General features: G+C 32.1%; 7 protein-coding genes, 1 non-coding gene and 1 pseudogene across 12 annotated transcripts; 3 read left to right on the top strand and 6 right to left on the bottom strand.

Annotated features, from left to right (window-relative positions):
* Positions 1–10,077: 10,077 nt before the first annotated feature.
* On the top strand, positions 10,078–11,354 carry LOC133304189 (RING-H2 finger protein ATL68). Its single transcript, XM_061504184.1, has one exon. It carries the CDS (start codon positions 10,405–10,407, stop codon positions 10,939–10,941), a length of 537 nt encoding a protein of 178 aa, XP_061360168.1. The 5' UTR covers positions 10,078–10,404; the 3' UTR covers positions 10,942–11,354.
* A 3,632-nt stretch (positions 11,355–14,986) lies between these two features.
* LOC133304180 (reticulon-like protein B5) lies at positions 14,987–17,233 on the top strand. Its single transcript, XM_061504174.1, has 5 exons — positions 14,987–15,282; positions 15,984–16,164; positions 16,251–16,392; positions 16,657–16,726; positions 16,810–17,233. Exons 1-5 carry the CDS (start codon positions 15,081–15,083, stop codon positions 16,977–16,979), a joined length of 765 nt encoding a protein of 254 aa, XP_061360158.1. The 5' UTR covers positions 14,987–15,080; the 3' UTR covers positions 16,980–17,233.
* A 1,683-nt stretch (positions 17,234–18,916) lies between these two features.
* Positions 18,917–31,129, bottom strand: LOC133304179 (golgin candidate 3-like). Of its 2 annotated transcripts, none has more exons than XM_061504172.1 (15): positions 30,745–31,129; positions 29,274–29,372; positions 28,037–28,132; positions 26,034–26,189; positions 25,554–25,686; positions 25,395–25,459; positions 24,438–24,605; positions 24,210–24,323; positions 23,943–24,089; positions 23,377–23,673; positions 23,152–23,217; positions 20,793–20,995; positions 20,443–20,497; positions 19,777–19,962; positions 18,917–19,373 (listed from the first exon to the last, which is right to left on the bottom strand). In XM_061504172.1, exons 1-15 carry the CDS (start codon positions 30,976–30,978, stop codon positions 19,050–19,052), a joined length of 2,343 nt encoding a protein of 780 aa, XP_061360156.1. In that variant the 5' UTR covers positions 30,979–31,129; the 3' UTR covers positions 18,917–19,049. The 2 variants fall into 2 exon arrangements, with proteins under 2 accessions (XP_061360156.1, XP_061360157.1); XM_061504173.1 differs by having other exon boundaries at positions 18,917–19,363.
* A 2,863-nt stretch (positions 31,130–33,992) lies between these two features.
* Positions 33,993–34,065, bottom strand: TRNAA-AGC (transfer RNA alanine (anticodon AGC)). The gene has a single exon. It is a non-coding gene; the product is annotated as a tRNA-Ala (tRNA).
* A 1,369-nt stretch (positions 34,066–35,434) lies between these two features.
* Positions 35,435–38,001, bottom strand: LOC133304175 (desiccation protectant protein Lea14 homolog). Of its 3 annotated transcripts, none has more exons than XM_061504164.1 (3): positions 37,844–38,001; positions 37,142–37,338; positions 35,435–35,720 (listed from the first exon to the last, which is right to left on the bottom strand). In XM_061504164.1, the coding sequence occupies exons 1-3, from the start codon at positions 37,847–37,849 to the stop codon at positions 35,468–35,470; spliced, it is 456 nt and encodes a 151-aa protein (XP_061360148.1). In that variant the 5' UTR covers positions 37,850–38,001; the 3' UTR covers positions 35,435–35,467. The 3 variants fall into 3 exon arrangements, with proteins under 3 accessions (XP_061360148.1, XP_061360147.1, XP_061360145.1); XM_061504163.1 differs by having other exon boundaries at positions 37,142–37,355; positions 37,844–37,991; XM_061504161.1 differs by lacking the exon at positions 37,844–38,001 and having other exon boundaries at positions 37,142–37,362.
* Positions 38,002–42,163: 4,162 nt separating this feature from the next.
* On the bottom strand, positions 42,164–44,160 carry LOC133304172 (probable WRKY transcription factor 56; annotated as a pseudogene).
* A 7,671-nt stretch (positions 44,161–51,831) lies between these two features.
* Positions 51,832–57,233, top strand: LOC133304169 (calcineurin B-like protein 4). The gene is made up of 8 exons (XM_061504155.1): positions 51,832–51,907; positions 55,338–55,420; positions 55,507–55,566; positions 55,836–55,944; positions 56,128–56,180; positions 56,818–56,898; positions 56,977–57,089; positions 57,179–57,233. Exons 1-8 carry the CDS (start codon positions 51,832–51,834, stop codon positions 57,231–57,233), a joined length of 630 nt encoding a protein of 209 aa, XP_061360139.1.
* Positions 57,234–57,819: 586 nt separating this feature from the next.
* On the bottom strand, positions 57,820–62,214 carry LOC133304183 (uncharacterized). Of its 2 annotated transcripts, none has more exons than XM_061504178.1 (10): positions 61,896–62,214; positions 60,623–60,759; positions 60,358–60,531; positions 59,871–60,107; positions 59,675–59,775; positions 59,513–59,585; positions 59,356–59,424; positions 59,172–59,279; positions 58,878–59,003; positions 57,820–58,151 (listed from the first exon to the last, which is right to left on the bottom strand). In XM_061504178.1, exons 1-10 carry the CDS (start codon positions 62,068–62,070, stop codon positions 57,957–57,959), a joined length of 1,395 nt encoding a protein of 464 aa, XP_061360162.1. In that variant the 5' UTR covers positions 62,071–62,214; the 3' UTR covers positions 57,820–57,956. The 2 variants fall into 2 exon arrangements, with proteins under 2 accessions (XP_061360162.1, XP_061360161.1); XM_061504177.1 differs by having other exon boundaries at positions 60,623–60,770; positions 61,896–62,026.
* Positions 62,215–65,161: 2,947 nt separating this feature from the next.
* On the bottom strand, positions 65,162–66,956 carry LOC133304188 (WRKY transcription factor 22). Its single transcript, XM_061504183.1, has 3 exons — positions 66,346–66,956; positions 66,112–66,222; positions 65,162–65,972 (listed from the first exon to the last, which is right to left on the bottom strand). The coding sequence occupies exons 1-3, from the start codon at positions 66,771–66,773 to the stop codon at positions 65,474–65,476; spliced, it is 1,038 nt and encodes a 345-aa protein (XP_061360167.1). The 5' UTR covers positions 66,774–66,956; the 3' UTR covers positions 65,162–65,473.
* Between the last annotated feature and the right edge of the window lie 4,137 nt (positions 66,957–71,093).

The following is a 71,093-nucleotide window of genomic DNA, read 5'->3' as shown; positions in this document are numbered from 1 at the left end:
GAGGAGAGAGTAGAAAAGAGGAATAGAAAAAATTTCATGTGGCACTCTCCTAATGAGAGAACCACCGTAGTGAGCATATTAAAAATTTTCCTCAAACTGAAAATGCTAAGGAACATTTAATTGACAGTTTCATTAACAAATCAAAATCCAAACAAACAAATAAATAAAATTAACCCCACAAAAGCTCGGAGCGTTAAATTATAATCTGAAAAGCTCTATGCAAGAAGTTTCTTATCCAAATTATCAAATTGCATCCACCAAAATATAAACAAACAAAATCGTCATCATCAAATTAATTGTACCTTAAATCAACCAAAAACTAGAAAAACAAACAAATTATTAAAAAAAAACAAAACACCAAACAAATCACAACTACAACAGAAAATGTGAGAAATGAACATTTGAAGCTTTCTAGAAACACAACGGCTAAGAAACTTCAATTAGATTAATTAATATCTAGATTCTGTTTATGTACAACTTCGATTAGCTTCAAGTTTGTTCAATGCCTTATATATCAAACACAACACTAATCTTCCTCATCAATTCCTTCACCCTGCGCCACAAAAATATAACTCCAAACCTTCCAACCTATAGTTTCAATACATCAACACCAAATTTTTTTACACCCTTCTCCTCACAATGTCCTCCCTCTCCTTCGGCACCGTCGCGGCCACCACCACCATTCCACCACCTAGCATAATGAACCCCATTTATGACCTTGACACATTCGCCAAGTTGTTACTCTTAATGATCGTTCTTAGTGTCTTCATCCGAGCATGTTACCTCTACATTACCATGAATCGCGAACAAGATCAAGACCTAAACCGTAACACATCAACACAGCATGATGACACCACCGACGGGCTCCCATTTAGAATCATAAACTCCTACCACACTTTCCTTTATAGCGAAACTAATGTCGCAACCATTCATAACGATCATGTTACATCATGTTGCATATGTATTTCGGATTATAAGGAGTCGGAGATGTTAAGGATGATGCCACAATGTTGCCACTACTTTCACCGAGATTGTGTTGATCGATGGTTGAAGGTTAATGGTTCGTGTCCTATTTGTAGGAACTCGCTATTGAAATCTAGTAATGGTCATCACTATGACGTAGAATGTGTCTAAATTCTAATTAAAAACCACACTAGGTGAATTAGGCAAAGAGGAAATTTTTATTCTTGAGGTGAAATTGGGCGTCTAAGGTGAAGATTCCTTCTATCAACTAAAAAAGAGATTCAAACTCCAAGCACTCACTTCATCATGCATTAGTATTTTTTTATTTTATTTTTTTTGTCTCAAAAGTGTATATGCTCACATTTTTACAAAAAAGGTTTGAATTTTAATTCAGTGAGCAAGATCTTCTTCTATTTTTATTCTTTAGTAGAGCTAATTCATATTTTTGAGCTGCACATTAATATTTTTTTTCTTTTGATACATTAATGCGCATTCATTTTAATTCCGTAGACTGAAGCAACCAATCTAGTCTTAAAATTTGTGGATTTGTTTTGTGGGTTCCTTTTAGAGTTTTAGTGAGATTCTTAATCGTGCAAATAAAAAACTAATAAAAGAGAAATAGATAAATAATACATTAAAATTACAAAAATAAAATAAATAAAAAATGGTACATGATAATTGTATTAGAATTTTTTTATATTATATATATAAATTCTTTGAAAATATGATCCTTCAGAAATTCAATAAAAATCCAGTTTAATACTTAAAAAATGACTAATATGAGTTTTTTTATAAGGAACGAAAGTGTATACTATATTTTTTGTTAGGGACCCAAAAAGAGTTTTATTCTAAAACTATTTGTAGTACTCTTAATTATAGTCTCCTTTAACTATTATCCAGTTTTTATTGCTTTGAAGTAAGGACTTTTTATTTGTTATGTAACATGATAAAAAATGAAAATCTACAAAAGAAACGACAAGTGAAATAATAATAAAAAAATTGAAGAGGCACTATAATCAATGACTTTATCTTGTCTACAGTGATTACATGAAACCAATTTTTTACCTATAATATAATTCTTATTATCCCTTAAAGTAAATGCGAGAAGGTAAAAAATTTTAAATGATAACATACGTTAGTGGTTTTGAGTGCATGCCATTTCAGAGGAAATTTTTAATTCTAGACTTCTAGTGCTACGAGAGTACTGAACTTAGTAATTACTTTTGCTAAAAAGGAAAAAATTTCATCTTCACCCATGCTTTCTTTTATAATTCATTTTAAGTCCAATTTTTTTTTTTCCTTTTAACATAAATATGCTGTTGCACCAAAGTTTTCTCCATTTTAGAAAGTATGAACTGTAGATGTTTAGACTATTGAATAGACAAGTTACGGCTTTTGTGTATTTTATTTTTGGTAAATTGTTTTCTCCAACTGTATGAAATAACTATCTCATGTTAGATAGACATAAAAAGATGTACCTGTAATTTTTTTTTCTTTAACTTGTGAGCTTCACATTTCTTATTAGTGTAGGAAAAAAAATTTCTCTCATATTAAATGAAAGAAATATTACCCTTTATTTTTTGGCAGACAAAGAAGAGGCTCAATAGTATATTTGCTCACATTCTTAAGAAAAAGGTTTGAATTTTAATTGAGCTTACCTTTTTTATTTCACTAATTCAATTAAGAAAGAATATTAAAGTTAGAATTCGATCGTGAATTGATCATAGAAATTAAATTACTGTTCAGCTCTTAAATTAACCAAATTAATATTAAAATATGTGTGTAGTTAATACTTAATATATGTCTAATCATAATTTATTAATTTTATTTAACATAACTTGTTTTTTAAAAGTTTTAAGTTGAAGGTGTTAATAAATAATTTATTAACATACAATATAAGCTGATAATAAATCTTTCAGCTTAAAATCATCATGATTATTTAAAAATACTACAAAAAAAAGCACCAGTATATAATATTTTATGAACTCAAAAAACATGTAATACTATCTAAGTAAATAGCAATGTTATTAAGTAAATTCTTTAGATAAATTTAAAATTATTAATTTTAAAATATTGAATAAAAAGTATAAGCATTTTAATATTTATATCTTGGGAATTTTAAAAAAATTTTGGTAATATGTAGTTAAGGGAAAATAAGCATACTTCTTTCTTATTTTCAAATTCATCTTTTAATTAATTTTTGTTTCAAATCAAATATTTATTCAATTTATTAAATTAACACAATATTTTTAAAAGGCTAACTCTATATGTCTACTCAAAAGCTATTTCTGTTAGTCATAATCTTTAAGTGGCAAAATGTCATTTGTATAACCAAAGAGCTGGATAAAATTAATCCATTAATTAGTAGTGTTAAAAGAAGTAGCTTTTAGAAAAATATTGAATTAATTCAATAATTTAAAGATCTTTTAAAACATTAAAATTAAAACGGAAATTCGATAGAAAGTTAATTAATTAGAGAATAAGATTATGCTTCTAACCAAGTATTTCCATATAATCTAATAATTTATAATTCATTGACCATTAAATACTTTTTACTCAAAATAGTTTAAATTAAAGTTTATTTGATAATCAATAGTCTATTGGTACGTTTAACTATAGTCTCCTTTAACTATTTTTCAGTTTATTATTGCATTAAATTAAGGGAAATAGACGTATAATGTTGTAAGAAAGTTGTTAGGTTATGTTATACAGATAGAAATTGTGAGACCCACACTTGTTTTGTTTTTTTTTTTGTTTTTTGAAAACAAGTATGAGTCTCATAACTTCTATCTCTATAACATAACCTAACAACTTTTTTACAACATTATTTTTTTTTTTTTTTGTATAACCTGGAGGTATCCTCATTCAACCTCCTCCGGTCACCTTGTCCTCAGGATACGACCCTATAGGCTAGCCCCTCATTAAAACAGCGAGTGCATTAAACTTCGCTACCGAAAAAAGGATGAGACTAATCCCTTTATTCGAAGAGGGAGCCATATTATTTTTCTTTTTCCCTTAAATTAAATGGGAGAAGGTAAAAAGTTTTTAAATGACGCAACATGTACAGCTGTTTGGTTACTTTGGTACGATTCCATAACTAATTTACAATTGCTTACTTTAACATTTCTCGACTTCTCGTGGGTGGAAATTTCCATCGAAATTATAGTCTCCTCAAAACGGAAATCAGTTTGATGAGTAATCATTATTGTTTACAGCTCAATAAAAGTCCAACTTCTTCTTATTCTTCTTTTGTTGGTTCTAAATAATTTAGAGAGATATATTGCCGTGTTTTCAATATCTTAATTAACATTTTAAATTTATTATTATTTTTATTAAAATGATTTCATCAATATTTTAATGTTTTTTTTACATTACGATTCTTTTATTCCTTTTTTAATATTTTGTAAAATTTAAATTTTAACTATCTTGATTCTCAAATCAAAATATGTCACCTATATATATATATATATATGGGAAAAGTGTCTATACATTTAAATTACACAACTTACATTCTTTCACTCTCACAAAGAGGTGGGACTCACAACTTTATTTTTTTTGTCAACTCTCTCTTCTCCTTTATCTATCTCTTTCTCTCTCTTAGAATGACACAACTTTACATCCTTCAAAATTATACACACTTTTCCCTATATATATATAACATTATAACTTCTCGTGTAACATAAGAAAAAAAAATTTCCTACACACTTTTTGATTTTTATATTAATATGGGTCTCACACACGACTTTTTCTAACATATAGGTCTTACATAAATTTTATTTTTATGACATAAAGAAGACTCATCTTATCTAACATGAGAAGTATAAAATTCATATATATATATATATATATATATATATATATATATATATAGTTTTGGCTTCGAATGGAATTAATGGCTTTAACTTTATTATCCAGAGGAAGAACGGCACATTCACATTTCGAATTTTGTTACTATTTAAATACTTGGACATTTGCAACATTAACAAGAAACTAAGCTAACAATTTGGAATGGGTTAACTTGGTTAAGAAGCAATGCTTTGAGTCTCTTTATAGAAACACCAAGAGACATACGTACTCCGTTTTGATAATCCCAATATCACTAACCTTTGCGCCCTTTCGGTCCAAAGCCTATTTATTGTATCTGGAAGTGACTTTTGACAAACCTTTCGAATCATTTCAAAAGGTAATAGATTCGATATAAAATTTATAACAAAAAAAAATCTTATAACATAGCAGCAATCTTTAAAAATTCGAGTGTAAGTGATAAGTAATCAAATCCTAAATCAATTAAGAATAAGCTAAATAAGGAAAATATAAGTGAAAAATGTATTGTACAGTGTACACGGCAAGCTCTAATCAATCTAATGAGGGAACCACGTGATTGAAGCAATATATTAAAGGTCACAACTGGAATCAACAAGTTTACATCTCAAGGATGAATTAATAGATTCCCTTGAACGATTCTATGATCCGTATTTTAACTTCAACAAATTAATTATGGATGTTAATGATTACTTGAACTGATTATAGTTGTTTATGTACGTCTATCCTGCATTTTTTTTTTTGGGTACAGTATCCTGCATTTTCTTTAATATCATGTCATTGCACAATGATGAAAGTGTAAGGAAACAATTATATTGACGAAAATTAACAATTAAAATTTAATAATAAAAGATAATAAAAAAATAAAATAATTCTTAATATTGCTTATATATTTTCGTTTTCTATTAATGGATGGAGATGATTTAATCTGAAGGGAAAAAATGGTGAAACGACCTGAGCGATGTACTGGATATCCACTTAGCAAGGAAAGAAAAAGGTCTTTTTCATTGAGAAGTACAAGACGTGTCATTAAAGCAAGTAGGCTCCACAATATTTAATATTATTTTTGTCAACAAAAACCTGGTGTTACTTTAACTACAAGTCAACAGGGATGAAGTCTTTCAAATTACACGGAGAATGAAAAACGGGGGAACATGTCATTTCTTTATTGGGTTTATCCAGTCTTATATTACGCGAATGAAGTTTATGTCACACACAGAGGCGGATTTAGGGAATTAGGGTGTGCTACCGTCTTCCAAAAATTTAAAGAAACTTTTTTTAATATATATAAAATAAAATTTTAGTAATATTATTAAATTATTTTATTTTAAAAATTGTATAATATAAAATTATTTTTCTTGGCAACATAAGATATCACACTACATTCAATTATGGCTTCATCTGCATCTCTATAGAAAAAAACTCTTCTCTCTCAATTTTAACAAATCTCCTCAGTTCAATCTTTCACTATCTCTTTTTTTTTTTATAAAATTAACAATGCTGCTATTATTTGATTGTTTTGTTTCGAAATCCATTCATATCATCCTCATGTTTTGAATATTTTGTTTCGACTCATTATTTTCCATTGATTAACCATTTTTTATATGCGTTAATGTTTCATTAAAGATTACTTTATGACCGAAAGAATAAATTGTGTTGGACAAATAAATTAAAAAAAAATCAAAACTCAAGGTGAAATACAATAGAGTATAACAACATATTTATCGGGGACTTGCAATATTTCAAATTTTCAAATGCTTCATTTACTGAACTGTTTGTGTATTTTTTTAGTCAGTATTTTTTTTATTTTTTGGACTCTGAGATCTAGAAGTGTTTACTTTTCAATGTTGGTTAGCTTGCTGAAGTGTTGTTCTACAATATATCTTGATGATTATATTTGAATAATTTAACTGGATTCAATAACTTATCCAAGCATCATTTAGGTACAATGCATTTCCACATACATTTTTTTTAATTTATTTATTTATCTATAATTTATTTAAACATTTTGTGGATCTGTTTTATTGTAGATAGGTTTAACAATACAAAAATACGTAGAGTAAGAGTCAAGTGAAGTGATCTTAATTTCTGTAATAGCTTTCTTTCAATTTTTTGTATATTAGATCTGGATTGTATTTGAAGTACTTTTATTTATTAAGAGATATTTTTATTTTTCGCCCCCTCTCAATAAAATTCCTGCATCCGCCACTGGTCATAGACACATAATTATAAAGTTAATTATCTAAAAGAAAAAAAAGGAAGTTTATGTCACAGACACATAATAATAATAAAGTTAATTATCTAAAAGAAAAAAAGGAAAATAATATATGATTATCAAAAGATGTATAAAATAAAAATTTATTTTCATATAATATAAGAATAATTTTTATCTTATTTATTTGTAAATTGTGATGGCATCATGATGGTAGAAAAAGAGTGCAGTAGATCAAGAGGAATGGTTTTTATTCTATAAAATCACGTGGTCATTTAACATACCCCAAACCAAGTATCATGCTTCACTCGGGAAATTTTTATAATACTATCATAGTGGCTTTTTGACCCTTATAACCCTTTATTATTAATTAATTATCGATTTGACCTTGATCATAAACTATTTCAAAAATTTAACCTCCTCAAAAAACATAACACCAATCTGACCCTGTTTGACCGTTGACCACCAAGCTTACCCGGGTACACCCCTCTCTACCCAGGTATTTTTTGAAAATTTTTATCTACCCGGGTAAGGAGGGGTGTACCCGGGTATTGTTCTTCGTACTGAGAAATTGCTTGAATTATTTACCCGGGTAAGGAAGGGTGTACCCGGGTAATTGGGAGCTCGTGAAGCTTGATGAAGCAGATACCGACAATGCCTTAAGTGTGGTGGATAAGGTTACTTCATCTGGCATAAGACCTTCATCGACCATTAAACCAAACAATTCCACCACATCTTCAATGGCACCACGATGAGACAAAGAGGTCATCAAACAAACCTAAGAGTTCTTCAAGAATCATCATCTCGATATATTTTTTGCGAGCAAATACCGTGACTGAGTGAAACAATTCTTGAGAGTTTTACGCCATTCCTAAAAAATATTCTAGAGACTTCAAGTTCTTTTGAGTAAACCCACTGGTCTACACATCGTTCTTAATAGCTTTCTTTCCTTGAACAAAATTCGTGAAAGCAATAAAAGGATGCATTGTCTGCTTAGTAGAAGATCAAAGTTCGAGAAGTTGTGGTGAGAATAGAAGAAAAACGAGGGTTTCTTCCTATTTTACCTTGATCTTGGCTAGTTACTTCCATTTTTTGGTGCCTTCTATGGTATACCCTATAACCTCTGTTTTTGTGCTTCGTTCTTCTATCATGGAACTTGGGTGAACATTCTTGAAATATAAGTGGTGTGATAACTTGATTGTACCCGGGTACACCCCTCCTTACCCGGGTAAAAACTTCAAGCAATTTCTCAGTGCGAAGAACAATACCCGGGTACACTCCTCCCTACCCGGGTATTTTTTGAAAAATTTTGTTTACCCGGGTAGGGAGGGGTGTACCCGGGTAGGCTTGGTGGTCAACGGTCAAACAGGGGCAGATTGGTGTTATGTTTTTTGAGGGGGTTAAGTTTTTGAAATAGTTTATAATCAAGGTCAAATCGATAATTAATTAATAATAAAGGGTTATAAGGGTCAAAAAGCCCTATCATAGTAGATGTATCCTACCAATGGAATGATGACACGTTGGCTTATATGTATATCAGAAATGAAAAAAAAATCTACTTTAATATTATGATTATATACTACTATTTACTAATAATGCATAATTATAATATTAACATCATAATTATAATATTAACATCGCATCCAAAGTCAATGCACCGAAAATGTTCTCCTCCACTCGAAGTACTTCTTATAGCACGTGGCAACATGTTATTTTATACATATTTTTATATGCTATTATTTATCTTTTAATCCTTACACTTCCATTTTTAGCATATCAGTCTTGTATATATGTTGTCGCACATATTTTGTATGGGAAACTTGTTTGTAAAAACCAAACCAAAAATTTAGTAACAATATTTTCAAAATCATTTTGCAAATCCAAACAACATTTTCAATGTTTCAAGGGACAAAAAAACTCATTCCGCCAAACCTTACTTGTTATCCAAATTATTGGTAACGAACCTGAGCCGTTGATAAGTTTTTGCACAAAAATCAACGGTCAGAGCGACATCGAGGATTTATACTCAAATTTCTTCTCGAGTATGAAAAACGTGCCATAAAAGTAAAATCATACAAATTACAATGGAATAAATAAAACAAAGATGGAGGAATACAATCAAAGATGTTTTGGTGAAAATAAATACTCAACGAAACAAATAAGAATAAACAATTAAGTATTGTTTTAATAGAATTATTCTAATGTAGAAGAAGTAACTTCACTTTGTCCAAATTTGTTGAATATAATCAATCTTCAGAATCAGAGCCAAAATGGAAGAATTTATGTTGAGGTTTGACTTGGTCAGTTTCATTCTTAAAGATACAATGAAGATTCTCCAATCAACTCAAACGTGAACACCAATTTGTGCAACACTCGCTTTCTCTCCATTACCCCATTGGCCAGTGCCACTACACCAAACATAAAAAAACATCAACTTTTTTTTTAATTTGTTGGACGCACGACCAAGTGTAGCAACTAGCAAACCCCAAACCCTTTCCTCACTTCAGCCTCCGATTGCAGCCGAACTCACCCCCTCTCCAAAAAAAAAAAAATCCTCGCTCACATCAATTTTTTTTTAAGAATTTAATCCCGTAATCACGCTAAATAAAATTATCTCACGTGAAGAATTTATGTGGCTTAAAAAAGAGAGTAAAGTCTTCAGTAAAAATCACGAAGATCAATTTAATTTTTTAAAAAGAAAAAAAAATATCAACTCGTGATCCCTTAAATTCTAAAAAAGATTCATATTAATTCTTTTGATGAATTAACATGAATTTTTTTTAGATTTTAAAGGAACCATAATTTTAAATAATTGAATCTATTTTAAAATTCAAAAAAATATCAATTAATTTTTTCTTTTAAGAATTAAATTGAACCCATAATTTCTAGCAAAGACCCAAAATATAGTTTACTGTTAAAAAAAAAAACACCATACACCGAAACAAAGGGAGTTTTGTAGTTGACTAGTTGAAGTTGACCAACATTCCCCTTCTTCACTGCAAAGTACCAACCTCCAAAACCCAAAGTGGGGAAAGCAAAGTTGAAATTGAAACAAAAGAAAGTGCAAATTCCAAGTCTTGCACTTTCTCTCTCACACACAAACACGCACAAAGAGAGAGAGTGAGAGAGAGAGACTATATACTATAAAATCTCTCCCAGAATTTAATGCATTCTAACTCTCTTGGTTGAGACTTGAGAGTAGAGTGTCTCCACAAAAACACAATATTAAATGCAGAAGCTGAGAGTCTCACCCACCCTTTGCCCCTCAAAAAAATCCCAACTTCCCTAACTCTCTCTCTCTCTCTCTCTCTCTCTCTCTCTCTCCACACACACACAAATGGAGAATTCCCCTTCTCCTCCTCCTTCTTCTTCTTCTCCTTCTCCCTCTACTATTTTTCTTGAACCCCATGTCCTCTTCCTCCGTTTCCAAAACCTACTTCACCAACCTTGGCCTTGGCTACTCCATAGCCATAGCCCTTGGCTTCCTCGTTCTTCTCTCCACCCTCATCCTCATCTCCTACCTCTGCTGCAAACGCAACCGCAACTCAAACCCCAACAACAACGTTTCCAACTCTGACGGCATCGTTCTGCCACGTGTCATCTTCGTGGCCGAAGACGATGAAGAACAGGGTGGCGCGGTGGGTTTGGACCAGAACGTCATCAACTCCTATCCTAGGTTCCAGTTCAACAGGGATGCAACCAGTGGTGGAGGACACAACACCACGTGTTCCATATGTCTCTGTGAGTACAAGGATTCGGAGATGCTGAGGATGATGCCAGAGTGTCGCCATTACTTTCACCTTTTTTGCTTAGATTCATGGTTGAAGCTTAAAGGGTCTTGCCCTGTTTGTCGGAACTCGCCGCTCCCAACGCCGCTTTCTACGCCGCTTCAAGAGGTGGTGCCGCTTTCTCAGTATGCAGCTGATAGGAGGCGAATTAGGTGAATTTTTTTTTTTATTTTTTTCTTTTTGGGGTTTTGTGATGTGGCATTTGCACTTTTGCTATTGGGAGATTGCAAGTTTTTATCTTTTTTTCTTTCATAGTTTTCTTCTTTTGGAGAGGGAGAGGGGAAGAAGATGGGGTTTTTATTTGGTTTGATGTAAGGGAAATGGTAAAAAAAAAAAAAAAAAAAATCTTAGTGCTTTTTTCTGAATTGATTATGTAATTCCAAAGTAGTGCTTTTTTATTTCACATAACATCAATTTAAGTAAATGTTTGCTTTTTGCTTTATGAAATTGTTTAATTATTGCTTACATATTGTTGGACAAGGGTTATCTTTTGATGCTTGTTGCCTTGTGTAATCATATAGTATAGTTTATGGGAATGAACTTATCTTTAGTGCTCCTAATGTCCCCTGTAATGGAAGGTTATTAGTTGTTTGACCCACAAATAAAATCCTTTGTTGAAGCCATTCTTATTCTTCTTCCTCCTGCTTTTGAGGATTTTCATTTATTAGCTTTGCTCTTTTTTGCCTCCATTTCTTTAGGATCAAGAAGGTATTGCTAATTTTTTGCTTGCCTTTTTTCCACTCAAGAACCCATTTATTTGTCGTCTTTTGTGCACACCTTGTATTTGATGGCCATTTATGCTGCCTCCTCCTTGTTGTATTATGCTTGGTTACGGGAATCAGATGAAATATCCTTTTCAGTGTGTGGAATGTCAAAGGATCCTTGGTAATATTGTGCTTATGAAATGTTCTCTAGTTTATTATGCGGACCAAATGAAGTGGTCAAAGATATTCTTGTCTGGGACATGAGTGGTCAATGGTATTTTGCACTAGCTTCAGTTCAGAGGAAAAACTTATTCTAAAGGAAGCTTCTATTTTAGGTGAGAATTTAATTTAAATTTAAGGATGATATTAACTCATTAAATAATTTAAAAATAAATGCACTTTTTTATTTACCTACATCACTTTAGAAGAAATTTATCTCAGTGAGGCTGCTGCACTTCATGATTTTTCCACTCTGAAGATAACTTTCAACAAATTGTGAGTACCCGAAATATAAGATATATTTGTTGAGTTCACATCATTTTTTAATTTTTATTTAGTTTCCTAAATGGTTCATTATTCGGACTACATCCACTTCGAGCACATGTGGAATTCTATTAAAGAGATAGCTCTCATATTTGTTGAGTTGACATCACTTTTTTTTTTTTTAGTTTCCCAACCAGTTCATCATTCGGACTACATCTATTTCGAGCATTTGTCGGATCCTATTAAAGAGATAGCTCTTATATTTGTTGAGTTGACATCACTTTTTTTTTTTTAGTTTCCCAACCGGTTCATCATTCAGATTACATCCACTTCGAGTACTTGTGAAATCCTATTAAAGGGATAACTCTTCCAAATCTTTTTCTTATTCTCAGATTTCGAACTCGAGACATCTGATTAATGAGCCCAGACTTCTTACCATGTGTGCCAAGGTGTTTGGTACTTGACATCACTTTTACTCATTGAAATTATGTATTTGTTAAGCAGTCACTATAATGCTTGGATAATCCACTAGGCAAGTGCCAAACTCCATTATCAGCATGCGTAGGATATGGAATCCAATCTCAATATCCTTTATGTCAAGTTATTCATTTTGATTCACCGTTATGATTTTATAGCTTCTCAGACACTCCAGAGTTTCATATCCTTATCCATTTTGTTGGTACTGAATGTCTGAATCTTGATTCACACATATATCTGAATCCTGAGGGCCCAAATTGAGCTTGAAATGAAGTGAGGATAAATATGCAATTTGCAATTCAGAAAATGCCAACTGAGAGATACAGAATCTGATTCAACATCATCTCACCTTTTGTACTCAAATAAAGTGCCTTTCTTGTTGACATATTGTGACTTCTCGAGTCAGTGGAGGAAGCACATAATTAATTGAATAATAAGCAAAACAGTTTTAGTATCACAATTCATTTTCTATTGAAACTTTAAGGCAAAGAAAAAACATCGTGAATCTGCTGACCGATTACTTTCTGCTATAAGAGATTCACAAATATGAGGGTCAAGCCTAACAGATTTGGAAATATACAAATTTTAGGGGAGCCAATGCAACCTTCCCCAGTGTTATGCTAGAAGAATACATAGATTATGATTCGTAATGCAACTATTGATAGAAACTAGCTCGAAAGCTCATTTTTCATGGGTTCAAGAACCCTTAAGCTATTCAATTGATGAGTAAGTGAGAATACTAAAGAGGATAAATTCATAAACACATAAAAAATTGTACGCATCATGTAACGCTCCTTATCTCTACTTGTTCTGCTTGAAGCAAGATTTGGGCAATTGCTTGGAGGCTTTCAAATCGCTGAGACATAACCATACAGAAGCGAAAATGGATTCTTAACTATCAAGCATGTGGATCAACTCATAAAAGATTGTTCTAGTTTAATTAGTGGTTTTGAGTTCGAATAAATGAGTAATAAATGGATAATATTAAAAAAAAAATGGTTTTTTAAAACTTAAAATTGTTTAGTATTCAATGCAGGTTGAATATGGATAGTGAAAAACTCTTTTAACTATATTTTTTTTTTTTGAGATATTTTAATCGGTTCATCCCTTCGCGACTAGTTTGATTCGGGGCGAGTTCCGGGATTATCCCCTTCAAAAAGGATATTGAAGAGAATTGAACACATATTCTAAGTCTCTAACCTCATCTACTTAGTTTGCTGACGCTAACCGAACTACCATCGTTTGGTAATTACATTTTATATTAGTATAAGTTGGAATGCTTGTTCACTTGATCGATTCATTTTATTGCATCTACGAAATACAATTAATTATTGATCACAAAAAGGAATATATATATATATATACAGAGGCAGGATATTCTTACACCGGTGTAAGAGTTAGAAGTCTTACACTCAATCTTGACCATTGATCCACTTGTATCCAATGGCTCACATTACTAAAAATTTGAGCTCTTAGATATAAGTGAGATTAACGAACAAGATTAAGAGTGTAATTTACACTGGTGTAAAATGATCTTGACCCATATATATATATATATATATTTATATATATATATATATAGGGCTTAACATTTCTGCAGCAGCCGTAAATAGTGTTATCTACAGTTGGCACAGAAAAGTGGGCCCCACGACTTTTTAAAAAAAAAAAAAAAAAAACTCAGGATCCGTTGCCGTATCCTAGGATTCGGACGTGTATCCTTGCTTGCTGTAGGTACAGCAGCTGCAGAAATCATTTTGCTATATATATATATATATATATATATATATATATATATATAGGCAGGATCTTCTTACACCGGTGCAAGAGTAATAACTCTTACAATCAATCTTAACCGTTGATTTTCACATATCTAACGGTTATAATTAATAATTAATTAATGAGAATAATCTAATTAATTACATTCGTTTGATGAACGGAAATCAACGGTTAAGATTGAGTGTAAAAATTATTACTCTTACACTGATGTAAGTTGATCATGTCTCATATATATATATATATATATATATATATATATATATATTACCTATTAGGGCAGGATATATTTACCACAAAAAAAGTTTACAACCTTTACAACTAACTTAATTACTGTTGATTTCCGTCAATCTAACGGTTATAATTTATTAAAAATAATAATTAATTAATAAATATGATCCAATAAATTAATAAAAAATGTTTTATAAAATTTATATAAAAAGATAAATAATCTTTTTAAAATATTCTCCATTAATTTTTTTCAATCCAAAACAATGTAATTAATTTTGTTAGAATGAAACGTGCACTTTTAATACATCATCGGTTCTTCACCTCTAAATTCTAATTACTCAAAAAATATAGATTCTTTAATGTTCCCGTAACCTTCTGAACAAGCGCCGTCAATGCAACGGCAAAGCCTCGAGATTCAAAAACGACGTCATTCCCAAATTTCAGAATCTCCTCCGAGCCTCAGCTTCGGATACCCGAACCTGGTTAAACGCGACACATATAAAAACGTGCACTGAGATTCACAGTCTTTGCACACTGAAAGATAGAGCTTCCATTTTTGTATCTGCACACACCGATATCGAAGCATTAGGGTTAGGGTTTTTTCGGATCTGAGAATTTTGGTGGTCAATGGCGGAGGAATCGGAGAGCACTGTGACGACCGGCGGCGAATCATTGATGGAAAAAATAAGCGATAAGCTTCACGGTCATGATTCATCCTCTTCTTCCGATTCCGATTCCGAAAAAACTGTCACTTCATCCGTCAAGGATAAAGTGTTTCGCCTTTTCGGAAGGGAAAAGCCCCTTCATTCCGTGTTGGGCGCTGGAAAGCGTATCTTTCTCTCTCTCTCTCTGTTTTGTTTCCTTTTTTTTTGTTGATTTGGCGAGTTTTTGATGTTGTGAACGGATTCAATGGGGGAATGTCATTGATAAGACTATTGGAATGGGAAAAAATAATGGGCTAGGAAAAAAAAAAGTGACTTGGCTTTGCCCCGTGTGGTTTATCACTGATCAAGAGTTACTGAGAAAGTGAACATTTGAATTTCTCATTTTGTTAAAAATAATCAATTTGTAGCTTGTTTTTCGCTTTATGGTTCCTGAAAATCATGGGATTTACTCAAAATTGAATTTTTTTTTTTTTTTTTATGTTTTTATTTTGCCATTGTTTGTCTTTGCCATCTTACTCTGTTTCTAGTTTATTATTTATTATATGTTTCATTTTCAGGTATTCTTTAATTCTGGAGGAGACAAATTCAGTTAGTAAAGTGTAAAGGCATGGTTTTGAATGATAAAAAATAACATATATTGAGTTTGAGATTTTTTTTATTTTCTTTATATTATGAATTTGACAAGTGTCCCATACTATAATATATCAATGAAAATGGGGATTCTAAATAAATAGTTGAGGAGCTATTTGATGAGAACGTCATCAAATGGAGAATTGTATGCACTTTATGTAGTTATACAAAACAAAACAAGTTGCACTTTCTGTGCTGTCATCTTATGGCTCTTTTTGGTAATCATCTTTTGCAGCTGCTGACGTATTATTGTGGAGGAACAAGAAAATATCTGCTTTTGTACTTGGCGGAGTAACTGCTGTTTGGGTCCTTTTTGAGTTGCTTGAATATCACTTTCTTACTCTAGTCTGTCACATTTTAATACTATTGCTCGTGGTTTTGTTCTTGTGGTCCAATGCCCATACTTTAATCCACAAGTAAGCCTGTGGAAATTCTTAGTCTATTGAATAGATAGGCTTTGCCTTATCTAACCATTTGCATGGAATATCAAATGATATTGTAGAACTCCACCTCGTATACCCGAAGTTCATCTTCCTGAGGAGCCATTCCTGCAAGTTGCGTCTGCTTTGAGAATTGAAATCAACCATGGGTTTGCAGTTTTGCGTGATATTGGTTCTGGAAGAGATTTAAAGAAATTCCTAATCGTATGTAACTTTGTAGCTTCTTCTCTTTACGTTCATATTAAATTATTTTTTTTCTCATAAGTAATCATCTTTATAAAGTCTTTGGACTAATTATTACTTATAACATCCAAAGACGATGCCTTTTCTTAGGGTCTAATAAGCTGCTGCACTTAAATGGATAAATGGATGCCTAATTTAGTGTTTGTGTTCAACATCCATTAAGAACTACTCTGTTCTTATAATATTATGAATTTTGTTGAGGATTCTGTTTGTGTGTTATGTTAGGTTACTGCTGGCTTATGGATTCTATCAATTGTGGGGAACTGGAGCAATTTCTTGACCTTGTTATACATAAGTAAGAATAACTAATACTCCTTTTAATTACATTCTTTTTAAATTTTTTTTTATTGATTTGCATAATCTTGATTTCATGAGCAGCTTTTATTTTGTTGCACACTGTACCGGTGGTATATGAGAAGTACGAGGATAAGATAGACCCATTTGCAGAGAAGGCAGTCATTGAGATTAAAAAGCAGTATGCTGTGTTTAATGCTAAGGTCTTGAGTAAGATCCCAAGGGGTCCATTGAAAGACAAGAAGTTAGCGTAGTGAGCAAGTCTTTGTAACTTCAGAAAGAAAAAGAGCTCCACTTTTTTTATTTATGGAAGTTGCCAGCGCCCTGTTTCTTTTATCAAATACCAATCTTTATTGTTTGAGTTGGTTTTATGCTGTAATGGTGTCAATGGCAAATTGGCAATGGTTCAAACAGTAGTTTCTAACCATATGCAAGCATATGGATTTTACTGGCTTGTGTATGTTTATTAGAGTTGTTCAATCAATAATAGTTACTGCAAGATAAAAGTACTCGCATACTTTTTTTAACTTTTTTCTTTTTTTCCTTTGGCTAAAAGTGTTATAGGTGTGATGTGAACTTGTCTTGGGGGCAAATGTTCGTTGATGATTTGTAGTAATCTTCCGATTGGTGATTTATTATACAAGACACTTGTTACCATGCATGTGTTTAGGTGCTGAGTTCATATACTTCTTGTATATAGAGACTCGATGAAATTTTAAAAAGAAACTCTAGAACTCGATCAATCCGATGGAAATAACTCAATAAAAGAAGCAGCACATCAAACTATTGATGAATAGATCACGTACTTCTCATCGGATTAGTTTATTTTGGAGTTAATGAGCATTTTATCAAACATGCATTATATCACGTGATAGTGTATGCCGGTAAATATTAATATCAAATGTCAGTGAAATTTATCTGTTTTACAAATTCTCGTGGTAGTACTACTTCTTTCATTGTCTATTGTGACTTCAATTTTCTCCGCTCTAATCACTAACTCCGTTCAATAACTGCAATTGACTTTAAGTTTGCAAAAACAATCAAAATTATTAGAGATAAGAATAAGAACTCCTCAATTTCTCCATACAATGAATTTGACCATCACTGGCAATTTCTCTGGGTCTTTTCCACCCAAGACAATAGCTGTTGGGCCGAACCTCAATATAGGCAGAGAAAAAGGACCATTGAAATACTACCTGTGGTCGACATTGATTTTAATCAGCGGCCCATAAGACAATAACTGGGGTCTTCCCTGTTTGAAGCTTAGTTGAATGGATAACAACTTTGCTGTCGTCGTGGAAACCAATGGGATAAACTATGATGCACCGACACGGGATATGACATGACATGATACTCTGACAAGTTAATTCTAAAAAATGTTAAATTTTGACATGTTAGGACAACTTTTGATATTATATAATGTTTTTAATTTATGTAGTATATATTATATTTAATATTCAATAATTTAACAAAAAAATAAAGCTAAACTTATAATTTCCATCAATTTTGCAAAGAAAAATAAGATATGCCAAATGTTTATATTAAACTCAATAAAATAATAATCGTAATCCAACGAATCTAATAATTGAAACTCATAAATGCAACGCAATATAATCTTTGAACCTTTTTTGAATCTGTGCAACAAGTATTGGAGTGTCGGGAAGTGTCGGTGAGTGTCGGACACGACATGTTAGAGATTTTGAAATGTCGATGCTTCATAGGTGATAAGTTTGTCATTGTCGGCTAACACAGAGAGTATTTCTAATTGGGCTTATGGATATTCTTTCTATTTATTATTCATCCTAAGTTTTCACCATTTTTATTGTTATCGGGTTTCGTTGTGTTAAAAAAAAAAAAAAAAGGTTCAGCTTTACATTTTTATATTTTGCTTAAGAGCTGGGTCGACTGACTTGATTCTTCCCCAAAACTTAATGGATGCTTTTAGCTTAATCTATTTCTCGTGCTGAAAAATAGTTGAATTGTTCTTTTTCATTCAAGGGTTGTTATTCACTATTCTCATCTTTCACAATTACACATCTTTCTCACCTGAAATGTCTCCATAACAGCAAACCGTTTAATCTGTATTTTATACACACATTAAAGAGATGAGTGGATATTATATGACATAAACACCACGATAATGTTCTAAAGTTTCAAAATATGTAATGATATCCACACGAGATGACGAAGGCAATGAAACAAAAATTGTTACACTTGTGTGAATAAAATACACTCATTAATGTGAAAGAATTAATTGATGACTATAATCTATTATCTAACAATGATTTATACCTTTGATTAATTTACATAAAAAAAAATGTATATTAGTATCTGGGAAGAAGTTTTGAACTAGTAGTTTTGTTATCTGATGGTGATGGTGAAAGAGGAACCGTTAAGAACTCAGAACCAACTTGTTCAGAATGTTGAAAATATCCACGAGGAAGAGGACTATTCTGATTAGTGGGTGGATTAATTGTTGCTGTAAGAGGGCTAAACCTCTGATTTGAAAATGGTGGAGAAGCAGAACTACTATTTGGACTTTTATCGTGTGAATCATCCATGGATTTACTTGTACTTCCATCTGACTCCCTCTTCTCTCTCTCTTCTGTTTCCTTGAGAAGAAAATCAACCCACATATCTGCAAAGGACTGAAAGGAGAAAAGAACTTATTGAAATCTAAATTCGTGATATGGAAAACTCATCATAGTTGATTGACTTAAATGTGACAAGATCAATATACAGTGCAGCATTTGTAAAAGATTCTTTCTGTAGATGTCAGACTTAAGGAACGACATATATATGGTATCTGCTAGCATGAACATGGAATGTGTTCCGTGTAAAGAAACAAAAACTAGTTTTCAGCATTAAGTTTTGACACTTCTTTCAAAATAAAACAATTTTTATCCCCCTTCTCACCAGTGGCCATAAAATAAAAAAGGGAAAGTAAAACCACACCCTCAATATTTTTCTTTAGTACTTTGTAAACCCAGAAGAAAAACAAACGCATGCACCAAAGGGGTAAGTGGAATACCAGATGAGGAGAAATCTCACCTGGTTATCAGATCCCACATTTGCAGCTGATTCTGCTGAACTTCCTCCCAAGATACCTCCAACGAGGCGGCCGGGCAACCGAAGAACACCACGGACAACACCTTTTCCTGGACCTTGTTGAGCAACACCTATCCTTTGCTTGTCCTCATTAGAGAATCCCAGCATACGAACCATTAGATCCAAAACCTGTCCCCAATATCACAAAACATTATGAGCAAGACCAATTTGAACAAAACATCAGACAAACCAGATAAAAGAACACAACATTGACAGAACAAGTTAAGAAGGAAAGGAATCGTAACATACTGAGAGGAGTAAACAAATGCAAGTGGAGAACATAATTTTATAACCTTCTGCGGTTAATACTTAACAGGGTCTTAAAACATCAATACACACTGAAAATTCTTCCAACCATATCCTAGCATGATTATCCTATTGACCTCCTCATGAATCTAACTATATACTAATTTACTTGGACAAAATAGCAATAATAAACTAACTCAGCAAATAGTATAAAAAATAAGTCCATGAATCCTTCCCCACTCTTTCTCCTATGCCCACCCGCAGACACACAAAAAGTAATGATTATTACATGCAAAATAAAGGCAAGGGTTTCCAGTCCCGCATGATGCATCTAAAGCAACCACAATTAGAAGACCTCCATACCTCTTTGCTGTGATTTCTCTGGAAATAAGTTATAAGTAATTTTATCACAATGCGCCTGTCAAAGATACAATCAAATTAGTTAACTAATTTATTCTCTCAAATGGCGGCAACAAAATGATAAAAAAGACTTCCAAGTCTAAAATCTAAATTTAACCCACATTCATACTTCTATGACTCCAATTATAAACTTTTCATGAAATTAATGATAGGTGCAAAAAAATGTAGACAATAGTCCCTTCATGGATAACATCTCTGTTCGAATCCAATCGGCTAGAAATACAGGTAGCTCCCAGATCACATGGCCAAGCTAATATTGCATGAAAACATACTTTGATGAAAAATATGCCAACCTGTCAACAAGAAAATCAGAATCCACTGACATTCTATTTAGCCGTGTCATACTCTGTTCAAGAGCTCGCCTCAATCTGGCATTGTCTTCCTCAAGCTTGCCTACTCTACTTCTCCATTCTGATTGCACCTTTTCAGATTGAGAAAGCTTGGCTAAAATTTCTTCTTTTTCACCCCTCAATACATCTGCTCTGCAATCTGCATCCTGGCAATAGCATAACAATTTAATCAAACCACGAAACTTCTTATACTTTTCAGTGAGAAAAACAAAATACTATATCAATATACTTGAGCAAAATTTAATACAAGATTCAATAAGAAATAAGAAAAAGTAAGTTTAAAGAGTAGAATACAACATCAGCAACATCAACATCACCTTTATCCCAAATTAATTGGGGTCGGTGGTAGATAAACCCACATGAAAGATACAAAACAGTTGAAAAAATAAAATAAAATAAAATAAAATAAAATAAAATAAAATATATATGTATATAGATATGTATATATAAATAAAATAAAAGTAAAAAAGAAAGGGACAAGAAGAAGTGGGGGAGATGAAGGGGAAAAAGACTAAAAAAGGACCATCTGGAACATAGGAATAACAACGGGTCTAACCCTCTACCATATTTATAGCTTTTCTCCATTCTGTTCTAAGACAAACCGTCCGCCAATCTATATCCCACTCCATTAAATCTTGTTTTACCACCTTCTCCCAAGTAAGTTTCGGCCTACCTCTGCCTTTTTTTGTGTTGAGCTTTTGGTAACAAACTTCTATTCTTACAGGAGCATCCAGAGGCCTTCTCATCACGTGTCCAAACCACCTCAATCTATGTTCTCTCATCTTCTCGTCTACTGGTACTACTCCGACCTTTCGTCGAATATTTTCATTTCTTATCTTATCCATCCTTGTGTAACCACACATCCACCTTAACATCCTCATCTCTGCGACTCCCATCTTATGCTCATGTTGCCTATGTGCTGGCCAGCATTCTGCGCCATATAGCATTGCCGGTCTTACTGCCGTTTTATAGAATTTTCCTTTTAACTTAAGAGGGATTTTGTGGTCACACAAAAATCCAGATGCACTGCGCCATTTCATCCACCCTGCTCTGATTCTGTGATTTACATCCTCATCAATCTCTCCACCTTTTTGTAATATGGAGCCCAAGTATTTAAAAGCATCTTTTTTGGGTACCTCTTGACCACTTAAATGCACGGGCTCTTGGTCCCCATCTCGTACCAGAGAAAACTCACACTTCAGATACTCAGTCTTGCTTCGACTTAATGTGAATCCTTTGGATTCCAATGTGCTTCTCCACAATTCAAGTTTTCTATTAACACCCTCCTCGCTCTCATCAATAAGCACAATATCGTCTGCAAAAAGCATACACCATGACACTTCCTCTTGAATATCTTTTGTTAGTTCATTCATAACTAAGGCAAAAAAATAAGGACTTAGAACCGACCCTTGGTGTACACCTACCGCGATAGGAAAATAACTTAATGTTCCGTTACAAGCTAACAAAATCCAATACAGATTCAATATAAAATGATAGGAACACTTTGAAACTAAGCTCCCTCGCCAATTGAATTATCCCAAACCATAGTCCAATTAAGTTGTATCTAATTAAATTAACTGTTTCACAAACCCACCCCAAAAGCTCATGGCCATGATCATCAACTAAACATAAATCCTCAGCCTTATGTGACAAGGTAGAATGGCACTACCCTAGTTCAATTGATCCATATATAGATTGAATTTGGTAGTTTACAACAAAGTAAAGCATTCATGAACACAGTCAATAATCTAGAGAGAGGTCCCCTTTATCAACAAAAACATTCCTTTTATGGATATAGAAGTGTTCTCCACGCCCACAGGCAGTATGTTTGAATTAGAGCTTTCCCTTAGGTGCATCCTCCCTCTCTTTTGATAACCATTAGCAGCAGGTGCTCTCCATGCTCACCTATTGTTTTCTATCATCGTTTTGAAATTAGCCTCAACCAAGCCAAAATGATGCCAAATTATCTTACCACTTCTCAGGTATAATTCTCCATTCCCCACAAGGATGAAACTGTGCAACGAAAAATACACTTCTTTCTGAATCAATTCCCACCTAGCTCTGATCCATAGTCTTGTAGGGAAGCCCATAAGGTACCACAATGTCCTACTCTACCAGGTTTCTACCAAAGTCATGCTCAAGATCAAATGAACACAGACCAGGACTCGTGATCAGCTAAGATCATCATATTTTTTTGTGTTACAATCAGCATAAAGGATCCAATGCTGTCCAGTTAAAATTGAAAATAAAGTAGAAGTTGTCTACATATTGTATTTAGAAACAGTGAGAGAGGGATTCATACTTTCAACTGTTGAGAAAGCTTAGCTGTTTCTTCCCTTGCACGAGCCAACTCTCCATCTATATGTTCCTTGAGAAAACAAATTTATGGTGGATATAAGCTTACTCCATGCAACAGTAGACAAACAAACTCATATAAAGATATTGACAGAATAAGTAAAGTGATAGGGAAAGTTAACAACTCCATTAATGTCAGTTAATTTGAGAGTAAAAAAAATTACAAAACAACCTTAGCTTCGATTTCAGCATAATACTGTCCAAGAGCTGTCTGTAGATTTAAAAGTTCAATATTCTTAGCATCTATTGTGCTCATACAGTTTGTAAGCTTCTTGTTCAGGTCATCAATGATTTCCCTGGACTTTAGAATTTCGTTATTGTTTTCCATCTTCAGTTTCTCCTGACTTGCAGTTGCCTGCTTCAGAGTTCTCTCAAGATGTGATATTTGAGCACGTAAATAATTATTGCTATCGCGTAGTTCTTCAATGATTTTGCTATCCTCATCCATTTTTTCTGATTCTTCAGATTCCTAGACAAAAAGCAGCAAGAACATCTTTGAGTCAACTGCAGAAAGGTTGACATACCAAATTCATCTGGGATGTATGCAATTGTAGTTCATTGACACTTGATAGACAATTAAGGGGACAAAACACCAAATAACTGTATATGTGGGAAAAAATAATTTATGAGATAAACACAATAAAAAAATTAGGATAATAGATATATTGTTTGTCTTTTGAATATCATGCTCAGTCATCATTGATTCTGCTTCAAAAACTAAAGTAAATAGAACGAAACCTTTTCTAACAAATGCTGTTTAAGGCGGGTCAATTGTTGTACTGCTCTGTCCTTCTCCTGCTGTGTGTCCTTCAAATCTTTACTCAGCTTTTGTAAGGATCTTTCCATTTCTTCTTTCCCTGGAAAACTTTTGAAAGGATCTGACAACTGTTACCAAAAGCCAATTCCCCAATCCCCAGAAAAGAGAAGAAAAGAAGACAACAATTATTAACATGATTCTTAATGCACAACCTGTAAAGTAAATATTGCTATAAAGTTTTGGCTCACATCACTGATACTGCCTGACTCCTTGTTCTGAATCTGAGAAGCATCAGGCGACATTTTACCAGTGAAAGACATCCTACTTGCTTTGAGCGTAGCCTCAAGTTCTTTCTTTTCAATCTAATAACAATGGATGACAATATTAGAAAAACAATCATTATCAAGTTTTGAGTGACGAGGTGGTAGAAAAATTTTGTATTACAATGGAATAAAGTAATGCATAACTTCACCAACCTTAAGAGTCATATTTTCCTTCTCTACAGTTTCGATTAGCCTTTTCAAGCTATCCACAGTATCACCCACTTCTTCATCCTCCTGTCTAGTTAACTCCAATTGCAGACGTTTTATTTCTGATACTTTCTCATTCAATTCATTGTGTAATTTGCTCATCTCATTTGTTGTCTTCCAAGCAATAATACAATATACGTATGAGTTAGATAACCAAAAACTATAATAACCAAGATCATCACATTGTGAAACAGCACAACAAAATCAGCATCCAGATTCCTTCGAAAAGATGTGATCTATTACTGAATGATACAATAGAAGTTGTTAATGTAAACCAGAAATTGGTCAGGTTATTCCTTCTCAGGTTTAAAAGATATTATCTGAAGAAATAGTGATATGGAGATTTTGAAGCATTGGAAAAAGCTATCCCATGTTCTCTTTTAGTTTCTAGTACTATAGTACTAACGAATCCAGGCAATATGTTTCTTCCCAACTATATACCTTCATTTGCTTCCATTTAGCAAACCATTCTTTGATTTTCGGCATGCTTTTCTCAATTTCTCTTGATATAATATCAACTTATTTAATACTCCATATACAATCAAAAGACAATATCTAGTGAGCAATATCTTATAATGAATCCTATAACAGTAAAACAAACAAAAAGCAATAATTTGAAAGAGTATTCCTACACGAGACACAATTTCCTGAATATAAATGCTTTTGATTGTTTGTTTTATACTATCATGGCATGTTATGTATTTAATGGACCAACTTAATGGAAATAAGACAATGATACAAGTATAAAATACCACAAGTCAAAAAGACATCTCAGAGAAATATAACACTCATTTTATAATGCACAGCTGTTGCTTTATGTCAATAGCTCTCTTAAATTGTAAAAAATAAACCCGAGGGTAATAAAGGAAAGGTGTTGCAGCCATGATGCTTATAGAAACTCACTTTGTCTCTTTCCAACTGTAATAATTTAAGCTCCTCCTGGAAAGACTTGTTCAATTTCTGTTCCTCTGACATTGAAGAAAGAACCAAATTATTAGCAGTTTCTGTTTGAACATAGAAAATGAAGATACAATCTACATATTCCAAATGCAGAAGACAGACCCTGAAATTTTAGCTGAGTTTTTGCCAATTTATCACGTTCTTGCTCGAGTTGCAACTTCAATTTTTGTATCTCATGAGCATGTTGTACTGCTGCTGTGGGGCTATTTTTTCCCTCTACCAAATCTGCTTGCTCCTAGAAGGCATTCATACATCTGTTGTCAAGATCACTCATCACTAAAAATAAAAATGTAAGTCCTATCAGAATGTCTAAATCAAAATTGCCAGACAAAGAAAAGTTTTCACATTATAAAGAAATAGAAAAACCAAATTAAAAGCTACTTCCATTTTTTTTTAAGGAAAAAAATAAAGGTACACAGCATGCTGAACACTCCATGAAAAATGAACACAGACATAGGATAAAAAAAAAATACTTGATCAAATTCCAACAGAGGCAAGGAATATAAATGAATACCACCTAATGGGAAATCTTCCTATGTTGGTTCATTATTTAAGAATAACCAAAAATCTAAGCTGTGTTACCTTGTCCTTTACTTGTAAGTTTGAATGTTTAGATACCATCTTACTTTGAATAGCACCTGATTCCAAAGCAGAGATGGTTCCATTGTTTATAGCATAATGATTTTTCATTTGAGTTGTGAACCTATGCTGCCGATTCAATGATTGGTCACTATTTCCCTGCACGAATATTCAGAAGTAATCAATAAGATTTCTTAGTACTCTGTCAGGAACAAAAGACATTCAGCAATGTACTTCCAACTATATTATAACAGAATATAGCATTCATATACTTTCACAAGCCTAATATAAATAATGAGTAATCCAATGCGAGAGAGAACATAAATTATAGAAATCAGTTTTTTTTCTCACATGAATGAAGCATCTAGCACACAAAATGAGAACAGGTCATTTCCACCATGTTCCCTTTAACTATTATTACTACAAGACCGCTCCTTCCCCCACACTGCCCAAACCTTCACATAGATCTCCTTACCGTTATTATTTTTTTTGATAAACAACAGCTCATTAAGACAGAGAGAGAGAAAAAAAAGGATCCACCATAACAAAAAAATAAAAACAAAAACAAAACAAAAGCCTTGTCTTACTAGGTGGGGTCGGCTACACAGATCAAACAACATCATTTGTGTGCTGTCAAAAACCAAGTTTTTGAAAAGGATATTCAGATCAAGGCATTTTTTTAATAGAAAAATAAAACAGAGAAAAATACAGTTACAATACAAATAGGTATTATGCCTTTTCATCCAATCCTGATTTATAAATAGAGTCCAATTGGTCAGAAGAATTCAAATTACTTATTAATTACATTGATCTAATTATGTGGGCTGAATAAGTAAAATATATATCTTAAGCACCACTAGGGTTAGCCTAGTGGTGTGGGGTGTGTGTGTTAGGAGTGTGTGTAGTGTAGGGTGTTGTGTTCAATTCCTTGTAACCTCAAAAAAAAAAAAAAAAAAAAAATATATATATATATATATCTTAAGAAACAGCAGAGGAGCTATCTAGTCCCTGATTTCCTGTGATTTTCTACAAAAAGACACCTGTAAGATAAGTAGATAACTGTTGTTGGCTTCACCATGCATAGAAGCCACAATGATAATCCTATACGAAAAGGTCATAAGAGTAAATTTCTAGATGAAGACTTTAAGATTTACACTCAAATGCATCACAGAACAGCGTAAATAACACACTCTAAAAAAGTCTTTCTACCCTTTTCTTCCCCTGAATCATCCAAAATGATTGTAATGAAAGTGATCCAAGGCAACTGGACAAACCTGCTTCCCAATAAAAATGCCAAAAGTTTTATTTCAAATCATCCAATCAATCTAGAAAAAAAATTACTGATAAAATATTAAACTTTTTTTTTTTTTGGTTTCCCATAGTATCCCCTCACTCAGTAAGTGAGAGACTGATCTCCTTAGGTACAGTCAAACACCAAAGTCAAAGACTCTTCCCAACGGTATTTTTTCCATACACATCTTGGGATCGAATTAAAAATCACATGCATAAGGACCCAAACCCATATTAACTTTGTAAACAAATAACAAAATAAAAGCAAATAATTTATTGACAAAAGACCATTTTAACGTGCTTTATAGTTATATTACATGCCCTCCTATAGTTCAAGGAACACCTTATCCATATAATGAGAAGTATCGGTATTAGACACTCAAATTAATTTCCTGTACAACTATAAGAGCAGTAAAGTATGGCCTACCTATGCATCAAGAGTCAAAATTGATAACCAACTGATTAACAGAGATTAAAAGGTAATTGAATTTTTTCCAACCAGAAAATGTGAAACATAAGTTTTGAAAAGCCATATAGGTATAACAAAGACACGACAATGCCTATGGCACCACTCATCCTCATCATTATTTAAATTTCATACGAGAATCATGAAATACAAGACATTAAATGTATTGGAGGACTTACCGTACAGGTTAAAAATTTATAACATACATTAAATTCTTCACAATGAAGTTTGAATTAGAATATAAGATTACCTTGATTGTATACGTGCCATTTGTAGATGCTGTACTTGTAGCCTCCATATTCTGTTTTAATGAGCCATTTTCTTTATTCAATCTACCAATCTGATCCTGTGAAGTTAAAATGGTTGGATAGTTAAACTTAACAAAGCACAGTAATGAAAAACTTGAATCAATACGTTGGACAAATTATTAATTGACTGTTTATGAAATATTCACCTGAGATAGATCACATAAGGAAATATATTCTTATAATATATTCAAGAAAATGAAAAAACATTTTGTTTGGACAGAAGGGAGAACAGATCAGACCATTAGAAAGAGGCATCAAATTCCGAATATATAGATATATTTATTCTTCAAATTACACATTACAGCTGAGTTCACCTTATTTTTAACAAACACACTATAAGGTCCAAATCGGGGATTACCACTAGTTGTGTAGTTTACAAGTGTACCTTGGATCTATCTCACAATGTGATGGGAAAAAGATTGATGGGGATGTCACACATAGGATTCAAGTTGGGTAGACAGAATTCACAAATGTTCAATCGTAATTTGTGGACAAAAAGTTCCTATAAAAACTCAAAGAAAATTTAGTGATAGAAATAACACCACCAATGCTCTGTGGCAGTGATGTTGATCAGTGAACTGTTAATAGGAGCAAAAAAATAGTGTAGTGGAGATGAGAATGAGGTGGACAAGTGGACACACAAGATTTAGGAAATAGGAATGACATTATCCGAGAGAAAGTTGGAGTAGCACCTTCTGAGGAGAAGATGATGGGAATTTTCCTGAGGTGTGTGTGATCACGTGATAGGAACACCAATAGTGTATCAAGTGAGAAAAGTGGATCAAATGAAAGATAATCTGATGAAATGTAGAGGAACACCAAAGAAAACATTTGGAGAGACCGTTAAAAAAGATCTATAATGGTCTTCCTAAAACTTTGGTTGGTAATAGAGCCAAGTGACATCAATTGATGCATTTAGCAAACCCAACTAGTGGAATAAGGATTGATTTTTGTTGTTTAGAAAAAAATGTAAGGTCCATAAAGATTTCAAAAGCAAAAGCTACATAGAACCAACTGTAGTTCTTTAAGGAAGTAAGAGAAAAATCCCAGCTAATGTAATAAGATCATTCATTACAAGTTAATGTATTGAACATGAAGTCGCTCCAACATAAGAAACGATAGAAGAAATTTTGATATATTTCTGGTACATATATGCAGAAAAGTAATAACCAGCCATACCTCTTTTTCTTTTAATAAAGCTGCATAATTGACTGATAGTGCTTTAATTTCTGCCTCGGATGCTTGAAGTCTCTTGATTTCTGCTTTGTATTGTTCTATCTACAAGAAATACAACAAAATTAAAATTGACATCTTTAAACAACCTACATAGTATATTCAACTAGTGGATTCAAGGGGAAAATATAAGGCATAACCCCTGAATACATTACAATTTCATGCATTTGGTAAAAAAATAATTTCTCTAAATACACACAAGCAAGTGCTAATTTTTATGTGGAAGAATGAGAATGTTAAGGAGAAATTAAAAAGTAAAATTTTACTTCCAGGATGTTGGTACAAGGAAAACTATTTTTCTGGGTAAAGATATAAATTTAAGGCAAAACAGGGGAGAACATGTACTCCTTTGAAAGTACAAGCAACCCAGAGGCTATATGTATTATATAATATACCAGTCGGATTCATAGGATCCTAGATACTATGTATCCAGAGCCACTCACCACACTACATTGACATTGGAAGCAAAACCATACCATCCTTATAATGAACAAAACCAGCTTAATAAAACTTAGGATAACAGACAACAAAAAGTGTCGCCAATATATACATAAATAAAGGGATTAACTTTTCTCCAGCAACCCCAAAATGACGTTGTTTTGGAATTTGAAAAAAAATGCAGATATTTTAGTAAAATACATGATATAAAAATAAAGTGAAATTACTAAAATACCATTATTTTTATTACTAAACCCCAAAACGACGTTGTTTTGGGGTTGCTGAAAATAACTTTGTCTCCTAGTGCCACGAGAAACACTTTTCCCATAAATAAAAACTAAGCAAAAGTTAACTATCATTACCAGAAGACATGAAATCATATAAATAGGAACAGAGACAGAACCACGTGGTGTATAAATTAATGGTTGTTACTACAGATTCAAATTCAAGTTGAGCCCTATACATGGCAACATATAGAAATGTTAGTTGCACATACAGAATTTCTCACATACTTCCATGCATGCTGAGATGGAGAAATTTTGTTGGTGAGACTAGTGAAACACGAAGCCAACAAAATTTCTCTACCCCTCAGCATATGTGAGAAATGTGAGGAATTTAGCATGTGAAACTAACATTAAGAAACTAACATTAATGGAGCGAATTGTTTTAACATGGAGTTGTTTCTAATTTTAAATTAACTACAAGATATCACACATAGGGTTCACTAACACCAATCATAAATTAAACCCAATGATTTGTTACTCTGCTTTCAATCTCTATTCAAATCTGAAACCTCTTCCACCCAATACTTACAGAACTTTCCTGAACTCACTAACCATTCATAGTTACACATAATCATTTATTAAGCATTCATAATCATAATCCACGCCACTTTCCATTATCGTATCGGAAAATTTAATTTAAAAAAAAAAAAAACGAACATCACCACAACCTTGTCCCGAATTTCAGGATAACATACCTCAGAAGCACAGGGAGGATCTGTTATTCCGTTCGCCGCCGGCGAACTATGAACCGATTGGGAATGCGCAAAGCTGTGAGAATTCCGGCGATCGGAGACGGCGGAGTTGTCGCCGTCGGCACGGCTTCGGTAAAAGGGTAGAACGACGTCGTTGTCGTCTTCGTCGTCGGCGTAGTGAACATCGAGGGCGATCTTGTTCAAGTTCTCCTTCAAATTGGCAATGGTGCCCCACATGATTCAAATCAATCACCAAATATGAGTATAATGAAGATATTTGAATTGTTATAGTTGTTGTTGTTGAATCTATGATTCGGTGAAGCTGCACCCACTGCAATTTCTCCTAGATCTCACCTTCGAATCTATCTCTGCGTTTTCCTTGCACTGCTATTTTTCAAAAATAATAATAATAAAGGGAAAATTATTTGTCATTTATTAAATGACAAATGATATACGGGGAATGATATTGTGACAACCAAGTTGTGTTACTACCAAGTGACTATCAATCAATTTCACCGTTAGATCGATTGTGTTGATCCGACGGTTATATTTATTTCCATCATAACCATACAAAGGTGAAAATAAATATAAAGTATTAAATTTGGATAATCATGACCATACAAAAATAAAAATAAATATAACCGTTGGATCAACATAATCGATCTAACAGTGAGATTGATTGGTAGTTACTTGATAGTAACACAACTTGGTTGTTACAATATCCTTCCCATGATATAATATTGTGATATTTAATACCGTTTTGTTGTATAATTAGTTCTTTTATTTTTATTTTCTAATTTATAGAAAAAATAAAAAATTATTAAATATATTAAAATAATATTATTTCATCTAAAATAACATATTATATCATTTAAAATCAAATAATTTTATCTATTATTAATGAAGAATTTATATTTAAGCCACATTGTGTTATACGTGCAGTATTGTTAATTGTGGCGAAAAATAATTATGACACGCAACTTTTTTTCAGGTGGCAGTGTCCGTGTTTGGCCTACACACCGACATGAACACGGTGCTAAAAAAAAAATTAAAAAAATTGACGAGTCTTATGTTTTAAGATCATGAAAATTACTTAGAATTAAAATATTACGAAGTTAAAATAAGTAACAGTTTATCAAGTTAAAGGTTACTTTTTTTCATATGCTCCAAAGTGTTTAACACCACTTTTTATTTTTTTAGAAAAATATAAAAATTATTAATTATTTTTAATTATAACTTTTAAATTGAATTAATTCTTTACAGATAAATATAATACAAAATTATTGAACGCTCATCATTTACAAATTTAAACTTGTAGGTGAACTGGTTGTTTAATATTTTTGGTTACCACAATATTACGAATACGATTCTTAGTGTCCTTTTATTTACAAACTTCAAATTTTTGGGTTAAATTGATTCTTTTTAACTTTTTATCTTAGATTTGCATTATTTTATTTTATTTTTTTCCCTTATGTGATTGGCAATACCTCGGCAAAGCTAAGATAAATATAGTTTATCAAATAAAAGTTTTTTTTTTTTTTTTTTCATAGGAACATATGTATGTTCATGTAAGGATAAAAGGTTGATGATGTAATTCTTTGTATATTTTTGGTCGTGCTTATCCATCCATAGTGGGCAATGATTTTATTGGACAAGAGATGGTGCGCTTGAAGAAAATTTCGATGCTCAAGTGAATATACTCTGATCAAGGATGGAGTGTATTGTGAAGATACGTACATTAGACATCGTGGAAAAATTTTATTTTTCGGAGATACTACTGTTCCTATTATTATGGAACATATATTATTGAGAAAAATATTTCCGCAGTTAATACAGATAACTTATCTGTATTTATTTTTAAAACGATGTTGTTTTGATATTGAAATCTTAAAAAATTATAAATATAAAGACTATTATAATCCTGAAATAAATTAAAATTATAAAAATACTATGATTTTCGTCCCAAAACGATATCATATTAGACTTATTACAAATAATTTATCTGCAGTAACCCTATATTATTAGATACCAATTTTAAAAGATCTCTTAATTTAAAGAAATTTTCTCAAATAATTACCCATGGGATAAATAAAGCACTATCCAAGAGACTGGATCAAATGTATGCCCAATATGGGAGTCCATAACAACTCCAAATGTATGTAGATTTGCATAATTTTATTTCATGATCTGTGTTGATTTCTCCCGTAAAATAACAAGGTCGTGTACTAGCCAATAAAATAAAATTTTAATTTTCTTACTAGCTAATTTTAAAATATATGTCAAACAAAATAAAGAAAGACACCCTATAGAGTAGAGAGCTTATTAAAAGCAGTAACAATTTTATTTTATTTTTATAACAAAAGCAGTAACAATTTACCATCACCCTTTTTGTGTTTTTTCTGTCTCTCAGCCTTATCTATTGAGCACCAGAAACCATGTAAAATAAAGGCAAGGTCTGCAACTGCAAGCATAAAGAAATTTGAAGGATGCTTATAACAATAATAATAATAATAAATAATTATTATTATTGAGAAACTGCATACTTTCTTAACTCGCCTATACGGAGGTGAGAGCCTGAGAGGTCAATTTATTCATGGTAGTTAAAATCTGAATTTAAATCTTAAAATTCTGATCTTAACGATTTGTTTTTGCTAAAACGATTTAGATTTTACTTAAAATCATTTCCAATATAAAATTTCGATTTAGACATTTACTTAAGTCATGATTTTAATAACTATTGGAATGATGTTAAGCAAGTTAGAAAAATTGTTGAATATAACATTGCTGATATTTCATCCAAAGATAAATGAATTGTGGAAAATGAAGAAACTTTATCTCATGATAAAAGTTTAGATGAAGACAATTTTGAATGGAAAATGAAAAAACTTTATCTCATGATAAAAGTTTAGATGAAGACAATTTTGAATAATGTAGTTGAAGATCACGTGGAACAGAATGTCTTCGATGATAATAACTTGAATAATTTATTAGCTTAGACCCTTAGAGTGTGACAATAGTATGCAAAGGTATAAGGATGGTTGCAGGTAGTCTATTTTTTTTAATTTTTTTATACATAAGCATATGTATATAAAAATTTAATTTTAGAGTGTAGGTAAAATTTACGATTTGTATTACGATTTTACAATTTTTTATTCCCTTTCTGATTTTAGGTAAAATCTCAATTTTAACTATACTCACATAAATTTTTTTATCAGTGTCATTAACTTGCTCTCAAAATGGAAAAATTTATTTGGAGATGCGGGGTATCGATCCCCGTACCTCTCGCATGCTAAGCGAGCGCTCTACCATCTGAGCTACATCCCCTTTATTCTCAATTGCAAATTTAACTAATTTATATTTTATAAAATTTTCACCAAATTAAACCGAAGAGCGTGAGCCGCTATCTTGCACGAACACCAATATGAAAAATGAGGTACCAAACTCCCATATATTAATTTTATAAAATATTAAATTTTAATATGTTATGATACGTTTTGATATTAAATAATATTTGTAATTTATATAATGTATATTATATTTAATATTCAATAATTTAACAAAAAAAATAAGCTAAATTTATAATCTTCATTAAATTTGCATAGAAACATAAGAAATCTCAAATATTTATATTAAATTCAATAAAATAATAATCGTAATTCAACGAATTTAATAATTAAAAATAAAATTTAATAATTGAAAATAAAAATGTAATGCAATGCAACCTTTGAACCTTTTTTAAGTCTCTGCAATATGTATTGTTAGAATATCGAGAAGTGTCGGACACAATATATCAAACTTTTTGAAGTATCGATGCTTCATGGGTAAACAAATCATGTAGGCACGTTCTTAGTTTGTGTTCTGGTCCTTTAACAATATGATTGTATGGCTAATTTGATGCTAGAAATTGTTATTAAAACATTATTTTTAAAAAAATATTATATTTATAAACTTTTTGCTTACAAATTCTTACAATCAAATTTTAATAGTTTATTTTCGTCAATTAAATAGTTATAATTTATTAAAATTAATAATTAATTAATAAATATAACTCAATAAATTATATTAATAGAAATCAAAAATTAAAATTAAAATATAAAGATTTCAAGCGAAAATTTTTATAAATATAACCTTTGATCAAATTAATAACACTTTATCTTTTAGTTCGGGAAAAAAGTTTTTACCACAATAAATCATATTGCTATTGAATACTTTTTATATCAGTGTCATTAGCATATATAAAAAAGCTTTTAAGTCACTAGATATGATTTAGCGGTCAAGGATTTGTCTAGGTTGAATATTCAATTCTCACTTTAAAAGAAAAGCATCTGTTACAAAAGCTACTAGTAATGGATTAGTAACCACAAATTCGAATAATTTGAATTTAAATCTGCTTGTCACCCTTAAAAAAAAGTAGGCATGTTTAATTTTCCAAATAAAAAAAAGGTGTTGGGTGTAATAAGGTCATTCTAATTAGCCCTTTCGTTAGCGTGTTGGCACATAAGTATATACAGTTATATGAACCCAAACTTCCTAAATCCTAACAAACACTTACTTTCAAAACTGTGATCTGAAATATTATAGTCATATATAGACTATAGTTTATAGCATCCATATAGAACAAATAGTACAACCAAAGGCGAAAATAAAAACTGAATTGGAATTGATATAAAAGGAAAATATGATGGAAGGTGTATTTTATTTTCTTGTTCTAAGCCTTTGTGTTGAGCTAGGCAAACATGTCAGAGAGGGTTGGGAGCTTGATCTCCCCCTTTTGAGAAAGAGGAATGGTGAAGTTGCCAATGACAGGAAGGTCAATGACTAGGCCAAGATCCAATTGATAGTCTATGTCCCAATCTGCACCAATGTCCTTTGCCAAGCTCAACAATATGCTATGAGGCACCTTCACCGGCACATCAAGCATTGTTGTGTCGCTTGCCTTCAACGACCCTGGGTCTGGTATTGTCCCTGATGCTATCTCCCTTTCACCACCCAACACAAAAACCAAATACAAATAAACAAGATAAGTAATACAACATATAAATTGTTATCTAAAGTAAAAGTGTAGACATTTGTTTATAACCAAAAATCAGAGACATGTATATAAGGGGCACACCAAAATGCACTTTGTTTACTAACTACACAGTTCTAGAGTTTTGATGTTAAAATATTTATGAAGGAGCAAGTTTTTGTGCCGCGTCTTTTTATATAAATTTATCTTCCTATTCTTGTCCTAAATTTAAGGAAACAAAATGAAATTTATGTGAAATAATTGGACTAATTCCTGTGATCTGTTGAGATGGTTATTTTTAATCAAATTTTTTTTTTTTTTTCCATATAGTTATTACTCTTGCTAGAATTTTACACAGAAGAAGAAAAATTTATGTGCCGGTAGGAAACCAGTTTAGTTACAAGATTTCAATTTTCAATGAAGTAATTTACACAAAACAAAATGAATGCAAATGTGAGATTCTTCGAAAAAAGTGCTCTTCCATACAACATTGCAAGATCATGAATTCTCTAATGCAATCAAGAGAGCAATCAGAGTTACTCTCGTGTATTAATTGCGGCACTTACTCACTTAATTCTTATTTAAAAATATAAGAACAGTTTGACAAATTTTTTATCCAAATACTTCATGAACAGTCCTTTTACTCAGACTGACACATGACATAATTCGCTACGACGGATAGCGAATTACTCTCGCCTATGATTTTATGACACATAATCACATAGTGTACCAAATTTGCTACTACTAGTAACGAATTTTGTCCAGTCAGTTTTTTTTGAAAAAATGTGCCATTTGTCACAAAATTATTGGCGAATGTAATTCGCCATCAGTCGTAGCGAATTTGTGTTTGCATAATATTTGGATAAAAAATTTGCCACAATACTTTGGTCGGTCACAAAAATACAAGCCGGTTATATTTTTCACCAATTTAGGTTTATAACTTATTATCCATTTAACTACAAATCAAATCTATTTGATTACTATTAGATCAACTCTAAATCAACTACTACCACTCTTTTTTCTCTTTCTTTATTTTGCCCGGTTAATTTAGAATTATTTAAACTAATTAAAAGAGTTTAAAAGAATTATATAAAAATTAATTAAATAAGAATGAGCAGGCTCAGACATTATATATAAACAGAATCTGAGATTTAAACCGAAATACTTGATTAAAAGTGTTTCCATTAAATTATTTACGACGTTCAACATAACAAAATTAAAAATCCATTACAAATCAACCCAATCTATCATTGATCAATGTCCAATGATTGATGATTCCCTCAAACAAGACAAAAAACTGAAAACAAAATCAACAATCCAATACATCAATTAAATTAAAATTAAAAAAAAAAAAGAGCAAAGAAGAGAAACGGAAGAAAATTAAGTACCAACCTGCCAGCACTTTTGAGAGAGTACTTGATCTCACAGATGGGAATTGAGGTGGAATAAGGGTTGGAAACAGAGACCTTGGCCAAGTACTCGACGGACTCGCGGCTCACGCGCTTGAAATCCACATCGGTGATACTCGCCTCAGGTTTGGGCATGTTGGCAACTTTGTCCGCAACATAGTTTTTGGCTTTGTCCAATAACTGCGACATTTTCAACACTGCAAATATCAGACTCACACTGATCACACCCAACGACACCTTCACACCCAAACCCACTCCCATATTTATACACACGCACGCACACACTAACGAAAACTCGATTCTGACACGTGACGGATACGTGTCGACACGTGATCCCTCCGCGTTCGCGGATCTGGAGTTTCGTCGGTGGTTTTGTTTGGAGGAACAAAAGAATAGGATTAGATCCGATGATGATAATAACGACACTCATGGTCACTGTCGGTGTCGTTTAATTCCTTTTGATGTCGTGTAGGTGAAGCGTGTTGAGTTCGATTCATGACTCTATCTCTCTTTTTTTTTTAATTTCATTTTTAAGCACTCTTATTTAATATTTTCCTTATCACGTTTCATTTTTATTAGATCTAGAGGACAAGTAAAAAGGAAAAAGGATATTAAAAGGAGAGTGATGAATGGAAGAAGATAAGTAAAAAGAAAAAGGAGAAAATAATTTGCTGGGAAAACTAACCTCCATTGATGATGATGGTGGTGGTGGGTGTCTGGGTGAGATCTGCACGTTACTTTATGGAGAGAAGAAAGTTAGTATTGAAAGAGAAGATAAAATGTGAATGAATTATGAAGCTTAACGTGTCAGTCCTTGTTATAAGGTGTAACCTCAAATTAAGGGTGGGAAAAAGAGAACCACAAAAGGATTTGTTAGTGACGATTCATTGAATCGTTTTCAAGTTGCAAGTGTTGCGTTAACATTGGTTCAGCTGGCAAAATGTATGTGATTGTAATGCTTTTTGGCTGATATTAATTTGTCACTATTAATTTAAAAGGGTTCAATCAAGGAATAAATCATACCCGCTCAAAAAAAAAAAAAAAAAAAAAAAAATCATAAAAGGGGAAAAAGAAAGGGAAAAGTCCACAACAAAAAAAAGAAAAAAAACAAAGAAAGAGAAAAATAGTTTATGCAAGAATATATTTGACAACCAGTATGAAATTTAAGGAATGTATATTAATTTTAAAAAATCAACGTATGCTAGCTGATCTGAATAAAAAGATCTTAAATTCTTTAAGCATATGGTCATTGATCTGATTTCGTGAAGCCCGTTTTGGATGGCTTTCAAAAAAAAAAAAAATTACTTTTTATCTTATTTATTTTAGAAATAATTTTTATAAAATTTAAATTTTTTATATTTTTTAAATTTATATTTTTAAAAATTATTGTTTTTTAAAAAATAATTTAACTTTTTACTTCTATTTTTTTTAAATTTAAAATTTTTAACTTAAAAAAATTAACTAATTATGACTTCTGCTTGAAAAAAAAAAAACACGCGTCCAAACAGATATTTTTTGATAAGTACTTTTTTTATTTCTGAAAAAAAACTTTTGAAAAGAAATAAAAGCTCATTCAAATGAGCCCGAAATTCTATATATATAGAAAAATTATTTTTGAAAGAAATTATTGTCTTTAGCAATCATATCTTGAAAAATTAATTTCTCGCTTAGAGAAAAATTAAAATTCTTAAAAAAACATAATGTAGGAAAAAAAACAAAACGTAAAATTTGGCTTTGTTTTTGGATAATTAAGTGCATGTTTGGATGAATTTTTTTTCCTTCAAAAGTCCATTTTTTTAAAAGAAAAAAATATTTTTGTAATTTTTTTATGTTTGAATACTAACTTAAAAAAGAAGAAGGAGAAGTTAAGGAAAAAGTTAAAATCCTATTTTTTTTAAAAGCCAAAATTTCTTAGTTTTGAAAAAAGAAGAAGTTAAAAGCAACTTATCGTCCCGTACTTTCCTTCGTTGCTTTCCATCTTCTTTCATGGTTTTTGTCAACGTGAGGTTAAGGGTCACATTAGTGATGACATGGTAGCTGCCATATTGATCCTGAAGCTGCTGCTATTCCAGTATCTTGCTCTCCAGAACTCACACACAAAAGTCTCTGTCTCTCACACACATATATAGAGAGAGAAGATGAGGTGGTTGGTGATGGTTGATGTGATGAAACAGTGACGGGAGAATGAAGGGAACACCAAACCCAATGTTTGGCCTGAAAGATACAAACAGAATGACAACAGGGGGGAGTGTTGAGCTTTTGAATCACAGGTGCTTGAATCAAAGATGGAGGAGAGCTTGGATGCCGAGGAGAAGAAGGAACAAAGTCATGCCTTAAGTGAGTGGCTGAGGCAGATTCAACTGTGTTTCATGGGTGTTTGATGAAACTGACACAAAGAAATAAGTGCTTTTTTATTTTAACATCCAAATATTTTTTTTTTCTTCTTAAAAGCATTAAAAGAATTTAATTTATAATTTTAGAGAAAAAAATCACATATTTTTTTGTTTGAAACAAAATCACATATTTTATTTTTTAAGGAAGAATGTTCTAAACTCTTAAAAAAATTTGACTCTAATTTAATATATAGGGATAGCTTAAATGTGTTTTAAGGAAGTAATTAAAATTGACTCGGATTACAGTAGATTTGAAAATGTGTTTCAATATTTATGATATTGCTAAAACAATTAATTATAAATATGTATATATATTGGAATTAGTGTTTCTCATAATTATGTGAGAAATAACTTTATTTCCTATATACATATAAAAATGTAGAGGCCTATGTTTTTTTTTTCTCTTCTCTTTACATGACCTCATATAGATTTCACATATTTTTATATGTGTAGGAGATAATTTATCCCGTAAAAAATATTAATCTCATGTATGATATATAAGAACGACAAAGAGCATGTTTTATCTCACAAGAGATCATGGAACCAAAACAGTGCAGCAGACACCTTTCGAATTACTTCCGCTTGACAGCTTGAGGTTGGTCTTAGATGTTGGTATTTTCAAAAGCAGTTTCAAAACCTATAACTATCCATACCGAACGTGCTGGTCGTAGCTCTGGAATAAAGAATCAATGCAATGATTTTAAATTATGATATGGCAATCATCATTGCATTTGTGTTATCATTACAAAAATTGCAAATAATTACTGAAAAATATTCAACTAATGCAACTGCAATTATAATCATAATGCAACGTAATATAAAAATAATGTACTAACAAAAAATCCTGAATAGGAAAGCATTTATAGTAGACATTGAGCGGCAAAAGTAAACAACTCATGTTGACTTAAAATAAGGATAATGGTATGTTAAAAAAAAAAAAAAAAAAACTAGAATGTTTAGTTATTACGAGGAATAAAGTTTTTATCGGTCCAAGAGAAATTTGGCCAGATCATACACGGTTAAGCCTCGTCCAAAGGCTGCTACGCGCGCAAGATGGTTGATTTGGTGATGGAGAGATCTGCTTGCCTGGGATAGAGATAGAAGACACTCAAATTAATGTTTTAGTGATGAGCTTAAGTAATTAGTCAAGATTATCATTTATGGGCTTTGGGCCTCCCTTATATAGTAATGATATGACATGTTTATGGTCCCTTAGTGTGGCAACATTCACTCTTATTGGTGGATTGAGAAAACTTTGTCAGCTTATCACGTCTGGAAGATGCCTATTAGTGAGTTATGATGTGTGTAGGCTTAGCTGGAACCTTGTATCTATCCTTCAGCCATTGGCTCTTGAGGAGCTTATGAGTCTTCTGCTGCTGTCAGTATAGTTGTGTGTTTGCAAGATTGCATATATACACGTGATATACATGTTTGCTTACATATTAAGTCTTTGTCATTGGACCTCTTTGATTGTTATTTGGATTGGACTTTTCATCTGGCTTCATTTTTTAAAAGTTCTCTTTAAGTGGTTAATTAAAAAACATTATATTTATACCAAAAAAAGATAAAATTATTATTGTCATGTTACCAATAATTAAAGAACTGATTTTCGTTATCCTAACTAACATAGTATTTGTGTATTAATTAAATTGAAAGGCACTAATGTGGCAAAAACTTGAGACATCAAACCCCGTAACCAAAGAAATAACATTTTGAAAATAATATAGGATTTAATGTTAATTTCCTCTGTAAAAAAATAAAATAAATTATCTCAAAAATTCATATTGCATGATAGAAGCAAAATTCAGAAAATGCTCTGTATTTTCTTCCCAAATCCTAAAATGATATCATTTTGTGATTACAGGAGATGAAATAACATGATAAACATTTTTTCCATCTATAAAAATAAGGACGAAGCCTTTTTTTTATGTGTCATCTACATTATTTATTTTTACATTTAGTAACTAAAAGTATTTCAACCGAAAAAAAATAAATAAATTGAGTTTTAACTTTACAAGATCAAACTTAAACGATGTTTCAAAATGAAGTTGAACTTGTAAGATAAATTTCAAACTTATACACGATGTTTCAAAATGAAGTTGGACTTCTAATTTATTTATCTCTTTCAAATTAAACAATTCGACACATCTTTCATGTAAAAGATTTGTTATATTTGACAGTACAACACTACTCTTTAGGTTAATTACCACCCACACCAAGTACAAACTAAGCAATTTTTCACTTAACATGATGTGCATGTCCGAAGCAAAGCTTGCACAATCATGTCAAGAAATTCAAACTAAAACTAAAGTTGGATAGTAAATAGTGATACCTGTAAAATGTACCGACGCCATATTACATAAGCTGACAAGCACATGATCATATATATATATATAGACACTGATATTGATCAATATACAAAATTAAGTTCATAATCAAACCAGTAATTAAGAGTACGTATACGTAGTGTACATAGAGATCGAGTACAATGACATTATTTAGAAAGCCAAAGAGCATATATATAAATAAGCGAACTTCAGTGCATGCATGACATGTATGTGCATGCATGCATGTAGTTGTAGGCTGTAGCTAGCAGAGAAAGCAGTTTCACTTTACAAGCTAGCGAGAAACTGTATTTGCTTCAGAAGAGGGGTTAGGGTTTCCATCAGCTTCTCGCATGGGTGGTTGTGAATTCCCTCGTAAGTCGTCACCACAATGCTTGTGTCTTTGGATAGCCTTTGCACTTGTTTCTTCACATTGCATGTGTGATGCGTGCAGCGGTAGTAGCTTCTTCATTCCCCATTTTAGCAATGCAAAATAATAATTAAGCACCAAACCATTAAGTGATCTCATTAAAATTAACCAAGATACAAATTAATATAGTGATCTCATTTTAAATTTTCTGTTTGTTTTCAAGAAGTTGGTTGTATTATTTATTTATGCATACACTTTAATTTTCATTTAAACCATTAAGGAATATTCTTTTAATTTGATAACATATTTCAGTTATCCTGGGGGGAAATTCAGAAATGAATAGGTTAATTAATTAAAGCATCATGTAATCCATTAGTTGATCAATGAATAGACAACTCTGAGTCCCCTATATATCCTGAAGCATAGGGATTGTCAAAGTACAATTCACAGAGTCAAGGTATATACATGCCTTAACAACGTGAATCCCTGGCAAGGAAATAGATCATTTCATGTTTTATTTCACATAATTATAATCATGTTATGTAAAACGATTTCAGTCGTCCATAGACAAAGTAACAGTCATTTTCTTACTTTCTACCCTAATGTATTCTCTTTCACTTTTCATTATTGTTTATTGTCTATGAATAACCGATTATCATCTCAAATGACTTAAGTCATGTTAATTGAGACATGAAAAAATTCATTCATTTGTCTGTGTCTTAAAGTTTGGGAGTAATCCAACGACCTAAATTTAAAATATAATATTTTTTAGATACAGTTTAATTCTTTTCGCCTTAAGTTAATTAGTATGTGTCTACAGTGATTGTTTTCAAGATAGATATGTACATATGTGGTTCATATATGTAATATAAATGTTAAAGTTTTAATAAAAATACTCAAAATAATATACTTGCCATTATCCATCTCACTATGTTATTTTCACATATATAATAACGTTAGTCAATAACACGAAAAAATAATTGTGTAAAAAATTGATCGTGCAATATGTAGGTTCCTAGAAAAAATTGACGACAATGGTATAAATAATTAACATCACTCTTCATGGGAAGGGGAAATGTATAGAGGATAAATAACAATCGTTTTGTGTGTTCCATATCTATATGTTCCATGGAAAACTAAAGAACCATGCACGCATATATGTATGCAACGTAAAAGAAAACCAATTTCAGTGTTCACATATATATACCTGGGATATGTGCTGTTCTTCACAGCTTTCTGTCCATATTTCCTCCAGCGATAACCATCGTCCAAAATATCATCCACACTTCTCGTCTGAAACGCAAACCTTGGCACTTTTGTTCTCTTCTTCATTATCCCACCTTTCCTTTTCTCCTTGTTTCCCTTTTCCCCCTCACCAGCTTCAATATTTTGATCAGTACTACTCATGAAAGAACACGACGAAATATTAGAGCATTGAATTGTTTCTTTGGCATCTCCAAGCAAGTTTTTTTGGCCAGAGAAAAGGTTACCCCAGTAGTCAATGTCACCACCAAGGGCTTGATCTTGAGGGTCCAAATGGGTGAAAAGAAAGGTAGGAGTGTTGTTGTTTTGGGGTGGCAGCATTAATGGGGGTGGTGGTGGTGGGTTTGGTAGGTCTAGGTTATCCATTATTTAGTCTCTTCTAAGGGTGTGTACCCTTGTGACTGTGAGAATGTGAATGAAGATTGAAGAGAAAATGAGAATGTTTTTGGGTTGAAATTTATAAAGGGGAAAAGATGGTGTAGGGTAGAAGAGGTTTGGTAACCATAACTTTATATGCATTGAGAGCATGCATTGATGATAACGAAAGATGCAAATGGGGCACGTCTTCTTTGTATTATGGTATGAGTACTTAAAAGGGCAGTTGAGCAGAAGTAGTTGAATTTAGTTGAGTTTACCTTTGGGTGCAAGACATGATCAGATTAGAGAACTATGCCTATTTAAGTAATTCCTCTATTTAATTTCTATATCATCTTTGAGGATACATTCTCTCCTCCACTTTTGTCACACACGTGTTGAAGTAATGTACTGTTTACCAACCAATAAAACTTGCACAAAGTGATAGTTTTTTTTTTTTTTTTTTTTTTCACCTTTATCTATTAGTCAGCTAATCTAGTCGAGTCGAGTAATTAAAATTATAAAAGCAGTAAAACTTTTCTTATTAAATTTTTTAATACAATTGTGCGCCCAGAATTGAAGTTCAAGACCACTAATTTGTTTGGGATATTGTGAATATCACTGAGTGGAAATTTGCACTATTTGCTGAGATAGTCAACTATTATGGACAGGACACGTGTCACTTCTTAAGTGACTGGACATGCAACCCAAAGTCGCTGAGATAGTTAGCTACTTTGGTTTCCAGCCGCTGGAGAAGTGACACGTGTCCCGTCTATAATAGCTGACTACCTCAGCGACTATGGTGCCGTAGCAGTTTGGAAAAAAATTTCAACTCCGTGAAATTCAGATATATTATATTAAAAATGAGACAGTACGATCAATGGCCTAATTTGTTTACTTCAAATGTGTTACATTTGTAATTTTTATGCCATTTCATTAAATTTTAACCAAATGAAATAGAAAACCAATGAAAAGGTCTAAAATTGAGGAATAATGAAAAAGTTAAATTTAACTGAAATAGTCATTGAAAGAACGAAACTAATAATTAATGGCACATATTAAAAGGTGGAAGAAAAACAGCAATATATGTAGATCAGGTAATGTCCTTAACCTTTTCTTTTTTGGAAGAAAAAATGAGGATAAAACCAGTGAAGCCAAATGCTGAGAAAACTTGCTGGAATAAATAAAAAAGGATAGCTTGTACAAACAAGAAAAGACAATCAGACATCTGAAATTCCTAGGTGCTCTTACGTAACAGCAGATATTTGCAAAGGCATTTACTTGACAATATTAAGTGTAGCCACTTTGAATCTTGGAATTCAAATAACCTTTTTTTTTTTGTGATCAGCCAAATAACCATTTTAATTATTGTGATAGATACTCATTGGGTTTTAAACAAATTTTTAGAATGAATCAAACTTTTTTCTGTATTTCTATAAAATTGTTGAACTAAATCAAAAAAGAATCATCTGATACATAATAGAGGCCCGCTTTGCAAAACTAATTAAAACATATTTACTTTAAGCAAGTGAAATTCTCTATCTTAATTTTTTTTTCAAATCGCATCTTATTTTTCATCAAATTCTCTAATGTTTTTTAATAACAGGATATTGTCATCAGAGAAGAGAAAATATTTTTATAGTATAAGAACTGACCGTCAGACTCAGGAAATTTTTTTTATGTATGCACATTTAGGGTGGGGTCAGGGACGCTGCCCCCGATTTTTTTTAAAGATCGTGATCATGATTCAATTTTTGCTTCCACTTCAAAAGCAAAGCTTTGGTGAATCAACCAAAGTTTTAAGGAAATAAACACCACAACAAGACATTTGTAAAATATAGTATAATCGTAGGAGTTAATCGATCAAAAATCCACATTTATCGATGTCTATTTGATCCAAAACAATTGGCCACTTTTGTTTCACAAAAAAATGTGAAAAATCATGTGTGATTCTCCTCCACTTGATGAAGATTGAATTTCAAGAATATTGATGTTTATTAAGATTTGGAGCTAATAAAGTTTATAAAAAAAAAAGAGACAAAGCAATGGGATGTGTTTAAGTTTTAAGCTTTTAATTGTATGGGTTGATATTGGGTTGGACATATTTTTACCTTTTTCCTTTAATCTTCTTATTTATTTATTTATTTATTTATTTATTTTTACTTTACTTAAATCACTCATCCTATGTGATTTTTTTTTTTTTTTTTCAATTTTGTATCTGCAAGTACAGAGAATTGCACCCACCTGCCTTTGACCATCAGAATTGTTAATTATAGAGCCTTATAATTATATTTCTCGAAAAGATTATATTTTTTTTCCAAATTATAAGTCAAACAGGAGAGTATCTAAATCCTTTTTCAGCCCTACTTTGTATAACTATTTTTCGACCCTACTCTCTATAACTACGAACAAATCTTAAGTGTTACCGTAGTAATGAATGCCACAGTGATGTTACAATTATGTATTTTGAGAAGTAATAGCTATAATATTAAAGTGATTTTTTTTCTCTCTTTATATTAGTTGATAAATTTTTGAAGAGAAAAAAAAAACAACTGTAATAATATAGTTATGTATTACATAAAATATATAATTATAATACGTACCAATATCGTATTAAGTATTTAGTGTGATGGTAGTATTAAACTACAACTACACCTTCCAAAAGAGAAAACTTTTAATGCTTTTGTCGCATGTGCTCTCTACCAACAGGAGGTAGGACACATCAACTTAATTATATATTTTCTGAAGAAAAGAGAAAAAACTTAATATTATAATTACATATAATGTACTATTCTAAGAATATAGTTTACAATTTTATTTTGAACTACCGTTTCACTGAATAGTCACTGCGACGGGAGCGTTAAATTTTTTTTCCCATCAGACAAAACTTTGGCGAATTAAATGTACCCAGTTATATATATATATATGTATATTTTTTTATATTTGAAATAAATTTCACCACTTTTTAAAAAAAAAATTCCACCAACATTGAAAAAGAAAGAAAGATGTATCCAGTTGGTGATATTTGATGCACCAAAAATTTGTTCATTTTGATGGAAGAAAAATTCAAAATTCACCGCTTCGTTTCCCCTTCCACGTGGTTCATTATAAATATACACGTGGCACCGCAAATTGCAAACCACAAGACGCAAGCGTTGCAAACAGCAAAGTTGCAGTACTTGAGTAGTATTCTGCAATAAAAACTCCCTCCCTCCTGCTTATTATTAACATTGTTATTTATCTCTTTCTCACTTTCATCAGTCTCTACTCTCTACCGTGTATAGCATAACGTATATTATCAAGACCTACTTGTTGATAAAGTAACAGGTCAGTTCTCTCTCTCTCTCTGTCTCTCTCTGCAAGTACAGTCATTCAGCTGGGTCATAAATGATGCTGTGTTTGGTTTTTGTCCATCCTTTCTCCTTTCCATGCAACAAATGTTATGTTAGAAAAGGATGAAGAGGAGAAGTAGAAAGTAAAAAGTTATGTGTTTTCATCTCAAATCCTTCCTTTCAAACTCTTCACTGCATCTTCATCTTCCTTGCTCCATATTCGTTATATCTTCCTTGGGGATTTATTTACTCAAATGAACTGATCAGTGGCTGTGTCATATATCTTATTTTAGCTTCTCCTCTTAATAAAATTAGAAATTTAACCAAATAAAACTTTACAAAAGCTCTTATTATAAAAATGGTTTTTTTATAATAAAAAATTAAAAGCTCCTAAGTGGAGCTTTTCTTTAAGATTTATGTCGTCATTTGAAGTCTTAATATTTATTTTATAATTTATTCTTATTTTAAAATTTTTATCTTTTAATTTCTTGTAATAACAAATTATTTTATTTTTCCTCCGACAAAATCAGTAGAACAACTCAACAAATAATTTTCAACTTTATTTTTTAAAAAAAAATTAACCTTAGTTTAAAAGTAACTTTTAACATTTCTTGTCAAACAAATTCTAAACATCGATATATATATATATATATATATATATATATATATATATATATATATATATATATATAAGTGAAAAAGACTTATTAGCCTAATGTTTAAGAGTTTGAGTTGAATTGTTGTGGATTATCACTTCATTCATTAATGCACAAATGATAGTCTCTTTTATTTGGAACTCCTATGGTCACATAATAATGATATAAGAGCCTTGATTGATTAGTCTGAATTAGCCAAATATAATTGGCTGGCTTTGTATTTGGATATGGTGATTTGTGTTTGGATTTGGCCCTTGGATATTCAAAGAAGATTTCGTTTAGGGGTGAGTTAGTTAGACACTTGTACGACTCACACTTGATGGTTAGGCTATTAGAAATTCAAGTGTGATAAAGTTTGAAATAGGAAAAAATGGGCTAAACCTAAACTTTAAGGTTTTGATTTTAGATGCGGTTTCAATTAATTTATTATAAGTTATCATTTAGCCCTTTAATACATGAATGGAATATTCTCTATTTTGAGCTTTCATCATAAATTTAATACTTTATAATTTATTATACCTTTTGTTGTCTGAGGTTTTTTTATAACCGATCCTAATTATTTTTTTGAGAAGAATTGAGTTTGCCTGTATCCTCACGGTTTAACTCTTTGAGCCACGAAATTAATCCAGAGTTTGAAACGAGTTGAGGATTGAGGTTTTATGCCCCTTCTCAAGATTATATTTGGTGGAGATCAAATCAAGATTCTTCCTAACAGTACTACTCAGTTTCATTATACCAACTTAGCTATTATGTGAGTGTTTAGTATCTATGCATATCATAATTAAGTGCCAATGTTTTCCAAAAATAACTCTTTATAGTTACCCTTTCGTAGACAAAATAATAGCCATTAATTTCATTATAAACAACTTAAATTGTCTCACATACATAATGTTTTCTGAATAGTGAAAAAGATAAAATTGGAAGCGTCATCATAGAGTATTGTGGTTTTATGGTCACTAAAGAGTGCAGATACACACATTCAAATCAAAGATAAAATAACGAGGGAGAAACTCGGGATCTAGTCTAGTCTATATTGTTTGAGAAACTTTTTTATTTATCGTTACTACTTATGGAGCTGGCTGGGTTGGGCAATATATATATATATATATGTATCTTCTTTTCTTATTGGTCAGATCATATATTTACTGTTATCATTATTGGGTGCGTTACGCCTTTAACTCCTTTACATAATATGATGAACCTTTCTTTCCTGTAAAGAATATCAAAACCCAAGAGTTGAAAATTTGACACATCAGATAAAGAGACTTCAATTCAAAATTAGATTAATCAGTATTATTAGGGCTTAGGATACCCGATGGTATAAAAAAAGGGACAGGATCCGTTTACAAACTTTTTTTGCATTTACATTAATGTAGGATCGGTCTTACACTATGTGATTAATGTAGGACCGGTCCTACATAGTATAGTTTGTAAGAGTTTGTAAACAAAAAAGTTTGTAAATATAACCTGCCCTATAAAAAAATATCAAATGTTTAAAACCTTCTATAAATGGAACAGAGCCAACTAATAGCACGTAAGAATCTCTCTTATGATATTTGGTAGGGGCCATGTTAGTACATGGTCGGTTGGGTGGTGGTGATAAACGTGATCACACTCATGATTCGTGAACGCAGTCTGATTGGCTACATTATTAGGTCATGATTTGTTTGTCTTGATTAGAGTAGGATTTCTATTTTATTTTTATATGTATATTTATTTTCATACTTTATGTGAAAGTTGTAAAGATAGTGCTTTTCAGCGTGCAAAATACTATTTCCCCCCTCCTATGTTGCTTGCTACTATTAGTATTACCGTGTCAAGCATATTAGGCGACATGGAATTTTTTTAAAATAAGAGGGAAAAATTCTGTCCATATATTATTAAAACAAGTAGTCCCCAGGACTATTTTGCTTGTGGAAATTTCAGGAGTATACAGTGAGAAACTAATTTTTTGTGGCTGTCATTTGACTTATTTTTAAAGGGAAGGTCTACATGGAGCATTAATATTTGATTGTTTGAGACTTTTGTCAAGGACATTTGGCGTTACATACTTTTGTTTTGTAAAAAAATTAAATTGCAGGGTCACGTTTAATTTGTGGGTGCAGGTAGAATAAACATATCTTTATAAGGCAACAACCCTATCATCCTGCAATGTTCACCATGTATATGTTTTTGTGCGTTATAACTGTCTCAGCTTGAACATGGGAAAATGTGTATGATAAGGCTATATATGTTGCATTGACATATTTTGGATATATCAAGGGGATCCTTACACATAGGGCGGTGGCCAATTGATGCATGGTAATTATTCTTGCTTGCCATATGTATTCCTTTATCTTGAGCAGTTATTTCATGTGCTAACCATTTTGTAAGCAATTTTTTTTTTTATTTATCCTATCTTAAATGTTACGAAGTGATTACATGAAGTGAGTTTGTTCAAATGGAAAAAATTATAAATGCTACTAAAGTTTCTACAAGAAAATGAATTCTTAGGCATGAAGCCCATGATGTATAACATAACACTGTTCATTCCGACATGATGCACTGTTATGCTGATCGGTTGTTGCACAATTCAAGGAGAGGTGACTAGTTCTATGGTTGGTTGAGGCGTTGGAATTTCAAGTGTGAGCGATAAATTTTTGCCTTGAAATCCGAATGTAACAAAGAAACTTAAAATAAAATTATCAATTATAGTGGTTGTTTAATGTGGGACTTTTTATATAACCCACACACTCTTTTAACTTCTCTCTTCTTTTTTTCTTCCTCAACCCATTTTTTTTTCATAACCCATAGGATGTAAATACATATTTCAACAATTTTTGCTTTGATTTAGAATGTACTAAGGTGAGGGGTTAAAATGATTCTTTATTATTTATTCTAAGATTTTAGATTAAAATATTCTGATGTTGAAATAATTCTTTTTATGGTATTAGAGATTCAAGCTATAGTGAGCAAGTAATTATGAGTTCGATCCTCACAATTTCATTTTATCAATAAATAATTAAATATTAGAATTTTTTAGTACAGATTTTTGGACGAGCATTAGCCTAACCGTCTAAGTATTTGGGTTGAAATTATGTTTTATTATTTGTATATTGATTCATAAAATTCCGTAGAATGATATTGTATTAATTTGAAATTGAGATCGTTGATATTTTTTCTGAAATTCTGGTGTGCTTTATGCCAATTATCCGTGACTGTAAATCGTTTATTATGGTTCAAATTTGAGATGATCATTCTAGTATGCTTTATGCAAGTTTCTGAAATCGTGAGTGAGATGACATTTGTTTTATGGTAATTTGACTTGAATATAATTCTTTAGAACCAGAGGCTGAGATTTAAACGTCTTATCCTATTCATAGTAATTTGAAACTGATCTACGAGTCTAACTGAAGCCAGAAATAGTATAAAAAGAAATCTTTATTTTTATTTTGAAAATTCAAAAGAAAGTGAACATATCCCATAGGAAATATGTTTATCAAAATTTGATATAGTCAAACATTCCCCAGCTGAGGCCATTAAATTATTTACACGTCAATGCATCAGCTATAATCTCTCTGGCTATGCATTAGAAATATGTGAACGACTTCTAATGCATCAACCATTTAAGATTTTGAGGAATTAAACAGCTAGTTCCGTATTTATAGCTGTAGATCCTTTTTCCCACCTTGTTATGTTGGAACATCTACATTGAGCATTGGTTTAAAACGCTGTTTGCAATCAAAATCTCGTTTTTGGCTTATAGTTTACATTCATTTGGTCGCATGGGGCTTTAATTGTGTAGAGCTTGCAGCATAGTAGTAACAACTATGGCTCTAGAATTTTTAACTTGGATAACTAAGATGGTTTGTGATTGTAATTAATTAACTTGGATTTTCTTGCAGATATTCAAAACCCGAGTTTGTCAGTGTGGTTTCACTTGAATTAATTAATTAATTCGGTTGTCAAGTGAATTGAAAGTGAATATTGTGGTTCTTTTCAATGGGATGCTACTGTTCTAAGAATGCTACCTCACCAGGTTATGAGGAACCTGCTGTTCTTGCTGCTGGGACACCTTGTGAGTATTCATCCTTAATTTGGTATATTCTAGGCTTCACAACCATATATGATCCTTCTTGAAGCAAATAGTGGCATTCATGATATAATATATCTTATGATAGGCCAGCACTAATTGATAATTTATTGAGTTTTTATTAAAAATGAGTGAATGATTGATCCATGAGAGAAGGATTTGAGCCTATTAAACATCATCGGTATATAGAATGATTGTTAGTTTGGTGTGTGATGGAAGGATGAGCTGAAAGTTACATCAAATATTTGTATAAAGACTAAGTATCTTTTTCTTTTTTTTTTCTTTTTTTGGTGAAACTAAGTACCTTTTTCACTCCTAAGAATTAGTGTCTAACCCGTTGATAATATGACTACTTACGGTAGCAGAGTCAGGATTTAATTTTAGTCGGGGTCAAAAAATTCGACATATCAAATTATTAAAAAAAATTCATAATTACACAAATCTATTAGGAAAAAGATTTACTTAAAATTTTCAAAGTAATAGGATCGATGTTATTTTAAAAAATAATAGTTATTTATTTAAAATTTAGAATATAATATAAAATAAAATTAGTAAAGAAAGTGCAAATTATATACATATATGAAATTTTCATGTGATTTTTATGCACATTTTCAGGTGATCTTTGATAACTTTATTTAATGTGATGTTAATGAAAGCTTATTTCATGTGATATTAATGAAAATTGATTTCATGTAGTCTTTGTGAATAAATTTTTTTATTTTTTTCATTTTAATTTGATTTGCGCCTACAAACTTTAGTTTGCAACTTGATAGGCCTTACAAGTCGTATTCGATTTTTTTAATTTTTTATAATATTGCGGGCCATAAATCAAGTATTTAATAGGCTAATAGGTCAGTATAGGTTCCAAATATTTTACATAGGCTTAAGCTATCAAAGCCAAAATTTAGTTTAACTTGGCCCATTTATACTTCTAGTCGTGTCCTCTGAAGAATATTAACATAGAAGGACAACGAACTTTACAATTAAAAAGAAACATGGAATTATTAGTGACAAATGTCTAAAATCATTTAAATGACATTGGATCCACATAAATCATTTAATTAGTGTTTAGATATTTTAAGAATACAAAAAAAGAAGAAGTTGTTAATAGATATGTATAAGAAATTTTCATACTCCATATATATACATATATCCTCGTTGATTTTTCTCTTTAACAGTTTCCACTAATTAATAACCAAAATTCACATTCTTGTTGTAAAATAAAATACAAATAACACCAATAAACAATTCAATTCCATTACCAATAGCAACTGTTGCTCTACATTAAAATATTTAAAAAAAAAAGGTAAACGTAAAACAACACTCCATTTTTTCAAAAGAAGTAAAATCAATAACTACAACCACACAAAAAAAAAGTTGTTAATAAAATAAAGGGGGCGAGAATTTCACTCATGTTAGAAACACCCAATAAACAATTATGGTCAGCAAATACAAAGAATTTCACTCTTATAAGGTTCAAAAATATAAATCAATTTTTTTCGCCAACGGACAATATAATTACCAATGCATATTCCAAAAATAGGTATCCGTAAAATCTTGAAGAAAGGAACGAAACATCGTGCCTTGTCGCAGAATGGCTGGATTCCGGGTGGTGAGTGTGAATAAGAAAAAAAGGTTAGAAGAAAACCTCAATTGGAAAAAGATGAAAGAAGAAGAAGAAGAAATTAAGAAGAAAGAAATATGTTATCTAGTCATACACGGAAAGCAGCTCCATATCTTCATCTGTTACCACTGTTACAATTTTAGCTAGGGTCAACTTATAATTTTAGCTATGGCCCAATTATAATTACTTGTATAATTATATACACGAAGGAAAGTTCTCACATTTGGAAATTAGGTTTTTGACTATTCTTTGTGTGCAATAACCCAAAACACAATAGTTCAATGGACCTTCATATTCCATAATTATAGTCTCGTTATTCATTTGGTTTCATGATTGTTACTTTCAAGGGTTAAGTGTTTGTTTTTTTAAAGGACATAAATTGTGTCATTTTAGTTTTTAACACTATGTCTTACCGGTAAGACATAGTTATAACATGAAAAATAGTTTTTTTTTCTCTCTCCACGTCAGCTGAAGTGACTAAGGAAATAGAAATTTTTTTTTCATATTATAACTATGTTTTACAGGTAAGATATAGTGTCAAAAACTAAAAGAATACAACCTTGTGTCTTTTAAAAGGACAAACCCTTTTTCCTACTTTTAAATGTGTTTATTTGGTTTAATTGAGCCCATATTTTGAAATAGGTCAACTAATCATTTTTGTGATTAAGTTTATAAGTTTTTTTTTTTAAATAATAGGAGTAAGAATAAATAACATAACTGATTAGAATAAAACAGGAAAAAATATACAGGATAAAAAATAAAAATAAAAAGGTAAAACACAAAAATAGCCATACTATACATGTTCCTTATTATTTGTTTGCATTTAGATGATTTGTTGTTACTTTGTATTGAGTATTTGATTTTCTATTTAGGTGGTGCCAAATTATAATTTTTACCTTAGTTAATTATAATTAATTATATAATAAGTTAAAAAAAAAACAAGCAGTTGCCTTGGCCCCTGCTGGCTTGCCACTGACTACTTAATTGCTTACAAACTATCTTACACGATTTTAGAACCCAAATTCATTAAGTATGCAGTATGGATTAAAGGTTTTTCCTTTTGGTCAAGAAAATTCAGGTTTTTTTTTTAATGTTGTTAAAATTGGAACCAGTTAGCATAGGGCGTTTGTAGATCAAGTATTAAGCTTTAGATTGACACCAAACTTGCATTGAATTGTGGCCTATACAGAGAGAATTTCATGTTTGAATTTTTTGATTTGAACCTTGGGTTTTCAAATAGGCAATTGACTCAATTTACATGTTAGTGTTATATAATATTATATGGCCTTTTAGTTGCTTAAAATTCCATCCCTGGATTCAATTTAGTGAACTACTTAATATACTTCTAAGGTTGGATAAATTGAATACTTTGTGTCACACATAAAACATTAACAGATGACTTTGACAAGAGGTAAGTTATTGGACTCTGTAATCAAAAGTCAAAAACTATAGTTTTGCAGAACAATGTTACAGAACTCACAATTGGGATAATTGTAGATTCCAACTCTGATTTATTGTTTCTGACAAAACCAGACAAATTAAAATGCAATAGAATGTGAATACATGGCTAAATATGCCTTCCGGTTATGCTTTCTCATGTGCTATTACACAATGTTTGAGTGTACATAAATGCATGTGTCCAGTTAGTTCCTATTGATAAACTAACTCACTAATAATACATTGATTTTCCATTTTCTTTTAATAATTTCACTCAACACACTCTTAAGGTAATAATAATGATTTATGACACATGATTGAAAGAAAATTGTATTTTCCTTTCCTTCTTTACAGTTACAGTGAGTGAAGTAGAGGCCTTATATGAGCTCTATAACAAGTTAAGCAATTCAGTTATTAAAGATGGTCTTATTCACAAGGTGAGGTGACGTTTCAGATTACTATAAGTTTGATACTTAATCTCTATTAGATAATTAACCTTTTAGATCATCATATATACATGCAGGAAGAATTTCAGCTGGCACTCTTCAGGAACAAAAACATGAGTAATCTGTTCGCAGACAGGGTGTGTTAATCTGACCCTTTTTTGTAATTTAGAATTGCTTAATCTCGTTCATATTCTTGGAGACTGAGTTATAATTAACTTACCTGAAGTTAATTATAACTTTATTTAGCTAATATGTCATCTTTTAGACACTAACAATCATAAAGTTACTTACTAGGAAATGGTAACATAAAATGAAACTAGCTTCTTTCACTTTGTTTTTGGCATGTCAAAATACCTGTAGTACTATCTCATACTAATGCATATTCAGATTTGTGCCTCATTTACAGATTTTTGATTTATTTGATGTCAAGCGCAATGGGGTCATTGAGTTTGGAGAATTTGTTCGATCATTGGGTACTTTTCACCCAAATGCACCTGTAGAAGACAAGATTGATTGTAAGATTAATTCTCCTAGATAAGGATTTCATGTTAATTTTTTATTTTCAGTTTCCTTTATTATGTAGTCTATCTGAGAGAATTATATGTATTAGTTATTTATATTTGATTGCACAAATGATTATTAGTCACCTCCTACGAGATACTTTGGCTTCTATTAAGTTGGGGATAATGATTTTGCAGTTACTTTTAGGTTGTATGATCTGAGGCAAACTGGATATATTGAACGAGAGGAGGTATGATTTTCTTCAATTTCCTTTTCCAATGACAACTGCAATAGTTTAAGGGAAAACTATTTATCATTGATATAAGCTTATGTCCTTTCATTTTCTTATAACTATGTATTCCGAAAAATATATAGTTATAATATTAAAGTTATTTTTTTTCTCTCTTCAAAAACTTGTCAGCATGTGGAGAGAAAAAAAATAACTTTTATATTATAACTGTACTTCCCCGAGTACATAGTTATAAAGAGTGAAATGACATAAACTTATATTCATCAAAATAACATAAGTTTGTATATCCTTTAAAAGAACACACACTAAACTCATAGTTTAATATTGATCTAGTGTCATTGTAAACTTCTGTTATTGTCACATCAACTTGATCTAATCATATTAATTGTTGGAACTTCTGATTGGATAAAAGAGTATAAATATTAGTCAGGATAATGCATCAAAATTAAATTAATCCTAACAAATTAACTTCTGCTGATTTTTCTTGTTTCTACATTTGAAATATGCTCACATGAATATTTTTATCTATTAATATGGTGTTTTGGTTCTTCCTTTCTTATGCGTGTACGTGCTCGCTCATTATATTCTTATATCTAGGTTTTACTTCCCTTGCTTTACACTAATAGTTTATCTGCAGTTGAAGGAGATGGTACTTGCACTTTTGCACGAGTCAGAGCTTGTACTTTCAGATGATGTTGTTGAAACCATTGTGGATAAGGTTCACAAAATTTTACCCTGTTGCTTTTAGAGCTTCATTGAAATTAGTGTTCCTAAAGTTTCATAGCTTCTTCCGCAGAGTTTTGGTGATGCTGATAAAAAAGGTGATGGTAGGATCGATCAAGATGAGTGGAAAGCATTTGTGATTGAACATCCATCTTTGATAAGGAACATGACTCTACCATATCTAAAGTGGGTATATGCTCAACTGGTGAAACAAACACAAGAATAGTTTTGATGAGTGAGCTTCTTTTCATGCATGTATCCTCTCAATTTTGCAGGGATACAACCTTGGCATTTCCCAGTTTTGTTGCAAGAACAGAAACTGAGGTATGAGGTTTTGGTTTCATTCATGAGGATGCTGTCTTTGATTTCATCTCCTGAGATGGATACTGGTTACTATTAAGGAATTACCTTTCTCATGTTGGTGACAAGAATATCCATTCATTTTCGTCTGTGGCTTCAAAGCAAATCTTCTACACTTGGTTTTGCAGACGCTCAGCCTATCAAGCTACTAACTTGGTATGTGCTGCTATCTAGGATTACATGTGTTCTTCTAATGCAAGGCTTGTACAGTTATATTGTATGTACAAGAGGTATAAGTAGATTTGGAACTATAAAAATTTATAGATTGTCTTTTCTTTTCTTTTTTCTGTCTTTTTCTTTAATTGTGTTTTTTTTCTTCAAATTTTTGTTAAAATAAGTTCATGTTGTCACTCACTTTAATATTAAAATTAAGCTGAAATCTGATTTTTTGTTTTTTTATTTAATATTTTCTAATGTTGCTCGATTATGAATGTGGATGCAAAACCTGTTTTGCTAGCATTCTAAGTTGCATGATAATGTGCAAGAGAAGTTAATGACGTGATAGTTAACATGGATCATAATTTGCAAATAACAAAAAACTTACAGCCAAGGCCAAACCTGACAGATATTTCAAGAAATATAAGTACTATCTTACAGTTTAATCTTAAGAATTGAAGATTACATAAATTCAGAAGAAAATAAAATGTTCAAAATTCAAAGACCTGTCAGCATTGACAAGAGTTGCAATGGTGATCAAAATAGAGGTTTCCTTCCATTTAACATTCCCAACAAATGATCAAGAACTTTGCTCCCATCATCACGCAAGCCAGAATGCATGAACTCATTAGTTATCCATGGCCTAAACCCTGCTATTTGAGAAGCTGTTTCCATGGACAGCTTAAAATTCACGTACAAGTCATCGTAGTAAACGGCAGCAGCAACGGGTACCTATAAGCATTGAATGACATGAGTTAACAGCAGAAAGACTTAAAAGAGACTCGCCTTCATCTTGATTAACATGTTCAATTATTAAGGATGTCCCATAATTCATAAGCAATGCTAGAAATTATATTAGTCACAGAAACCAAGATTCAGGTTTAACTATAACTAATGCCTTTGGTCGCTTTCTCTTTTTTCACACAGTCACACTATACCCTGGAAATAAAGGACATGAAGTAACAAATTCCAATACAGAAGAATTCTTCAAACCAAAAATAATAAATATTCAGTTTTATACTTTTAAAACATGATTTGTTCCTGCTCGAATCAAACATTTGAGTAGTAAATTTTGAAAGTATTCTTAACAAGTTGAGAAGAAAAGTTTTCTTTGATTAGCTTCCACTATAAATCATATCTCGTCATTGGAAAATTCAGATATGGAAAACCTTTCCTTTTGATGGAGGCAGGAGTTAAGACAAAAGTATGACAAGTTAATGATGTTTCTGTACTCAAAATCCATAATGGGTATGTACACATCAAGTGTATATATATGAGGAGTGAAGACATTCGTATATACACACATACACACTCAAACATGCAACCAAGTTAGCAAGAAGGAAATGCTTGAAATGGGCATTTTAAATAAAATATACTTCCTGTTGGTTACTGGATTAAGAGATTCGGTTGCTTGTATTGATATAAACTCCTCCACGGAATGAATGCAGAGTAAACTACCTTGTTGTTTTTCAGAACCTGCACGTCATATAGTGGGGACCAATCCTTCTTCTCTGCCAATATATGAGCTACATCTTTAAATTGTTTCAAGGCGTGAATCTCATCAAACATCCATGGGAAAATCATCTATAAAAGAAAATGAAACATGATAAGCATCCGCTAGAATAAGCAGAAGAATTAATACAAGACATCAAGTACTATCCACAGAAATGTTACTCTGAATAGCATTAACATCATATTAATTAAAGATGCCTTTGTAAAAGGTAAAGAAAAATTAAATTTTTTACACGCTACCTCTCCTGTAAAAAGTACAGGAAGTCCTTCTCTGGCAGCTTTAATAGCATCAAACTTGTCTTCAACTTCAGTCCTTATTCTACTAGCAGACCATCTACTAGGAGAACCCTACAGAGAGAAAGAGAACCAGAGTTGAAGGAAAACCATAGATCAAGCATAAAGAAGGAACCAAAAAGAAGTATACCTGACAATAGATGGACTCGTGAAGAATAGCATAGAGTGGATTAGTATCAAAACTTAACCACTTCTCAAACTGCATACAACGAAAACTGGAGGTTGATCTTGAAAAGGAAACTTGAAATTCAGGATTCAAAATCACAAAAAAGCAAACATTTTCTTACAGAACTTAGGAAGAAGTAATTTAATCTCTTTGGTGCCCCCAGAACTAATGTAGGATCCCACACTCTCTCAAACCTAAAAAGGGTAGTAAAAAACAAAAAAAAACTGAGAGAATAATTTCAGATCAAGATAGTTTTAAAAAACACAAGGTAATAATGCATTACATATAGTGCATGCGTTCAAAACCAGCTCCAGATCCTAAGCCAGAGAGACCAAGAGTCTGCAGCCCTCTTGGGGTTAAGATGCCCCCAGATGGAAGGGACACCTGTGCAAAAAGAGAATAAATAAGGATTTGAGAGACCTTAGCTCATATTTTCGTCTTTTACAACAATAAGAAAAATGTCTCAGACAGACACTCACCCCTCCTCCTTCTTTTTCGGCTAAATAATTAACAAGTTCTTGAACAATTTTAATATCCTGAGGGTATCTCTTGTAGTACTTCTCATTTTGACGTATAACTTGCTCAAAGCCTGCTATGTACACTGAATCTGCAGTACATCCATCTCCAATTGGAGGAATTCCTCCTGTTAAAAGGACTTGCTTCAGTCCTTGTGGTGCAAAACTCAAATACGTTACTGCACAAAATCCACCATAGCTCTGCCACAATTTAAAAAAAAAAAAAAAAAATAGAAGAAGAAGAAGAGTAATCAAGCATGGAATTCCAAGGTTATATTGGGTGCAAAGGCACAAAAGCATTTTAAACCAAATGCAACAAGGCATGAGACGATACTCATAGCAGGACTCAGGAAAATATCCATTTGCAAGTTACAGATTATAAAGCCTGAGTGGTTAGGCATCAAAATCAGTGGCTCATATGAAGACCATGAGAAAACAATAACGTGAATACCTGTCCCAAAATTGTCCAAGGTCCAGCATCTGGAACAATGCGTACTCGAATAAACTCTGCATCGTTTACTATATTATCAGCTCGAAAATGTTTTAAGAAGTCAGCTAATTCATCATCAGACTTGAATTGTGACATTGATGACACAGTCAAGGGACTTGATAACCCTGTTCCTCGCTGCAAAAAGTACATAAGCAATAGAACAGATAAATAATAAATTTGTCACAAGATTAAAAAGATGATGACACTATCGTCTAGCAACTCTTGCCTGATCCATTAAGATGACACGGAACTCTTCACAAGCTTTTTGAATCCATCCACTGGATTCAGTTGGCCGCTGGCACTCAAACCCAGGTCCACCTTGCAAATATAATAAATATGGCAATGTTTGCTCTTCCTTCCCAACTGCAACAAAACTATAGATTTTTGAACAAAAATATGCCAAGGTGATGAAGGGGGGTGATTTACAAGACTAAGCAAGAGTGCTGATCCATCAGGCAATCTATCAAATGATAATTTAGCACACACACACAAAAAATTCTGGATGGCTGATCAAAGACTGATTTTGTTGAATAATGACGAGTTAAAAAACAAAATAACACGAACACAATATTTGAGAAATCTTTAAGCTTTTGGGCATGATGAATGAAATGTTGCTCTAGTTGCCAACATACTGAAGTGTTCAAGTCAACACTAGAACATCGATACGGTTTGCCTTCACCAAAACACAGGACATTCCATCATGAAAAGTATGGTTTGCATCTTACATGGCAACCATGTTCTTCACAGAAACATAACAGTTGTGCCCGTAGGAACCAAATAATTACCCAACGCCAGTATGTAACATATTTTACCAGCAATGTAAAGCTGTCTTCTTTATCCAAAAAACTCATGTCAACTTCCTGCCCTGTCCTCTTCCCAGACACATCATCCCAATCACAAAAGGTTTTACCTCACTTCAATGAAAAGAACTCAAACAATCTCTTTTACTCCAATGATATTTCCCCCCATTCCTTTTGAGGAAAATTGCTAGAAGAAGAGGAATAGTAAGTAAACAAAATGAAAAACACTTAATGGTACCTTAGGGCCTTGTTTTTAATTTCAAAGCTCATGTAATAAAATGACCCAAAAAGTTAAAATGATTTGGGTTCCACACCTTCACCTTTAAAAGATGAAGCAGTACCATGAGACAAAGTAAAACTTATAATATACTCTAAAAAGCCATCCAACACTGCCCGAGAATCCAATACTTTGGACTCTGCCCGGATACCCCTTTGACAAAATATTCAATTCGATTATTCAAAAACTTGAACCTAAATACACCATTGTCAAAAACCCCATCTGGGTTTCATTAGTTACAATCAAAATTTCTTTTTTCTTTTTTCTTTCCCACACAGTCAACAGCACAAGAAAACACACTCTCTCAAACCCAATAATCAACGAGAAAAAAAAAACTGCGTTAACATAATCACGAAACTTCAATACAACGAATGCAATCAAACCAAGAGAAAACGATTGGGATTGACTATGATAACTGTTACCAGCAACAACTTCACGAGCAAAAACGGAGATCTTGGGAGAAGAATGATGGCCCACAGAGTAGTCAAGAGGAACGGTGAACCGGTGATCTCGCAGCCGGAGTTCCGGCACGGAGTGCCACTCGCCGGAGACGTGCTCCGGCGAGGAATGACCGGCGGCGAGGGTTTCTCCGTCCATTGGGAGGAGTGAACTCCGGCGAGAACACGAGATGAAAGGTTTGGCAATAGAAAGAGTTGTTGCGAACTGAGATAAAGCGCGAAAACGATGATGAAGATGATAATGATGAAACAATCTGCTAAAAAACCGTGGTGGTGGAGCGTGAGATAACAACATTGTGTGAGGCGAGTGTAGCTACACGAGGGTAAACGAAAATAAATATTTGAATATTTTGTATTGGAGTAGGGTTATATTGAGAAACTTTATTTTTACATACTTACAAAATACACTATGTCTAATCGGTAATACTAATACTCTACTCAATAGTATATTACCAGTCAGACATAGCGTAATTTATAAGAGTTTATAAACAAAAAGTTTATAAATATAACTTTCTCCTTTGTATAGATAGATAGATTATTTTGATTAAGAAAAAAATAAATTATCTGAGCCGTTTATCATTTTTAGCTTTTACATACGACATTTTTTTTTGTAAAAAAAAGTTTTTAATATGATTTTTATATGTATAAAACAGTAAATGGCGAGAAGAAATTAAAAAAAATTATTATTATTTTTAAGGTGATAATTAAGTGAAACAATCGTATTTTGATGTATATTTATGAATTTTTTACTTCCTCTTTCCTCTTAATTTTGTGGACGAGAAAAAATCTAAAAGACCAATAAATATATATATCATAATGTAGTTGTTTCAATTAAAATGATTTCAAAGTTATGTATTTTAAAATGACAAAAAAAAGTTCTAAAAATAATTATATGCACTGAAACTAAATTAAAAAATTCATATAAAGATTAAATTAAAAATAATTGTAAAGTATAAGAATAAAAATATAAGCAAATTAATATTTAGGACTTTTATTTTTTATTGCAGCTATACACTGTAGAGGCACTCTGCAAAATGCAAAAATTTGTAATGCAATTTAACCAAGAGTGAAAGAACTTCCAAGATTTAGATAAGATTTTAGCCATCAATATAGTCCTCTTTATTTAGTCATAGATAGATATGTATGTCATTAATAAGTATTTACCATGCAATTAAATAATCTTAACACTTTAATTTTTATTCATCATTGAAAAAATTATAAAAAAACGATAATAATTACAAATGAGGGACAATGGATGAATCTAAGAAGCTGAAACTACTTTTCCATATGAAGCCTAGGCACTATTGAAACCCGGTTTGTACCACCTATTCAGGGGAAGTAAGATTGCTATTCAAATTAAAGATGAAGACAAATCCTACACTCTGGGTTTTCATCTGGTTTATTCTCTCACGCATGAAGTAGAACAGTAATGGCGTATCATATCTTATTATATCTAATTTACACGTATTGGTTTATTCTTTATCTTAAGCAGGATGTCATAGAATCCTTTATAGAAGTGTCAACTAGAAAGTAAGCTGAAAACAACATTTCGGCCAGAGTGGAAAAGGAAGATGTAATATTACGTACCTTCATCAAGTTGCAATTATGGGCTTTGTATTTCATGATGAATTTTTTACTCTTATATGATGTTCAGGATTAAGACTTTAAATCCTTCTAAAGGTGGTACTGGGAAGTATCGAACACATATTATATATGATGTTTTAACTTCCATAGGTATGTATGTAGATTTAGATTGAGTTGAAGATGTTAAGATGGTCTTAAATATTACCTGTAGACTGTAGCCATATATATATATATGGAATTTCAAATTGTAGCCATATATTATGGCATATACTAGTTAATCATGATTTGCCTTCTTTTTATGAAATAATTCTTACGGAAAGTATAATTGATTTCTAATTTATAGTTCATGCAGGTGTTAGTTTACCATGATCTGCTTGGTATGCTGCAATACCCCCATCGTGCGAAGGTATTTCCAGAAATTGTTACCTATTTTTTGTATCCTTTATTATAGGATTCTTTGCTAAAGTCAAATATGATCTATATTAGAGCATTGTCTTAAAGCATCTCGCCTCAATGCTTGAAAGTAGATCATACTTGACCTTTGCAAAGAATCCTATAGTAATGATGAAGCACTCTTTGTTGAAATATGTATTAATACTCAATCCAACAAATGGACTTTAGCAAATAGTCTCGGAGCTTCTCGATGTTTAATAATGATGAAGTACTCTTTGTTGAAAAGTAATTCCCACCAAGCTTCTTTTCAAATGGAGTGTTGGATTGAGTAGAACTTCCACATTTATTTCTAAAAGGGAACTAATTGATTCTGATTTATATGCCTAAAATATAAACGAATTTATGCTGTCTAAATATTGTTTCAAATACATCAATGCTTGAAGGATAAGTATCGTTGTTCATGACTTATTGAACAAGTTCAACTACTTGTAAATGTATGGGCGCACAATGGTCCAACGCTGTCACTTGGTTTACAATTTGTAAAATGCTTTGTGAGCAATCAACTTGTTAACATTTCCCCCCTTATAGGCTCCTCAAAAAGTTCTTGCTTTAATTACATCATCAAATTCGACTCAGTCATTTCCCTTTCCTTCCAATTGTATGGAATAAATCATCTTCTATGGTTAATAATAGCAGATTCAAAAATCTCTTTTAAGATAAATCATGTTATTTATCCTTATTGTGAAAGATAATATATACTTCTTTTACTTACCTTTTTTATTTTCATTTTCCAGCTAAGACAAGTTTAACAAATTGACCCATTCATTCCACAAGGCATGAGATGCATTGTTCTTTACTTGTTTATTTGGAGCCAAGCAAATGGCACAAAACCAATTGGTGAGCCTAACGTGTCAACCTCAAGCTAACGTGGCCCTTCTTTGTAAGGCATGGGGCAGACGTAAAATGCTTTGATAGCATTTGATAAATCAAAATGCATACGCTTGATGGAATCTAATTCGCTGATTACCTTAACCCCTCGTGTCCCCAAAAAGGGTTCACTACTATTGGTGGTCATGAATAGTACTATGAGAATAAATACCCAACAAGCAACAACTACGAACCCATAAGGTTATGGTCACACAAAATTAATCATTGCCAAGAAAAGAAAAGAAAAAAAGTCAACTCAAAAGTGCTTTGGTAATTTATATATCACAACCAATGCTGTATACAATGAACTAAAACACTAACACACTAATATCTTAATAGCTGCTGAAATAAATTGATTTTACATTAACAGAACTATGAAACCATGAATGCCTAATAATCATTGATTTTTAAACAAGAGATAAAAATGCTCAATCTACCTAACTAGTTGCTACTGTCCTTGGGAAGAACTTTTCTTCCCCTTCACAAGAGCATTGTCAGTAAAGATTCCTCCAAAATGTTCCATTTGCATATACAAACAAAAAGAAGAAAGAAAAAAAAGGGGGGCTTCCTATTCTCAGCAATGAAAAAGCATGAAACAAATTGTTCACTTTGTTGTGTGATGTTTTCCCCCAAATGAGTCAGCTACCGCTAGCAGCAGTGGCAGCACTATTAGCCACCCAAGAAGGTATTGCAATAGCTGAAAAGGGATCAGTGAAGCAGTCTCCAGTGACTGCAGAAGAGGCATTGAGTTGACTCAGTTCATCTAAACTTTCAAAGAAATCATCTGTTAGAACCATATCAGATAAACCAAATTCATCTTCTTCCTCATCATCCATCACATCTTCCTTCTCTTCCCTGCTCTCTGACTTTTCTCCCTGAGTTGGAACCTCATCCTCCGCCCCTGAGGTCGCCGGAGAAGAGGGTTTTGTCAAGGCCTTGTCAGAGTCTCCGTTGGTGGCAGTTTGAGGTGTCAATGGCTTCTGGCGTGTGGATCCAGCAAGAGAGTTTCGGTGAGTAGGAGCAGGGTGGTTATGTTCAGCTGTATAGGTAACTATGAACATTGTTGGGTCTGATCTGTTTCTCTCAACTTGTTTCCTTGCTAAGCATCCTTTTGAACTGCTACATCTATAGTATCCTCTACAAATCACAAAACAAGAAAAGCTCAATTAGGCCATAAAAAGTACATAACTTTAACTTCTTCTTTTTTGCTTTGTTCTTTGGAAAATTGCAAATGAAAAAAAAAAAAAAAAAAAAAAACTTGGAGGCTCTCTCTCACCTTGGATATGGTGACCCTTTAATTGGTTTTTGTCCATATTTCCTCCATGCCCATATATCTGATGAGAGATTCTCAACTGGCACTTGACAAACTTTCTTAAGCTGGTTCTTCCTGTAAAAGAACAAAATATACATTTCAGACAAACTATGAACCAAAGACTTGATTTTTATGAGTTGGGTCAATTCAAGTTCTTTTTTTTTTTTTTTGGGATCAAAATCAAGTTCAATTTTTTACCTTCTTTTAGATCGTGGGGTGGTGAGAGAACCAGCTGAGTGTGGCTGCTTATTCCGCTGCTGTTGTTGTTTCTCTTGTGTTTGAGCTGATTTGGGTGTTGTTACAGAGGAGTAAGACAATGAGGACAAGTTAGGAATTTGCAATGAGAGAGACTGTGATTTGGTGAAGAAAGGCTTGCAAAGCTCATGCAACTCTTCAATGGAGCTTCTTGCTTCAAAGGGGTGTGCAGAAAGTGACAAAACTTGGCTTGCTTGTTCACCATCAAAGATAGAGAACCCACAAGAGGAAGCTTCAGGCTGCAAGTAACAAGTGCCAAAACCAGAGGAAGACACAGAGAATGATGCGGTAGTGCTGGTGGTGGTGGAGTTGGTGGAGGTAACGGTGGAGCAGCCTCTAACCACCGCATGGAGATCCCAATCTTCCTCCATAACCGTAGAGACAAACTCTGCAATCTCTGTACCTTGTGCTGCTGAGAGAGAGAGAGAGAGAGAGACAAAAGAAGGCGCTGACTTTTGGTAAGGTAAGAGAGAGATGATAAGGTTCAATGAGTGGGAATAGACTTGTATATATAGATAGAGAAAAAGTGTTCGTTTTCACAAAGTCCCAGTGAGAGAGAGAAAAAAAAAAGTATAGCTTTTTTTAAGAGAGAGAAAGAGTGGTTGGCATTTTGGCATCTCTATGCTTATCGCTTTGTTTTTCTTGTGGGTCTCTTTCTTTTTTTCTTTTTTTCTCGTTTTTCACCCCACATTGGAAGACATGACATGTTTTGGTGTTTTGGGGGTTGACTTACAAAAATGTCAAAGGGGGTGACACTAGGCTCTTGATTTATGGGGGAGGGAGAAAAAGTCCCCACGCACTTTATGAGGGCCTTAGGCTTTGAGAGTTATGCCGACAAAATAAAAATTATAAAATAATGGCAGAAGTACAGTGATGGATCATTCATAGGTACGGGTGAAACTGGGCCGGATCAGTTTATAGGAGCCTACGACTTAGCTTACGTCAGGTTAGATCCTGACTAATATATTTCGTAAAATAAGTTGAGTTTGGGTCTTGAAAAAACTTATTTAATAAAAAGGTCGTAGGCTCACTTTCACAAGGTTTGGCCTATAACCCTACAAGCCGGCCTATTTTGTACTATTTATTTTAAATAAAATAAAATAGAATAAGTATGTCTCGAAGAAAAAACAAAAAATATAAATTTAATCAATTGCATTTATTTATAACTTAATTATATTCGATTATATTTTAATAGAAATCTGACTTTATTTCTTATGTAGGAGGAGCCAACATCTCAACATGTTAGATTGTGAATATGAATATATTAAAAGGTTTTGGGAGAGATTATACTTACTACAAGCATGTGTTTGTTGGATTCATGTAGTTATTTTAATTTACATAGTATGGGTTTGTTTGTTGGATCTGATGAAATATATATTATTTAGTTTCAGCATTTTGCTTTTGAAAGTAACTTAAATGCAGATTTTATGAGTTTTGTTGTGATTCATGATTCTGTTTGGACATTGAAATTATGATTTTTGGTTTAACAATAGAATTAGAGTATTTTGTAAAGTTAATTCATGATTCTGCTTCGAAATAAAAAATTAACAGGCTAACAAGGTAGGACAGGTCATTCGTTTTTTTATAAACGGATAAAGCCAGGTTAACAGTTAGACTCATACTAGGCTTGGACCAGGTGAACTTGAAATTTTTTGGTGTAGTAGGCTTAGGCTTTTCGGGACAAAACTTGACCCAGCTCAGCTCACTTTCACCCCTATTCATAAGTATTAAAATTGGGTTTAGTTTTTATGATGTAGGAGATAATTTTATTTTTTATACACTTAAAAATATAAAAATTTATATTTTATTTTATTTTTTTATATGGTTTGATATGAGGTCCACATATATATATATATATATTGTAATAAAACTCCACATACTGTACTTTTATACTCCACATACTTTACTTTTATATATACAGAAGATAAAATTATTACTTAGAAACATTAAACCAATTAAAACTTGCAGATTTATTTTTGCTTTATCCGAGGTCGGAGGAGACGAAGATTTTAACTCAACTTTACAACAACTTGTGTGCTTCGTAAGTTCGAGGAAAGATCATTTTAAATTGGATATATAATTGACTATTTAATGAGTTAAACTATTGGCATGGGAGTATTTTTATTTAAGCAAAATCAAAAGGAATTCCGTTGTAACAGTGAGCATAGCTCAAGTTATTTACCAAAAAAAAAAAAGAGCATAGCTCAAGTAAAATGTATTCCTTTATCTAAAATACTAAAAAATGGTGATATCAAAAAAAAATAAAATAAAAATAGAAAAAGGGATTCATGTGTAATTAACCAGAAAAGAAAGGTAAGCTAAATGGCGTACTCGATATTAGGGAAAATATTTTCGGAGAGTACCGTATCAGCTCCTCAAAGCTAGTATCATTGTCCTTGGCTAGTTGAGTCACCCTTTCACATTCAGTGCTCTCAGCATGATCATTATATACCATGCAATTTTGCCTATTATTTCTAATTAACACTAAGTGTGTGTTTGGATATTCTTTTTTTTAAGCTAAAAATTACTTATAAGCATAAATTAAATCAATAGATTTTGAGAAAAACTTTTATAATGAATTTATTTTTTTATAATGAAAAAAAAATTAAAAGCTCCTAGGAGGAGTTAAGAGCTTTTTTAAAAACTCTTATATGCTTTTCTTGAATTGTGTGTTTTTTTAAAAAAATGAAGAGCTATAGAGATAAATAGACAGATAATTTTCTTGAAATATATGTTTTTAACTAACTTTTAACCTAAAAAGTTTATGTAATTGCCAAACAGCTTTTAGCTTTAGCATATAAGTAGCTTATACCTTAAAAAAGAGAGGATCCAAACAGACTCTAAGTTTATCATATATAAGTATCACTAATGATATCGAGAAATACACATGTGAATGAATTCTTATCAGGATCCTCCTCTCATCAATCAATACATCATATTCTCTCTTCAAGTAAAGTGCATATACCAGAACAATTTGGAATATTGGGCTTGAGAAATATGAAATCTGTTAATAAGGCACTCTTGATAAAAGTGGGGCATAGGTTCTTAACCAAAAAAAGGCGTGATTTGGTAAAGGTTTTGAGTAACTAAAAGTATAGAATAGGATTAGACCTTTATTTCTCGCAATATCGAAGGGATGAATGAATTGCTTTTATTCTGATAAAACTGATAAAATGAAAAGTGAAGTGTAAAGTACAAAGTGTCACCCTATATATACTAGGCACATAAGCTAAAATTGAAAGTAAAAGGCCTATATAGCATAGCTAACAAAAATAACAAAATTACAAGTTTCTAACTTACTACAACTAACACTGACAACAAAAAACTAACAAGTTAAACAATTACAAATAAAATATCACATGTATAAATATATCCATAATAACCCCCTTCAAGTTGGAAGGTGGATGTCATGCAACCACAACTTGGACATGAACTCGGGGAAAGAAGCAGGATGAAGGAGCTTAGTGAATGCATCAGCAAGTTGCTGAGTGGTGGAAACAGGTAACAAAAGAAGCAAGCCCGCAACTATCTTCTCTCTAGTCACATGGAAATCAAGCTTAATGTTCTTGCTTTGTTCATGGAATGATGGGTTGTGTGCGAGATGAATGGCGGCCTGATTATCGCAGTACACATTTGCTGGTTGAGCAAAGGGAACTTGAAGATCATGGAGCATAAAAGTTAACCATTGCAACTCGCATGCAATAGTAGCCAAAGCGCAATATTCTACCTCAGTTGAAGAGCAAGATACCATGTTTTGCTTCTTTGATTTCCATGAGATGAGAGCATCACCGGGAAATACGCAGTAGCCTGTTGTAGACTTGCGGGTGTCTGGACATGTTGCCCAGTCTACATTCGCAAATGTTGATAATGTCAACGAGTTCTTGGTAGGAAATAAGAGACCTTAGCTAGTGTAGTCTTTAGGTAAAGCAAAACTCTACATGTTGCAGCATAGTGATCCTTCATAGGATTGGCTACAAACTGGTTTAGTTGTTGCACAACAAAGTTGATGTTCGATCTGATGTTTGTCAAATACAATATGCATATCACCAAACGATGATAGGCTCTAGAATCCTCAAAGGGCTCACCTTGAGCTTGTCTTAGACACAATAAAGGTTCTACGGGAGAGGATGCAGGCATTGCACCAAGTAAGCCATTTTCAGAAAGTAATTCTAAGACATATTTTCTTTGGTTTAGCACCAAACCATGCTTAGATCAAGCTATCTCCATCCCAAGGAAGAAATGAAGAGGACTAAGGTCTTTAATATGAAACATGTCATCCAAGTGTCGCTTCACCGTCTTAATCTCTTCAATATTGTTTCCTGCGAGTACCATGTCATCCATGTATACAAGGAGACAAGTGAAAGAATTATCTGCAACCTTAGTGAAAAAAGAATGATCCGCACTAGATTGGTAGTAACCAAGTCGTCAAAGCTCCAATGTAAGCCTTGTATTCCACTGATGACTAGCTTGTTTGAGGTTGTATAAAGACTTTTTAAGCTTGCAAACTTGTCGTGGATTATCAGAAGTAACCCTTTCAGGAATGGTCATGTAGACTTCCTCAGATAAATTCCCGTGAAGCAACGCATTATTAATATCAACTTGCTCAATGAACCATTCTCTAGCCACTTCCACCGCAAGCAACAAACGAATGGTTGTGATTTTAACCACTAGGGAGAAGGTTTAAAAAAAGT

This window comes from Gastrolobium bilobum, unplaced genomic scaffold (genome assembly GCF_033153095.1).
Source record: "Gastrolobium bilobum isolate Gb01-03AN ecotype WA unplaced genomic scaffold, APGP_CSIRO_Gbil_v1 utg12837, whole genome shotgun sequence".
NCBI classification, from domain to species: domain Eukaryota; kingdom Viridiplantae; phylum Streptophyta; class Magnoliopsida; order Fabales; family Fabaceae; genus Gastrolobium; species Gastrolobium bilobum.
This window is presented reverse-complemented; position numbering and strand designations above follow the sequence as displayed.

Excerpts from the sequence above, each read along its gene's own strand:
- LOC133304189 (XM_061504184.1), top strand. The coding sequence starts at position 10,405 with ATGTCCTCTTCCTCCGTTTCCAAAACCTACTTCACCAACCTTGGCCTT.
- LOC133304180 (XM_061504174.1), top strand. The coding sequence starts at position 15,081 with ATGGCGGAGGAATCGGAGAGCACTGTGACGACCGGCGGCGAATCATTG. Across the intron at positions 16,165-16,250 it reads GCCCATACTTTAATCCACAA|AACTCCACCTCGTATACCCG; the intron begins GTAAGCCTGTGG and ends ATGATATTGTAG. Across the intron at positions 16,393-16,656 it reads ATTTAAAGAAATTCCTAATC|GTTACTGCTGGCTTATGGAT; the intron begins GTATGTAACTTT and ends GTGTTATGTTAG.
- LOC133304179 (XM_061504172.1), bottom strand. The coding sequence starts at position 30,978 with ATGTGGGGCACCATTGCCAATTTGAAGGAGAACTTGAACAAGATCGCC. Across the intron at positions 26,190-28,036 it reads ATGGCACGTATACAATCAAG|GGAAATAGTGACCAATCATT; the intron begins GTAATCTTATAT and ends ATATTCGTGCAG. Across the intron at positions 24,324-24,437 it reads AGGAAAATATGACTCTTAAG|ATTGAAAAGAAAGAACTTGA; the intron begins GTTGGTGAAGTT and ends CATTGTTATTAG.
- LOC133304175 (XM_061504163.1), bottom strand. The coding sequence starts at position 37,347 with ATGTCGCAGTTATTGGACAAAGCCAAAAACTATGTTGCGGACAAAGTT. Across the intron at positions 35,721-37,141 it reads TCTCTCAAAAGTGCTGGCAG|GGAGATAGCATCAGGGACAA; the intron begins GTTGGTACTTAA and ends GGGTGGTGAAAG.
- LOC133304169 (XM_061504155.1), top strand. The coding sequence starts at position 51,832 with ATGGGATGCTACTGTTCTAAGAATGCTACCTCACCAGGTTATGAGGAA. Across the intron at positions 51,908-55,337 it reads TCTTGCTGCTGGGACACCTT|TTACAGTGAGTGAAGTAGAG; the intron begins GTGAGTATTCAT and ends CCTTCTTTACAG. Across the intron at positions 56,181-56,817 it reads GATATATTGAACGAGAGGAG|TTGAAGGAGATGGTACTTGC; the intron begins GTATGATTTTCT and ends GTTTATCTGCAG.
- LOC133304183 (XM_061504178.1), bottom strand. The coding sequence starts at position 62,070 with ATGGACGGAGAAACCCTCGCCGCCGGTCATTCCTCGCCGGAGCACGTC. Across the intron at positions 59,425-59,512 it reads ATTACTTCTTCCTAAGTTCT|TTTGAGAAGTGGTTAAGTTT; the intron begins GTAAGAAAATGT and ends CGTTGTATGCAG. Across the intron at positions 59,280-59,355 it reads ACGAGTCCATCTATTGTCAG|GGTTCTCCTAGTAGATGGTC; the intron begins GTATACTTCTTT and ends TTCTCTCTGTAG.
- LOC133304188 (XM_061504183.1), bottom strand. The coding sequence starts at position 66,773 with ATGGAGGAAGATTGGGATCTCCATGCGGTGGTTAGAGGCTGCTCCACC. Across the intron at positions 66,223-66,345 it reads ACCCCACGATCTAAAAGAAG|GAAGAACCAGCTTAAGAAAG; the intron begins GTAAAAAATTGA and ends GTTCTTTTACAG. Across the intron at positions 65,973-66,111 it reads AAAGGGTCACCATATCCAAG|AGGATACTATAGATGTAGCA; the intron begins GTGAGAGAGAGC and ends TGTGATTTGTAG.